The 72,089-nt window shown below is 38.6% G+C and overlaps 1 protein-coding gene across 1 annotated transcript; it reads right to left on the reverse strand.

Moving 5' to 3' along the window:
* Window positions 1-5,825: 5,825 nt before the first annotated feature.
* On the reverse strand, window positions 5,826-58,684 carry CAND1 (cullin associated and neddylation dissociated 1). The gene is made up of 15 exons (XM_062203279.1): window positions 58,553-58,684; window positions 47,229-47,372; window positions 29,442-29,596; window positions 27,666-27,789; window positions 25,937-26,193; window positions 25,735-25,840; window positions 22,684-22,829; window positions 18,430-18,722; window positions 16,349-16,490; window positions 14,513-16,006; window positions 13,661-13,756; window positions 11,115-11,284; window positions 10,864-11,028; window positions 8,755-8,862; window positions 5,826-7,877 (listed from the first exon to the last, which is right to left on the reverse strand). Exons 1-15 carry the CDS (start codon window positions 58,618-58,620, stop codon window positions 7,653-7,655), a joined length of 3,693 nt encoding a protein of 1,230 aa, XP_062059263.1. The 5' UTR covers window positions 58,621-58,684; the 3' UTR covers window positions 5,826-7,652.
* Window positions 58,685-72,089: the final 13,405 nt, after the last annotated feature.

Consider the following 72,089-nt stretch of genomic DNA (forward strand, 5'->3'; position numbering starts at 1 on the left):
GAACCAACGGCAAAAGGAAGACCTTTCTCTCTCTCTCTCACTGTCCACTCTGCCTGTCAAAAATAAAATAAATAAATAAATAAATAAATTTAAAAAAATAAAAAAAAAATCAATATGATCAATCAACAGATTTAGTGACTAAGGATGTGACAATTTGATGGACAATAAGAGTAGCACATAGGAGCTTAAATTAAAGCATCTCTGGATGAAATTATCCAAGCTGTAACCTTCAAAGTGGTTGGCTGAAATAATGGGTTCAAAGTTTCAGGTAGATGAAAGGAATAAGTCTTTTTGCATGGTGATTACAGTTGAATAAAAATAACTTCCAAACTGCTGAGTAAATTACAAATAAGTATTTGAGGTGACAGGCATGCTAGACAGCTTGATTTAATCATGGTACATCACAAAGGGGTTTTCAAAAAAGTTTGTGGAAGAAAGGAATTAAAATTGTTCATTTACAACAAAGACACAAAATGATTTAAAGACAAAAAGTGGGATAGACTGATGAAATCAAGAATCATGGAGTTGAGCTGTTGATAAGGATATCTACCAAAATACACGCCAGGAAACGTAAACTGCCGGCACCATTAGCGAGACTGACATTTTGCTTGGAAAAATACACTTGAAATGTGCTAAAAACAAGTGCTTGAGGTAGAGGATCCGTTTCCACCAGCCTTAGGTGCCAATGCATAAAAAGGAAACAAATTGTGACTTGGAAACAGGTGAAGGTGTTATAGACCACCATGAAAAAAAGGTGGGGGGAGGTTAGGCATTCATTTGGCACAGTGCTTAAGCCATTATTTGGTATACCCATGTCACAAAGCAGAGTGCCTGAGTCTGAGTCCCTACTCTGCTTCCAACTCCAGCTCCTTTCTAATTCATACCCTGGGAGGTAGCAGGTGATGACAAATGGGTTGGGTTGTTTCTACCCACATGACTGAGTTGCAGGCCCCAGCCTTGGCCATTGAAGGCATTTGAGGAACGAACCAACAGATGGCACACCTGTCTCTCTCAAAAAAAAAAAAAAAAAATTTTTTTTTTTTTTTAAATGCAGCAGGCAGAAGAGTCACAGTTAAAGAAATTCAGTAGCAGAGTGGATGAAAAGAACAACTGAGAACAGGAACAGGTCTCTTGAGTCCACTGTAGTAGTGTGTAATGTGGCCTTCTCTTCTGCTTGACCCCAGAACAAAATCACTCCCCAGCTAAACCAGGACCTAATTATTCTGACGCCTTCTGTATATTTAGCTGTTGGGTATAGCTGTTACTAGCTTGTGTGTGTCATTTCAGGTAAAAGCACTAAGAGCCAGAGGCGATCCACTATATACTTTTCCCTCTGCCACAGGGACCAGCAATATTATTCCACACCATGGCTTGGTCATCCTGGGTCCCAGGCATAGCAATGGACATTCAGACTCAATCTTGTTCTAAGCCATCTACTTTGGAGATTGTTTTTTTGTAGCATATAGTTGCATATACTTCCAATATCCAATTACTTTCTGAGTCCTGCCAATTTTACCTCAAACACCTTGTTTCCATGCCCAAACTCGGTTGGTTCCATTGACCACTCCCTTCTTGCCTGTATTACCCCAATATCCTAACTCATCCATCAGCAATGCCTTACTTTAGGTCCAATCCATTCTCTAAACTGCAGCTAACTTTTCACAAACACAAAACTGATTACATCACTGCTGGGCTTGAATTCTTTTCATGGCTTACCATTGTCCATACACTCAAACTATCAGATTCCTGTGTGCCTTTCCCAGCCCCTGAGCACTTTTTCTCTTTCATATTCTAAAGCACAGCCACACTCAGCTGAACACACCAAGCGATCCTGTCTCTCCACTTTTGCCAGTTCTGTTCCTAATATGTGGAATATCCATTTTATTTAGGATTGTCCTGATCTCAAGACCAGGAATCACTTCCCATAAATCAGAGAATTCTGTGTTTTCCCTATCACATTACTACTTAATAGTAATTATGTAGTATGTTTTTCCCTACAGGCACTGTCCCCTGTGCCAAGTACCAAACAGTAGGAAGTACCAAGGGAAGGAAGAAAAATGTAATTAATCCTGCCTTTAATTTGGTGATCCATCTACAGAAATGGAAGCATAGTAATAAATTTTGGGTATAAGCTCTGCTAGGTTTGTCATAACATGTAGAACTCTGTCAGGGCTATGACATTCTACAGATTAGCAATAATGCTCTAGGCAGCCACATGCAGTCATCTGACTCTGCTGGATTATATTTAGAGGAAAATTGATGCTGGAACACATTTCTCTTTAAATGAAAAGCCTATGAAACATAGATTTTTCCAGCCCAGCCACACAGAAAACCTCTAAATGGATAGTAAAATATAGAGTTTCCAAACTCAGAATTCTAGTCTTAATTCAAACTTCTGACCCATCAGCCTCATGGACATTCAATTAATAGTATGTAAAAGGTGATTAACTTACCTTTGCTTATGTCTTTCTCCCAAGTGGGGCTGACATGGTTCAGAAGGTTGAGAAGACTACTCATTCAATGATCATTTCAAAGAATGGACAATTTGTGGTCATTTTTCTGTTATTTGCCTACCACTACTAATCTTTAAAACTCTGTATCTGGGAATCAAGATTCACAAAGCATTTTATGGTCTTCAGTCACAAACTAATCCTAGAAAAATGGCAAACACTTGCCATAGTTAGCTTAACTTTAACAGCTATTCTCTAATATAGGTTTTGAAATTATACAAAATATCACTACCTGGCTTATCTTTAAATATCACAGCTAAACAAGGAATTATCCATATTTGGAAATAAGCCATTAATTCAAAAAATAAATTAATGGACAACTTATTCTCATGAAGAGAATATAATTATTTTGAAAATCCATTTAATCTGTCTTCATTAGAAGAATTCAAATAAAATGCCTAGTTGCTCATGGCTACTGCTCATAAACTTTATGTAGTACACAGATTTCAAAGCACCCCAAATGCCTCATACTCCCATTTATAGTAGCAGCTCTTTTATAATCACATTTAGCCAGGTTAAGGGATTTATTAAAGACCATCCATTAAATCAGTGATGGTAATACAGAAGCCTGTATTCACTAAAATGATAGTAGTTTTAATCACACAGAAGAAATTTGGTTGCTAAGAAGCAGTACTTAGGAAGATGAGAAACTAACTCAAGAATGTCTAAAAACTTCTTGCCAATGTAAATAAGAGATTTCTTTTTACTTCTTTCCATAGAGATCCCTATATAAAATGTTACAGCTGCCAGAAACAAGAAAATTCTTTCTCAAAAATGGTGGATCACAACTGGGGCATTCCTCACAACTCTATCCCTCCCCTGGGAACACTGAGCAATGTCTGGAACAATGCTGGTTTTTACCACCAGGCAGGAAGATAAGTGGTGGTACTAACAGCATCTAATGGTTAGAGGCCAGGGATGTGGCTATTATCTTATAGCATATATGGCAGCTCCCCTGAACCACCACCACAACAAAATGATCCAGTTCAAGATGTCAATAATGTCTAGGTCTAAAGTTCTAATCCAAAATAATGAACATGAATTTCTATAATAAAATATAAATTATGGAGGAAAACATGGGCTTTATTTCTAGAATAAGGATCTGGGAGTTTATTTCCAGACCTCTTAGGAAAGCCTAACTTGATTCACACAGGGTAATGACTGCAAGCAAATACATGTATGTTTTGAAAATACTACACTAGGATTACATGTAAACAAGCACCACACACATTTAGCTGCACTCACCTAAGTAAGCAGTTGGGTGTTTTGTTTTTTTTTTTTTTATCAAGTTTAAAAGTAAAATACCTGTGAAACAAGTAAAATAGCTTTTCAATGTCAACAGGGTTACTACAGACTATTAAAACATGGGACTAACACAGTATATCATATGGTTAACCAGTTTTGTTGAAGTAAAATTCTTCAGACTTTTTTTTAAATGGGAGCATTCTAGAGTTAAAAAAAAAAAATCACACAATGTGCATCAACCATTAGCTACTGTCAATGGCTACATACACTAATTCTAATGCTTGTTAATCTGGAAAAAATTTAATCTCAAATAATGTAAGCTTTTTCTCTTCTATGACCTCAACCAAAATTAGCAAAATCATCACTGATACTCATTTGAAATCAGAATGGTATGAAGAGGCCAGGGTCTTAAGATGTCAAAAACAGAAATCCGTTTACTAAAAATCATTCTGAAATTTGACACACTGAGATTAAAGGGGCCACCAAAGTAAAATTACACGCACTACTACCCCGCCTCAGTACATTATTAACTGGTTTTCTAAATGCCCTTTGAAAAACAAATTCCATTTTGCATTCACAACTAGCTTTCTAAGTTATAAAGAGCAAAAATATGTTGCTGAAAGATTTTGCCTAAATTATTACAGGTGGCTCACATCATTTCCAGTATTAACAGAAAAACATCTTACAGAAAAGGAAACTTCCTGTACCAGAAAGGAAAATGTATTTTCATTTATTTAGCATTTTTCATAGGAATTCTACTTTGTCTGGTGAGCTTTTGGTAGCTTATGGCCAAATACTTCCAGTGTGTTCCATTTTTGAGACCAAAAATATCAATTTATTTAACTGGAAAAGCCAGCTAAAATTAACTTTTTTTCCAAACAGTAAATGAACTGTTAACTACACTTTCAGTTTCATTCCACTAAAGATTAAACAAGATCTCAAAAAACAGATGAGCCTAGGTTTGGCAGAGGCTTAAAAATTGGGTTCCAATTCAAAATAGAGCTAGAATCTAAAACTTAACTTGCTGAAACTTGTAAGGTCTTTAATATCAAAACATTCACTAAATATATAGATTGGCAATTAATTTTAACAATTTACATTTTCAGTAATATTAACGTGGGCAAACAAATGTTACCTGAATTACTAAGGATGACTATATACTTTATCATGTGACCAAATACAACTTAAAAGACTTATTAACACGTAAACTCAATCCTTCAAGGGCTGAGGATTTTATATATTTTATCATTTTGAACTTCAATCATGACTATATTTGTGTATCACATGTCTGAGCTAGATATAAAGGTATCCGAATACTCCCTAGAACTGCTTAATTAGATATAGCCCTATTGTTTCTTCCCAAGCGTAAAGAAAAAAAGACTAGTTGGTTGTTTAATTAGCTACATAAAAATTATGTAAACACTCAAAACATTTGATGAAGTCATCATATTCTAACCTTTTAAGAATTTTAGTTATTAATGGTTAGGTGGCTTTCAGATACCATTAATAAAATACGACTAATATTTTTGAATTGTCATTCAGTGCTACTGATGTATGAATAACTAGGTTAGATCTAGCCATATCAACAAAACTCAACCCCATATTGAACTTTCGTTTAAAAGCAAACTAGGTAGATCTAAACTAATCTAAATGTCCTCATGAAAGTCAACAGAGTGTTACTGTACCACTAACTTTAAGATGTTGTAAGGATCCTCTGTGTGGGGAACTAATAAGCGGCATGGGGGGTGGAATCCATTCATACCTTGCTCTTTCCATTCCAGTATGTGGACCACATTACCACCAAAAGTATGGTGTTAAGCAGCATGCTTCAGCATTTATATTTGGACAATTATTTGATTATTCATTTTGATATGGATATATATATCTAAACACTAAAACCATGAAAAGCTATCTACCCCTTCAGTACTAAAAGAATATAAGTGTATTAGAAAAATGAGCTGGCTTGCAAGACTGAAGCAAAACAAAAAATTCAAAACATGCATCTTGGAAGTCAAAAACAAAATAAAGAAAAATACAATCCAAGAAGAGTATTTGGATTTAACTAGGCAATTAACTGAGACAGTCACACAAAATATGCATGTCAGTCTCCTACTCAGTCCTAGAGCCTGCAGTATTGTAATTTATTGTGAAACCATGTAATCAGAACTTAAATATATCCACAACATCTATACCACAATAATGCATAGTACATAATACACTAACATCTCAAAATAAATTTCTATTACAGCTTTATGCAAATTATGGTATAAGATTATCACCTGCCATATTTTGAAATGGCACCAACTTCATGTAATGTTCCATCTCAATGTACTAATCAGAATCCTTACTAGTAGCAATGTTTTCTGCATTATCTGAACATTTGTAATCAAGCTAACCACAGTATGTTATCAATTAAAATCACTGCATATCTGGATGTTAAAGCAGATAAGTAATACAGCAGAAAAAGTATTTCTAATTCACAGTTTCAAAAATAAAGGGTGCAGTTTTCAAATATCTGATTGCTTAAAAAGGTTGCTCAATTTAACAACTGCCTCCTTCAACATGTAAACTCTATTTGCACAGCATTAGGAGATGTCTTTTATTTTGGAAGTTAGTTCTTACTGTTACAGGAGCACCACAAATTTGAAGGAAGAGGCTACAGTGTGAAATGAACTCACTCAAATATATCTTAAATGAAATTGTAACTACAATAGAAGGTACTGCAAAAGCTTTGTTCCCCTAGGACAGATCCCTTAATCTGGAGAAGTAGTTGACATTTACCAACACAATATGTAAATTAACACTACAAGAGATGAGGGAAAATCTAACACAACTAAAAGAAGAAATGAGCTAACAAACCTGTGAGAGCCGACTTTAAAATTTTCCTAAAAATAAAATTCAAAAGCATACACACAGTATCCTTTGACAAGGAATGTAGACATCCAAAGGGAATCAAAGAAAAATCTGGCTTTAAGAATTTTTAGGTGGAAACACGCACACACAAATGGGTAACTCAGAAAAACTAAGTAATTAAATATTCAAATTTTAAGTGTGTAAGAAAATTTATAATACAAAAAAAGTGGCAAATTGTTACTGTGACTTGATTTGCTAAAAACATCTGCAAATTCACACTGGCATTAAGAAAACAAGTTTCAAAAATTTACTCCTCTCTCTCTCTTCAGATATGTGTTTTCTGTGCAAAAATAAATTATCTCAAAATTGCACTAATACTTATTTTAACTTTTGTATTATGAATTATCTGCACATGCGGCTTTACAGACAATACATATTTGTAAACTTGCTCATGCAAAATTAGTGTGCGCAACAGGGATATTGTTAATCCCCATACTTTAAAAAATGATACCATATTATCTTTTTAAAACTGCCAAACCCTCTGAAATGTAACAAATCTTACATGGATATTCTTGTTTGCCAGCTAAAAATCTATTTATGCTGTTGAAACAGAAAGATATACAAAAAGAAAGAAACATGGTTTTTATCTTGCAGAAGTTTTGATTTTTAAAATGAGAAAATTTATAAAACAAAGGAATTCATGGTCACAAAATTTTAACATTTTAATCCTAAACATTACAAGGTAAATAGATACTGGACCCTAACTCCACACTCCATAAATCCTAACTTTTAGTTTCCATCTTAAACGTTGCCCCAACCACTAAGACATTAGTGGTTTTACAACCTCTAGATTATGGAAATACATGTTTCTGAAGTAAATGCTACAAAAACAACAATGGAAGAAAGCCAAACTGTCTCCATGAAGGAAAAGAAAGTGGAACATTTTGAAGCTTTTAGACACTTCTCTTTCCATGTCTTATGATTAACCTGTCAATTCAGTGCATCATGTGGTCAAATATAATGGTCCCCATGTTGAATGAACATCTAACTAGTGTCCATTGATTCCAAGTTAGTGGATGATGAATCTTTTTGAATACTTTCAAAGATGGCCGCCAGCTCAGGGTTAGAACTGATCTGTGACTGGAATTCACTCATCAGTGGACTTTTTTCTGCTTCTGGAATGGTTAGCAGTGCTGCTACTGCTCTCATGGCAGATCGCTTTAATTCATCTTGCTTTTCAAATTCCTGCTTTACTGAGTTTGCCTTTACCTGTAACATGGAGTAAATTCAGATTACATGCTATAAAAGACAGCTCTTACATAAACAGAAATTAAGCACATAGGACTTTCTGGCAAATAAAGCAAAGCTCCCTTTCATATATCCAAAAGGCACATTAAAAGATGCTTCAAAAAACTGGTGAAATCTAAGATTGGCTACAAAAAATTTTTGAGATCTCTGTATAGTTTTTTCATATTATGTGCTTTCCATACACTTTCTGAAGATAACCCCTCCTCCCCAGCCCCATCTATTCTAAGCACAACTGTTTTCAAAAGCAACAGCTACCTGCTTTTCTTTTAAAGGAATATTTTACACAAAGCCCTGTCAAAAAGGCAGAATCCAGACCTATATGGTTGAAATGAAGACAGTGGGACCTACAGTCTTACCTGCACACTGAGTCAGCCTTTGGCCCCCACCAAGAAACTAATCCTCTAGTGCCGTATTTATTTACCACACCATCTAGTAACACATCCATGCCTTTATTCAGGTAGCTACTTTGATGTAAAAATCCCCTTTTCACCTTCTTGGTCTAAAAAAACTATTGGTTCTTCAAGGTTCATCATTATCACATAAAGCCTTCTATGCTTCTCTCCCTAACCAAGGTTTTAAAACTTCTTTTGTGGTTCACATTTTATACCATAGCATTACTTCCAAACATATATCACATTGTTAGAGTGAAACAAAAACTTTTAAGAATGCATTTAACAGTGAAATGTTTTTTATAAAACATCCTCATTCAGTAAGTTAACTTTTTTAAATCGACCACTACACATGGTACTGGTAGGACTAGATCTGGAAAACTAGAGAACACAATAAGCTAGAATCCTGACTACAAGTGTGGCCTAACTCAAAAGCAATCAGTGATTACCTTAGTTGTACAAGTGGCACGTAACGGCTCAACAAGTCGGTCCAACCTCTGTAGTACTGCACTTGGACAAAGGGTGGAAAGCCTCACCAACATCAAAAATGTTAGCATCTATTAGAACAAGAAAAAAAAGACCTTATTTTCTATAGACAAAAACCCCAAATTACTTTTAAAAGGAAAAAGACTAGCATGGAAAATAGAGCTGCATTTTAATGAAATCAGCCATTCGAAACCACATAGCTAAGTTTCAAACTTTATTTGAGCTAAGTGCTATACAGAGACTCCCTATAATGTGGTCCTAGAATACAAATCTAGAAAAGGGATTTTCAGTCTGGGCTATATATACTTCAGAAGCAGCTAGCGGGCTTTAGAAATACATCCATTCATGGGGCCAGTGCTGTGGTGCAGTAGGTTAATACTCTGCCTGTGGCACCAGCACCCCATACAGACATTGGGTTTAGTCCTGGCTGCTCTTCTTCTGATCCAGCTCTGCTATGGCCCGAGAAAGCACTACAAGATGGCCCAAGTGCTTGGGCCCCTGAACCCACATGGGAGACCGGGAAGAAGCTCCTGACTCCTGGCTTCGGATCAGCGCAGCTCCAGCCATTGCAGCCATCTGGGGAGTGAACGAGCAGATGGAAGACCTCTCTGTCTCTACCTCTCAAATAAACAAAATCTTAAAAAAAAAAAAATACACCCATTTATCAGCCCCATTCTCAGAGTTTTACTTAACCTGTCAGGATAGGGCCATAGATTCTGTATTTTTAAAAAGTTTATGTGGGGATGGGCATGTGGCATAGCGGGTAAAACTGCCACCTGCAACATTAGCACCCCATACGGATGCCGGTTTGTGTCCCCACTACTCTACTTCCAATCCAGCTCCCTGATAATGTGCCTGGAAAAAGCAGGGGAAGATGGCCCATATGCTTGGGTCCCTGCTCCCATGTGGGAGACCTGGATAAAGCTCCTGGCTCTTAGATTTGGCCTTGCCCAACACTAGCCACTGCAGCAGTTTGGAAAGTGAACCAGCAGACGGAAGACATCTTTTCACTGTAGCTCTGACTTTCAATAAACAAATAAATCTTTAACAAAATAAGTTAAAAATCAATAAAAAGCTCATGTGTACCAGAATTGAATAATCACTGAACCAGAAAAATGTCTAACTAGAAAAAAAGCTTTATAGTAAGTTTCTACCATCTTAACCAACTTTCTGGGGGGAAAAATTGGTTATTGAGATTAATCCATTTATAACCTGGTAACACCAACTGCTTATCTTGGAATATAACTTATAGAACTAAATAGACATGTCCTATTATTTTAGTGTGGAGCTCTCTTCACTGAATTCTGGGAGGATCAAGTTACTACATACTACATTCAAACACATCAAAGTTGATTCTTCATAGTACAGCTGAATTCCTGTTTATATAACACTTTGTCTTGCATAAAAGACTAGGTGAAAAAGACAATGCATTTAATTCATATCTTCCAAATTCTTTTACTGATTCAAGATGGAGACGAGCAAACAAGAAAACAAATAGTGATCAGAAAAATTAATGGCTTAAACCTGAGAAAAATGATATCTCTCTAGTTGTTTCTATACAGATTACTTTGTGCAGAAGAACATTAAATGCAGTATCTTATACTGGAAAACAAAAATTATTCATTAAGGGAAATAATATAATTATCATAGCCCAAGAGAATTAAACATGACAATACTGAGAAACTCTGTAAACTCTCCATGCATACCAACTACAATCCAAAATCAGAAAAGGCAGAAAAGATCACAGATTTATACTCAGCTTATAAAATCTATCTGGACTCTTCTTTTGCGGGAAAAGATTCTAGGTAGCAATGATTCACTAGGCAACCTAGCACAGAGCATTTCATACAAGTTTTGTGTCCACTTCCACTTTCTTTTCTAATGAAAAGGGTTCTAGATTTCTCATTATAGGTCAAAAGATGTTATACTAACTCACTACTACTTGAATACTTTAGCTTATTATACAGTTACTAAAATTCTGACAATTTTTCTCACTTATACATATAAGCAAATTACAAGGACTAAAGATGGCAAAGTCTTCCAAAACATTCCATAAAGCAGGAACATCTTACCTTAATGTCATAATGATCCTTCAAACCATCTTCAACATGATTTAGAAATTCAAAGATATCTAGTCTATCAAGACAACTGTCTAGAAGAGTGTACATACACTCAAAAGCTGCCTTTCTAATATCCAGACCATCATCAACTGTATGTTTAAATGGACCCATTTCTACCTGTTAAAACAAAAACGAATGGATAGATATGTGATACATAAATAGTAAAATATGACAAGCTTAGAATAAACTGGAATTTACCACACCTCTCTTATAAGCTCCTTTCTAACTTTTGTTTCATTGTAAAGGTGTGGAAGAACAGTATCCAAAAGATCCCTTATTAATGATGGCTTGTTATGTGCTGCTGAATTGAATGTGACCAAGGCTACTCTTCGTACATTCAAATCTGGATCTTCCAATGTTTTGAGGAAATCACCTGAAAAATGACAAAAAAATGCAACACACAGTTATAGTAGGCTTAAAATATATTTTTTTGTAAATTGACTATATTGTTGTAGCTATTGTTTCTTCAAGAAGATCATGAAAGAAACTGACAATAGTGAATCATAAAGTTTCTTCTGGAAGCAGAGGAACTATCACTTGTGAAGCCAAGCAAGTTTTCAATTGACAGCCACTGTTAGCACCTATGGATGTGGAAACGTAGTTCATAAAGTTCTCCAATATTACTTTTATAGATACTCTAAAAGGAAGTGGGTTGCACAAAGAAATGATAGTCAGCAGCCAAAAAAACAATTTGCATGATTCTCTTTAGAGTTCACTAAAATCAACACAATTTTTTTCACCAAGTTCAAAAAAAAAAGATAAGGTGTTTAATAAAGATGGAATACTGTAAACATGCATACAATTCATCAAATGATAAGGAGAAACTTGCCTCCAAAAGCCCTATTTTATTTCTATCTTCAGTAAGAAATACATGAGTTTGTACCAGTATAATAATAATATAAAGGGAAACTAAAATCTAAAATAGGGCAAAAGCCAAAGAAGGCATCTAGCTATTTTAAAAACAGATCTAAGCCTTTGTTCTTGCAAATGTGGAGAATAAATTATAATGCAAAAGACCTTTGGGGTAATATAAAAGGATGATTCAAACCACTTCATTTGATAACTATATGATTTGGGGCAAGATACTTTAGGCAAGAGTCTCTGTTTCCCAGTCAATAAAATTGGTGTCATATTTCAGAGTATGTATATTGTTAAAACACTGTCTAGCACATACTAAGTATGCACATCTAACATACATCATTATATCATCTCAGCTCTATCCTGAGCAATCTTTTAGCACCCATAGGAAAATGAAGGAGAGGTGACAGAAGATCTGAGTGGCAGGTTAAAAAACAGTAATTTGAAAAAAATGAAAGGAAAGAGAGATTTGAAACACTATAATATAGATCAGTAAAACTCAATGTTGAAACCCAGGAAAGTTAGTTCCAGCACTGATTATTAGGGGAAAAAAGTTCAGGAGGTAGTATGATATCAAAAATAATTTAAATGTACAGATTAGACTTCCACACCCCTTTGCACAGAATTACTAAAATGGAAGATTAGAAGAATAAAGATACAGTATGTTTTTACTCTGAGGAGAGCATTTAAAATACTGTTATTATCACATGAAATGGTGTCAAGGACTAAGATGAGAGGTCTGAAATTCCTTGGTCTAGGAAGTTCAAATAGTAAAAAGCTCCCTAGGTGGCTCAAATATGAAACTACTGAACTAATGCTAATTCAATTAGAAAGATAACTTCCTAATCAAATAAGTTAACCAGTGATGCAACTATACCAACTTGCTGTTGTCAACTTGAAAAGATGTCACTTAATATGGCACAGCACTGTTCCTCTGTCCTATCTTATACAATATCAAAATGTAAACAAACATATCAAAGTAAATAATCGTAAGGAAATGGAGGCAAGAATCTTCTCTTATAGTTCAGTTAAATTATTTCTAGGTCTTAGCAAGAGCAACCCCTTTCTATAGATCCAGTTAAAAAAACTGTTCCCTCTCTGACACAATGCAGAATGGCATGAAGCTACAATTTCTTTGTCATAAGCTCTATCCCCAGCCGCCCCCATTGCCCTGACCCTGGGGTTCATATTTCCACTCTTCCACCCTCGAGAAAACACTACACTAAGTTCTGAAGTTTTGTGCTACTACCAGCTCTAGGAAAACCAAGGATGCAAACAATAAAACATAAAAAAGTTATAAAAAAGCATAAACAATCCCTAAAACTAATTGCTATCTCTATAGTAAAACATAGATGGCACTAGTTTTTCTTGAGTATTTTCTCTTTGTTTTTCAGATAATTAGCACTATTCAACATTTTTATTCTCAGGTTATTTCCACCTTTCATGTTGAAGTCTTCACAGATCCCCTTGGGAGTTGGAGGGTTATAAGAAGAATTGAAAATTGGGGCCCTAACATCTCAAGTTAGATTCATTTACATCTGAGAGGAAACTTTTGACTGGACAGACAAATCTAATTATCACTCTGCTTTATCCAGTAACCTTAAGTCATCCCCAAAAACATGAGTACAAAAATGCAGTTGACTTTAAAGACATTCTGATAGATTTACTAACTCTAGTTATTTGCAAAATCATCTTGTAACAATTTCAAACTAAGAAAATATAAGCAAATGTAATTTTTTAATGTTGTAATGTGATTATACATTATTAATATTTTTAATGAAGCAATTCACCTTATAAGCATCTGAATTCCTTAGTGATATTTTCAATTCAACAAATTAGATTTTCTTGATTAACTTCCCCCCAAATAATCGATGTGGTTGTTTCCACTTACCTATGCAGTTCTTTAATAGTGGATCAATAGGTTGAGGGTGATCAGAAATAGTAAATTTAACAGCTGTAACCACTGAGCTTCGAGCATATGAGGAGCCTAATTAAAAATAAATTGCAAGTCTATTGTTATGTAGTCCATCTAAATCAACAGGCATCATTTTCAAACCATTTCACATTAATATCAGTGTTTTCAATTCCTTAAAATTCTCTTTGAGTAAGAAGGGTATTTCTTAATTGTTCTCAGGATACTAAAGAAGCAAAGTTTACTCACCTTAAGAAAACTAATCCCACTGGAATTCAAAAGAAACAGCTTCTTCTGGGAAGGAGGGGACCTGGGGGAGTGGCAGTGGAGGATCTAGCCCTCACAAAAGGGAACTGGTTAAATCCATAAATAGCTTACAAAACCTTCAGTTTGGTTTTATTAAGAAAGCAATTTCTAAGAATGAATGGCTATTACTACCTTCCACTCATTCTACTGGGATTGACACTGGTAAAATGGAAACTTCTACAATCTTCCATCTGAACTAAAGTATTTTCACCAATTTTAATATTATATAATTAGTACTGGGCAAACTCTTAAAATTGTATTAATTCATGGGCTATCTCTTTTTCATGTTTCAAGACAAAATAGTAACATTAACTAGAAAATTTATTCACCCATTAACTATTCAACTCTATCCGAAACAGTCATTTGAACGAAGTTCCACATTATAACACAAGGCATTACTTTTTCCTCATATACTTGGTTTTACATTTAAGAAAATATAAAAGCATGGCTTAAATTCCTCATTAGGCATCTTCTGAGGCATCCAACTATCAATAAAAAACTTTTAAAGAAAATCTAGATACCCACCTGATATCAAATACCCCTTAAGGCGTGGAAGCAGAGTTTCTGGATCAATTAGAGTGAGTTTTCCTAAACACTCAGCAACAACATTTCTGGTTCCTTCCTCTGCACACTCACAGTGCTTTAGTAATAAGGCCCAGATGTTTTCAACATATGGTTTCAGGCCCACCACTGATGCAGAGCTAATAATTTCTTTCAAGGAATGAAGCAGAAGATACTGCCTTTTGGGTTGACTGGTTATTTCTTGCAAGACAAATGGCAGATATTCAGGAAGGTTGCCCACACTAATGCTGCCTAATGCATAGGATGCAGCTGATTTCACTTCTTCACTAGGAGATGAGAAAGCTTCTAATATTACAGATTTTAGTTCCAACTGCCCACTTAAGTCAATATGATGCCCAACTTCTCCTAAAGAAAGTAGAGCTAAGAGGCGAATTGAATCTGTAGATCTTGAGTTCTTCACATCTTGAATGAACTGACCTACTACTGCTGGTCCTTCTTTAGGGCATGCTCGAGTAAGGGCAGCTACACATTTGGCAATGGAATAGTAAGACTGCTTATGAGTAAGAGCTGTGCTCTGAGAGTAAACCGGACCAGTCAGCATGCGCAACAAATCCATGTATCCTAGATTATTTGTTCCAGTGACAACCAGAGCTTGGAAAAAGTCTAGCATGGCACTAAGAGCTCCCCCCTGCAATAAGGGTGATCTCACAAGTCCAATAAGTTCATTGAGAATGGATCCACTTATCTTTGAAAGGGAGGAGGGATATACTTTTGCCAGGGTAGTAAGGAAACTGATAGCCATCTGTGAAACATGCATATCACTTTCGCTGATAAGAGGTGGGAGCTCATCCAGAACTGCATCAATCATGGCAGCTGTCAAGCTGTCACTATAGTTTTTAATTAGAATATCTAGGGCAGAAAGGGTACCCAGTTTCAAAGCTCTCTGGTTTTTCCTGAGAAATGAAGCGAGGATAGGAACCCCTTCTCCCAGGACAGGCCTCAAATCTATCTTTAATGGTGACCCAGCAATCAGTGTCAATGCTTTCACTGTAGTTAAACGGGTAATTTCATTTTTTAGTCTCTCCAAGAAAATCTGAAGTGTATTAGGCAAGTCAGAACCCAAATTGTCTCCAAGGTTGCAAATAATTTGTCCCATACAGGAAATAGCCCTTTCCTTGACTTCCTGATCAATGTCAGCTGCTTTTAACCTCTTAATGGTACAGGTAAATAGATCTTTGATGTAAGGAGTTGCATCAAACGAGGAAGGCTGATCTAATGGACGGATTACTTTGACAAGTTGTTGAGTAACAAGAAGTGCTTCAGATGTAATCTTGTAAAATGGGTCTCCAACACATGCCACCACAGGAGGGACCAAAGCCTGAACATGAGGATGGAAGACTTGAGGAGAGTGGTTACAGAGAATTACATATAGGCATGACAAAGCATCAATCTTCAAATTCGATGAGCTCGATTTATCATTCAGTGAGAAAATGATCCCTAAAAAAAAAAAAAAAAAAAAAGCCAAAAAAAGTCTAATCATTTCTTCAGTTTTAAAGACAAAATTAAAAACTGACCCCCCAAATACACATTATCTTAAAACCAATAGAAATTCCATCATCTATAATAAATATTAAGGCCAACGATTTTGAGGTAAGACACTGAATTTTTAACTTCCAAATTTCTACCTATAGGGTGCTCAAGACAGATAAAAACATTAGTTGAATGTGCAAATTAAGTAGTCATAAATTTCCTCTTGAAAGGAAATAATAATTGAAAGTTACCTAAGTCTTACTAAAAGGCCTTTTAAGTCCCCAAAGAAATTTACTGCTTCTTTCATACCTGGTACAAGTACAGGGATGTGTTGTGTTAGAGCCCCAGGTAACACATTTACCAGTTCAGTTAACATGTTAAAACAACACTGTCGTGTCTTCACACTTTTTTCTTTCATCTGCTTATGCAGAGCTTTCACAATGTTGGGAACCTGGAATTACAACATACTCATTAGCTGGTTGAGACCTGGTTAATTCCTCAATACACTTAACATGAATTATACTGCATGACAGAAAGGGAGGAATTCATCTTTTTTTGTTACATCTTTTTCTGTTAGCTATTGTGAACATGATTAAGATTGTTGAATACAAACTAAGTTTGTTCATGTATTATATATAATAATTAATTTCACATATAGGAAGTTTGTTGTATTAAATATATTCTCTTGCAACTATGTCTGATATATGTGTTGTACAATTCTCATATATTTGTTTGATAATGTTAAAGAAAAGCTATCAGCTTTCTACACAGCAACAAATTAGTTTTTCTTTATTCACTTTAATTATAAAATACAAAGTACACTAAAAAAATCAAATAGTAACATATCTTTGAACCAAAAACTTGGGAGCATGGTAGATGTTATTCTGAACAGAAAGTAAACAGATAAGCACCAAAGGAAATAAGGCATATTATAGAAAAAAAGCACTGAATAGGATCTTTTTTTTGCTTCCAGTTTGCTGGTAAAATGAAAGCAATCTTGCTTAAAATATAGCTATCAACAGTGTGTGTATGATTCAAAAACACTTGCTCTAAACTTTCTAATGTTTTGTTAGTAAAATTTAATAGGGTGTCTACTGACAAATCTTACAGATGGATATTGGGTAATAAAAAGAGTTTCTAAATTCTTCAAGAGCAAAAGCAAGCAGAAATTAAAAGCAAACAAAACAAGAAAAGCCAAAAGTATGCACACAACAGTAAAAATCCCTCTAAAAACACCACTGTACAGAGATACATATAACTGGACAATGACTTGTGAACTAGAGACAAAATAAATTATCTAATTTCCCAAAGTATTATTAGAATTCCTGGTGATTCAACCAAGCAATACCTGACTTCTTCAATGTTCACCTTCATGAATAAAGTCGCCAAAAATTTATTTATTTACACTATTTCAAAATAAGATAATATGGCATAGGTACATCTCTCCTTTGGTTTAATCCCTTTTGAAACTTTGTTTGGGGACTGGCGCTGTGGTGCAAAGGTTTAACGCCCTGGCCTAAAGCGCCGGCATCCCATATGGGTGCTAGTTCTGGTCCAGACTGCTCCTCTTCCAATCCAGCTCTCTGCTATGGCCTGGGAAAGCAGTAGAAGATGGCCCAAGCCCTTGGGCCCATGCACCCGCATGGGAGACCCAGAAGAAGCTCCTGGCTTTGGATTGGCGCAGCTCTGGCCGTTGCAGCCATCTGGGGAGTGAACCATCAGATGGAAGACCTCTCTCTCTCTGCCTCTCCTCTCTCTGTGTAACTCTTTCAAATAAATAAATAAATCTTTAAAAAAAAAAAATAGAAACTTTGGTAATATATCAAAATGGGCATACTATTTATGTACTCAATAAGGCTGCTATAGGAATTATATACAGGATAGAAAAAATTACTAGTATGTACTGCATATTTAATAAATGGGAGCTATATAGCTCTGATGTTTATGATCTTAGGAAAAAATGCCCTCAAGTGAAAAAATATGATTTTATTAGTAAGAGCTCACATACATTAGGCACTTAGTAAGCAGTAGGTACTATACTAAAACCTATCCTTGGTGGATACTGCTAAGTAAACCCTAATTACAAGTAAGAATGAGCTTTAATGAAAAAACTAAATAACTCCACCAAAATAACATAGCCTAATTAGGAGTGAAGCTGGATATGTGAACACAAATAGTCTGATTCTACAGTTTGAGGACTTCTCCATTATTAAAGACAAACATTAAAATTTACTGGATCTTAAATCATTTAATATTGTGTATCTATCAAAAAATACTTCTGATAACATATATTTACTACACAACCATACACCAGGATTTTCTGCAGATTTTAAAGGTTTTAAAAACATCACATTTACCATCACAACTTTTGCAACCATGTCTAAACCAACCTGACTCTGAAGCATTGTTAAAGGAGTTTCTCCCTGTTCCATTGCATCAGGGTCACACAGCCAACTTTGCACAGGACGAGTTTGCTTCAAAAGAGAAAGGTATGCATGAAAAACATCTGCCTTCACGTTTTCTTCACGCTCTTTAAATCTGGATATCAGTGCAGGAGAGACGGTCTTGTAGAATTCTGGAAGCATTTCATGCCTTGTGCTAACTACAGCATCCAAGCACTTAGCAGCTGCACGTCTCACTTTCCAACTCATGTCATCATCGTCACTGTATTCATCATCACTCCCTAAAGGGAAGTTTTAATGTGAACAGGCTATTAATGATAAGAAAAGTATATTATTTAATACAGAAGGTGAACTGTTATTCTAAACTTTTCACTAACATATACAGTAATAGTTAAGCTTAAAAACAGCTAGAACCTAAACAAATGTAGAGCTTCTCATTTATATAAATTTGTACATAAATTAAACCCTAGAGAAAAATGAGCATGTCTATTGTTTTAATTTGTTAAGCATTTTCCCTTTTATTGTGGGTAATGAATTGCTACTTACTTATAACCCTTTAAAATTGACACCTTAAATATACTTGGAATATAAATATTCATAAAATCATAAATTTCTCAGCCTTTGAAACAAAATTCAAAGGACTTGCTTAACCCTATAGAAAAATCAAACAAACGGTAGAGGAGTTTATAAGATAAACTGTGAAATGGATCTGTAGTTATGGATTGTGTGATGAGAATGGGTACCAATCCCAGGACATGCTGGAGAGCTAATTTTCTGGGGGCAGAAAGACTCTTGACATTGGCTTTGTGGTAAGGTTTATTAATGGGCTATTTGGAACAAATATGCATAGTCTACCTTTCATAGTTCTGTCCTAAGTACTTTCTAACCAGAAAATGCTGCCTACTTGAAAGAGTACCATTTTCTCCAAACTCCTAATGGTAAACCTTGAATATCCAAGCATAAGCAGTAAGAATTACATCTTAATTATGTATACTTGACAGGTAAGTTGTGTGCTATTTGTGTGTGTATGTAATCTCTAAAAATTATCTCCTGCTAACACCATCAAGCTAGATCAGCTGAGTAGTACAAAATCAGAAAAGTGAAAAAAAAAAATTTGTTCTTACAACAGTGTAAAATTATATAACAATAATTTTATTATTCTTAGCTAAGACTATAGCTCCTGGATGATTTATCTTTACTGACTTATATTCCCCAGCCAGGTCTTAAAAGATCCTAAATAGTTCACTTAATTTCATTCACATTAGCATATTTTAGAGGGGGAAAAAAAACAACCAAAGCCTAATCATAAGGCATTTGATTAATTTACCAATAACTATTTAAATAAAAATTAAAAGGCATTACCAAAAAAGACTTTTCATCTAAAAGAAAACAAATACAGAGTTGGAGTTGAGTCCCTGCCACCCATGTGGAAGACCAAGATAGAGTTTCGGGTTTCTGATTATGGTCTGGCCCAGCCTTGGTTGTTGGGGGTATCTGGGGAGTGAACCAGTGGATGGAAGATCTTTCTGTCTGTGTATCTCCCTCTCAATTCAAATAAAAATGAAGAAAAAAAGGAAAAGGACAAAATAAAACAAACGAATGAAGTTTTTCCTATGATAACACACTATACAAACTGCCTCCCAGAAATATGCTTTATTGAAAATAAGGTTATTAAAAAATTAACAAATGTCCTAATCAGTGAAATTACATTGACTTTATGATTTTAATTCACGTAACTAATAAAACAGTTGAAGGGACTGGTTTTAGCACATTAAACACCAACATTCAAAACCTGAAGTATTGATTGCTACTGCTTTCTTCAACAGATATTCAAAGCATAAGCTAAAGTTCCCCTTCATTAATAGAATACATTTACTGAGCAACTACTATGTGTCGGGCATTGTCCTAGGCACTGGAATAAAGGAGTAAATCAAGATATTAAAATTTCTAGCCTTCACAAAGCTTATGTTCCAGCAGTTATCAAATACAACAGGTCAGAAAGTGATTAAGTGTGATAAAGAAAATAACCCTTGAAGTAAGGGAAGAACCCCTGGGGTGGAAGGGACTTTTGGCCTGAGAAACAAAGATTGGAGATGGTATTCAGAGATGGTTTTAAAAGACTAATGAAACACTAAATCTGGGTTGTTAGTATACTGCAATTAAAGCAGAAAACCATGAGATCAAGAAAACTAAGGGGCCGGCGCCGTGGCTTAACAGGCTAATCCTCTGCCTTGCGGCGCCGGCACACCAGGTTCTAGTCCCGGTTGGGGCTCTGGATTCTATCCTGGTTGCCCCTCTTCCAGGCCAGCTCTCTGCTATGGCCCGGGAAGGCAGTGGAGGATAGCCCAAGTCCCTGGGCCCTGCACCCGTATGGGAGACCAGGAGAAGCACCTGGCTCCTGGCTTCGGATCAGCGAGATGAGCTGGCCGCAGCAGCCATTGGAGGGTGAACCAACGGCAAAAGGAAGACCTTTCTCTCTGTCTCTCTCTCTCACTATCCACTCTGCCTGTCAAAAAAAAAAAAAAAAAAGAGAGAGAGAAAACTAAGGGTGTAATAGAATTAAGTCCAAGGATTGAGCCCAGTGGTCACATACATGAAGAATCAGCAAGGAAGGCCAAGAAGCAGTAATCATGACGACAGGGTTAAAATCAGGCAAGTGTGATATCCTGGAAGCTAAAAAAAGAAGCGTTGCAGGCACTGAATGAGTCAGCATTTGCAGTAATTTGTAACCCTGTCCATTCCTGGAGGAGTGACTTTAAAATAGAAGGGGAAGAAAGGAACTGAATAGCATTGTTCTACTGTACCAGAGAGAAATTTGGCTAAAAGTATATGGGATGAAGAGATTTTTGTAGTAGTTTTTAAAAGGATGGGTGAAATTACAGACTTTACAGGAAAATCTGTACATAAATTACATAAATACATTTAAAGAATCAAACTAAAAGTATTATCAAAAATAAAATAGGGGCTGGTGCTATGGCATAGCAGGTTAAGACACCATCTGCAACTCTAGCATCCCATATGGGTGCCGGTTCAAGTCCTGGCTCTCTGTTTCCCATCCAGCTCCTTGCCATTGCATCTGGGGAGCAGTAGAAGATGTCCCAAGTACTTGGGCACCTGCACCCACATGGGAGACCCAGATGAAGCTCCTGGCTCCTGGCTTCTGCCTGGCCCAGCCCTGGCTGTTGTGGCCATTTGGGGAGTGAACCAGTGGATAGAAGATCTCTCTCTTTCTCCTTCTCTCTCTGTAATTCTTTCAAATAAATACATAAAATCTTAAAAAAAAAAAAAAAAAAAAAAGATACCCACAACTCATATAGTTAGCAATTTATCCATTTAAATATCTCTATTATGATTCTTCCAATACAAAAAGAAAACAAATATCCATGCATTCTTTTCCAGAGTAAACACAAATCACAGTGTCAATAACATCAATCTTCGGAGCCTCAGAAATATTTAAGACGCCAGTGTTAGGGCACCTTGGGTCAAGCTGTTGCCTCCAATGTTAGCATCCCATATGAGAGTGGTAGTTTTTCTGCTTCTCATCTAGCTTCTTGCTAGTGATTCTGGGAAGGCAGTTGAGCGTGGTCCAAGTTCTTGGGCCCCTGCCATTTACATGGGAGACCAGGATGGAGTTCTAGGCTCCTGACCTCAGCATGGCCCAGTCCTGGCCCTATCTCTTTCATTCTGCCTTTCAAATAAATAAAAATAAAATGTTGGTTTTTAAAAAAAAGAGGCAGAAATATTTAAGTTATTCAGGAAAGTTAAAAAGAACAATATTTAGGATTTTTTATGAATATAACTAAGCTTATGTATAAGGAAACTAATTACTCTTTCAAAAATCAACCAAACTGCTATGAGTATGTATACCTACATATTAATTTTTTAAAAAACCTTTTTAAATACTAAAGAACAAAATTTATATATAGTTGCTAGTCAAAAGAAAAGGATTCATAATATTTTTTCTGTATTAAAAAATAAAATTGGGACAACTGTTATTACCAAAATAGCATTAACTGATGATTTTCTAGACATATTTTGAATGTGCTGCATCACTATCAGCTCAATACATGGACACTTCCCTAACAATCATTTTGATATGGTCAATTGTTGAAGGTTATTTTCCTTTTTATTATTATTAATTAAAAAATGAGAATTTGAGATAAGAATGGTAAGAAACAACTCCATTTATAATACTGTCTTTCATGAAAATTTAATGGGTTCCTTCTATTTAACTTGAAATACCTTGATCATCATCATCACCACCATCAGCATCCATAGCATTTTCATCTTCATCTTCATCATCATAATTATAATTTGGATCATAGGTAAGATATTTAAGACAAATATTTATAATGGTAGAAACATGAGGATATACTTCCTTAGGACATCTGAAGACAAAAAAAAAAGCTGCTTTGAATTTTTTTCTCCTTCATTCAAATTGACCACATTTTGCTTCATTTATCAGTAATAACATAGGAAACAGTTTCCACCCTATTTAATAACAATGACCTATTCATCTTTCTTTTATGAGGGACTTCATGTTTTACAAGGTTAACCTATCATATTACAATTCTTAAATCAATCTTAAGAAAAACTCCCCACCCTACCACATTGTACCTGTTATGGTTAATGTGGGATAGTACAGACAGAAATCGGTATATGCTTTATCTTCCCAAGGTATTACTACAAGATCAAGTTCAAACAAATGTGCTCTTCAGCAACTAGGATTATTTGTAAAAATGGCAGTGTCCATTTCTCTAGGCTTGGTCTTCAATATATACATTGAGAGGACGGAACAGATAAATGTTCACTGAGCCAAGAAAGGAAAAAAAATTTTTTTTCAATTAAAAGGATAGAAATGAATCACACAATTTCTGCTTTAAAAAAATTGACACTATTGGCCAGCGCCACAGCTTACTTGGCTAATCCTCTGCCTGAGGTGCCGGCACCCCGGCTTCTAGTCCCCATTGGTGCGCCGGATTCTGTTTCTTCAGAGGAAATGCATTTGCAAGAGAAAGAAGGCATTAGCCAGTGCCGCAGCGATGGCACTCAGGGTTCTAGTCCCAGTTGCTCCTCTTCCAGTCCAGCTCTCTGCTGTGGCCCGGGAGTGCAGCGGAGGATGGCCCAAGTGCTTGGGCCCTGCACCCACGTGGGAGACCAGGAGGAAGCGCCTGGCTCCTGGCTTCAGTGTGCTGGCCGTGAAGACCATTTGGGGCATGAACCAATGGAAAAAGGAAGACCTTTCTCTCTCTCTCTCTCTCACTGTCTAACTCTGCCTGTCAAAAAATAAAATAAAATAAAAATTTGACACTATAATGAGGGCCAGCACTGTGGTGTGGCGGGTTAAGCTCCCACCTACAGTGCTAGCATCCCATATGGATGCTGGTCAAGTCCCAGCTGCTCCACTTCCGATCTAGCTCCCTGATAATGTGGCTGGGAAAGCAGTGAAGGATGGCCCAAGTGCTTGGGCTCCTGCACCCACATGCAAGACCCAGAAGAAAACTCCTGACTCCTGGCTTCATACTGGCCCAGCTGTAGCTGTTGAGACCACTTGGGGAGTGAACTGGTGGATGGAAGGTTAAACTGTCACTCTTTCAAATAAAAATAAAAATCTTTTAAAAAATTAAAAAAAAACAGGCTTGTAGAAAATGGAATTAAAAGATGCTCATTTTTAAAAATTGACATTATAAATCTGCTTCTCAGAACTATGAGTTGTAAGGGATAACTATATAACGCCAGTGAAGTCTCAAGACACTTGAGACTTACTACACTAGCCAAAGGCAAAGAAAAAAAAATCTCATAATCAAAACCTATATTGCCTTTTAGTACCTATAAAATTATTTCAAAAAGGTTATGAGAAAATGAAATTAAGTTTATTTTTATGCAAAAAATTTGAAATTCATGCATTGATTTTTTTCATAACACATACTTTCCATGAACTTGAAGACTCCTTTTATGCATGGATTTCAAATTTTTTCAAGTACCCCCATATATGCACAAGTCTTATTAACTTTAAAAAAAATTCATTAGATCCAAGTTTCTTTTTTCTTCTTTTTCTTGTATTTTTTTTTTTATTTTTTAGGGAATACAAATTCCTTAACAACTTGAGGCACACAGTGATTCTTCCCACCATACCTGCCCTTCCACCCACACTTCCACCTCTCCTCCTCTTCCCTCTCCCCTTCCCTGTCCCATTCTCCATTAAGATTCATTTTCAATTAACTTTGTACACTTAAGACCAACGGTATACTAAGTAAAGACTTCAACAATTTGCACACACACACAAACTATTTTAGAACTAGTTTTATAGTTAACTTTCATAATAAAACTCATTGAGAATAGAGGTCTTGCTTGAGGAGTTAGTGCACAGTAACTCATGTTGTTAATTGTCAAATTAACACTCTCATGTATTATGTCAGTGACCACCCGAGGCTCTTGACATGAGCTGCCTAGGCTATGGAAGCCTTTTGAATCCACAAACTCCATCAGTATTTGGACAAGGCCATAAGCAAGGTGGGAGTTCTCTCATCCATTTAGAGAAAAGAACATCCTTCTTTGATGGCCACTTCTTTATGCTGGGGCTGGGGTCTCACAGAGATCCTTCATGTAGAACACTTTTTTTTCTTTGGCCACAGTGTCTTGGCTTTCTATGCCTGAGATGCTTCACAGGCTTTTCAGCCAGACCAGGAAGCCTTAAGGTCTGATTCTGAGGTCAGACTGTTACTTAAAGTGATTGTCACTCTATGAGTCTGCTGTGTGGACTGCTTCCCGTGTTGGAACATTCTCTGCCTTTTAATTCTATTATTACTACCAGATACTTGATCCTATTTATATAATTTTAATACTTAATCCTATCTATATGTTCACTTTAACAATTAATATAGATCCAAGTTTCTAAATGGAGAATCATTGTCCTAGCAATAGGTACATAAGAAACCTAAAACACTGTTGAAAAGACATGAAATTCACTATATATTTATGACTAGGATAGACATTATTATGCTAGCATCTCCTTCCCTCTAAAGAGGAGAAAGTAAACCAAAAGTTATTCTAAATAACTTTTCCAAGTTCTTTAAATCTTGAGATGGAAACATTTAGAAAAATGTGAATACCATATTTTATATGATGACATTACCTTCAAATATTGTATTGGCTATTGGTTATTGTTTAATAAGAAAATAATTAAGACATCAGAAATACAAAAAGCCATTTATCTTCATACACCTAACCTATTTTAAAATTATTATTCTATTCTTAAGGAAAAAAATAAAAAAAGAGAGCTTGAAAACTTACCTTCTTACAAATGATTCAAAGGCTTGAATGCAGTACTCTCTTAATTCATCATCATCTACATTACAAAATTTTACCACCAAAGGAATTATCTTCTCAAGGTATTCACCTAAGAAAAGCATATGGGTTCTTAAAAATATGTATTTAGAGGTTTTTTTTTTTTTTTTTTTCAAAGAAAATCTCAAAGCATTTTAAAGTTTCTTACCTATTCTATGACCAGCCTGCCTACTGATGGCTGCAATACATTGTATGTAGGTTCTTGTTGTTGACATGGAATCATTTTTGGATAACTCCGACAATAGATGCTCAATAAGATCTACAAAAACTATATTTCCACAGCTCATAACCAGGTGGCCAAGAGCAATAATAGTTCTTTTCCTCACTGCAAGTCTAAGGCTGGTCAACTGGGGGAGTAGACAGGTGAGGATTGAAGGATGGAAATTAACAAGAAGTCCTCCTTGCCTTAAAATAAAATAAAGAAAAAGAGAAGCAAATGAATTCAAGATATCTGAGCACTACTAAAATGCCTGGTCTCTGACGTCAATGTAAATATTTGAGACAAATCCAAATTAGAATGAAAAGAAAACAGAATTCTCACTATTTAAACCAATCCAACTGAAATGCTAATCTAAGTGAATGCCACTTTAAAATTTATATTGCCAAACTCCTGGAATTTAGACATATATCACTAAATTACAGGACACCCTACCAACTGGATTGGGAAAACATCAAGCAAGCAAACAAGTAATGATGTTATCACTTTTAAGACATCAAAATCGTATTTGCTTAAGTATAGCTTTTTCAAAGGTTCACAACACTCAAAAACTCACAATCTCTTTATTCTTCACTAAGTTTCATTGGTCCTGCTGGTCCAACACCTCTCTTTCAAATCATCTCATATGTACAGTTCAGTAAGTTAATAGTACTCAAGCACCTATAATGGGCCAGCTCAACACCAGTGATCAAATCACTCACTGGACAAAAGTCTAATTAGATTTTCGCTGCCTATTAAATAAGTATAAATTCCCCACCCAACAAAATATGACCCCAACCTATCAGAATGATTTCCTTCTATTTTATTTCCTGAAAAACTAAAATACAATGCTTCCTTATTCCAAAACTATGCACACTGGGCATATGTGCCAACTGAAGTGCTACCCATTCTTCAAAACTCAATTCAAAGCCATACCATCAATAAACAAACAAACTTCCTTGGAACCTTTCCACTTTAAACTCCAAAACATACTATGCTTCCACAATTAGTCTTTAGTCTGCATGTCTTATAACCATCTGTCTTACTCCTACAATAAAGCTTTTTGTGTGGTAGGATGATACGTTATACATACACACCCTCCACAAAGGCACTTGATTATCTTTAAGTTGAACTACATTAGTCACAAATAATATAATTACAAATAATGAAAATCTATAATGATTCTAATAATCAGGGATCAACTGAAATTGACATGTCCTTTAAAGGTATTTTCTACTAGAAGTTGTTTAGATCGATCTTCCAAAGTCTGAAATCCAAAGATAAATAGAAAAGCATCAAATGTATAAAAGGTAGGCTTTTTTCTTTCCCAAAATAAGTAGTATAAACATGGTTGCCAAAAATTACCAGCAGTTTTTTTAACTGTAAAATATGTAGCTCCTATAGGAACATCTCCTTATCTAAATAGACCACTAAACAGAACATAAAACAAAATAAAATATTGAAAACTTTTAAATCACAATTTTATTCTTGTCAGATCTATAAAATACATATTTGTTATTCAATATTACACTAAGTGGCTTATTTCTTCCCTCACCCCCCCAACCACACACATTTGTAAAGCATTTACAATTTAAACATGAATAATTTTTTCCAAGTTTTATTATTATTTACCAGAGGGGTTCTAATAAACAAAAGTGATATAAATAACAGGCACATTTACCTGCTCAACATATCAGCCATAATATCCAAGGCTTCTAGCTGAACAGAGACATCTTCCTGCTTCGCTATTGCACTGGTAAGACGTCCAGTAATCTTTTTACAGACATTAGCAGCTAGGGCAGAACCTATATGAATAAGAAATCAATAATAACTTCAACTGAAGCATGTCGAACTTTACCATAGTAGCTATCAAAGATTCAACAATCCTACACTTGATTTTGAGAACCAGGAGATCTATGCCAGGAAAATGTCTTTCAAAACAGATTGCTTTTCAATAAAACAATTTGTCAGATATAAACAGGAATTACAACTAACAACTGCAGGTATGGTACATAAGGAAAATAACATAGGTTCAGCTGATTCTACTGTATAACTATTTCTATGCACTAGAATGTAAACTGTCATGGAGCTGTGGTAGCCATAGTGCCAGACTGGAAAAGTAGCAATAAGCGTTTTCTATACTTGAGTCACTTTTTTTTTTCAGGTAACCTAGCCTTTTGAATTGCAATGAATTAACAAATATATATTCTGAGCTCCAATGATTAAAATAGTTTCTTAAAAAAAAAATTCAACAGATACAATCTCTAATAAGATTCATTCCAACTCAAGACTCTATAACTATATTATAATACAGAAATGCTGTTCCAAGACCCAGATATCAGGGTTACTACTTTTTATAGCAGGTCATATTGTTACTGATAAGTGAGAGCAAACCAGGAACTGTGACAGTAACAATCTGAAAGGTTTAAAAAATAGTTAGAACCAGAAATCAGCTAAATGTAAATGTGTTTCAACGAGAAGGGAAAAGAGAGGAAAATATCAGTAACAGCTAATACAATTATAAATAACATACCTACAGAGCTGATAAAATATCTAATGAAAATATATAACTCATTAATAAGGGTAAAGAAACACTTATGATACAGTGGATCAGTTTTGGACTAGAAAGATAAGGAATTTGAACCTTCACTCAACCAAGTCCTAAAAGCTGAGTTAACCTAATCTTTCAAATTTCAGTTATCCCATCTTATAAACAAAGGTGGATACTTAAGACTCCCATAGGGTTGAGGTTTCTAATAGGTGAAATAACACACATGCAGCATTTAGCATAACAAGTATAATAAAGGAGGAATATGTATTCAATAAATGAGTGAAAAACTGTACTCAAGTTACATTATACCAAGTTAAATCTAATTTCAACCTATTTGCATATAAGACAACTTTTGGACTGTTAATTTCAGCAACAGTTTAGTAGTCAAAGATCAACAGTTCAATCTACATTACCTCAACATTTCTGTCAGAGCCCAAAAGCTAACTAATTAACAAATTCATTAATTACAGTTTTAAGCTTAATTACCAAGTAGCTGTAAAAGCTTCAATTTTAAAGCTACTAGTAAACTGAAGTATTCCATAGCTTTCATAACTGTGTTACATTTTACACTGTAAATTCTTCACACAGCAAAGATTAACACTGGTTATCTTTCCCATTGTATGGATTATAGTCATAGTATACACAGTATAAAATCTTGCTCCAACATACAAAAACCCTTCAGAATTGGCATTCATATATTTATGCACATAGTAGTATTCAATTAAGACTAAATTTAATTTTTAGAAGAAAAAGGCTTCAGACTTAATTTTTAAGTTGCTCATAGAGTTATCAAGAAAGATCTTCTAGGACAGAGACCTCTCTCCTCCCCTGGCCAGGAAAAAAACAGATGGGAGAGAAACACCTCCATTTAAAAGAAAACAGAAAGAAAAAAATGCTCTTGCTTACCACTGGAAGCTGGAGGAAGCTCTCCAATTACTGTTTTAAGGCCAATACTCGAAATATCTCGAAGTTGTTCTTTATCAGAAAGCATATTAGTGCAGAGGGTATCTACAATGGTCTCTACTTGGTATTCTTTTACTTTACTCACTAAAGGACCAAGACTGTAATACAAAAAGGAAAAATTCTTGTAAAATCCAAATAAACACAAAACAGAAAAATAAGTACGGAGAACATTAAGTATTGCTTAGCAACTGTCAATATCATATTTTTGTCATATACCTGTATCTAAATAATATATAAATAAGGATAGAAAAGAAATTCTTGGTACCGACGCTGTGGCGCAGTGGGTTAACAGCTGCAGCCTGTAGCACCAGCACCCCACATGGGCACTGGTTCAAGTTCTGGCTGCTCCACTTCCAATCCAGCTCTCTGCTTTGGCCTGGGAAAGCAGTGGAAGATGGCTCAATTCCTTGGCCCCTGCACCTGCGTGGGAGACCCAGAAGAAGCTCCTGGCTCATGGCTTCAGATCAGCTCAGCTCTGGCTGTTGCGGTCATTTGGGAAGTGAACCTCTTTCTCTCTGGCTCTACCTCTCTCTCTGTAATTCTTTCAAATAAATAAAATAAATCTTTTTTTAAAAAAAGAATTCTTGATAAACTCTTTATAATTGGTTTTCAATTACCTTCCATTGATTTCCATCACAGTAAAACCAAGCCCCTATCCTTAATGCCTCTTTTTAAAAACTTTTATTTAATAAATATAAATTTTGAAAGTACGCTTTTGGATTATAGCTGTTTTTCCCTCCATAACCTACCTCCCACCTGCAACCATCCCATCTCCCACTCCCTCTCCTATCCCACCCCTCATTAAGATTCATTTTTAACTATCTTTATATACAGAAGATCAACTTAGTATATACTAAGTAAAAATTTCAACAGTTTGCACCCACACAGACACACAAAGTATAAAGAACTGTTTGAAGACTAGTTTTACCATTAATTTGCATAGTACAACACATTAAGGACAGAGCCTTAATGCCTCTGATGTAGAGTTTATCAGGCCCCATTTCCTCCCTTAGTTTGCAGTTCCTCTGTCTCCAGGTTTGATGATTACCAGTCAACTCCCTACTAGACTAACTCACTAAATTAACAGAGGGGTATATGGGTCAGGCCAGCTCCATGAAACCTCAGATCATAATTATCACTTGTAATGTAAATATCCTAACACCAGACTCCATTTTGAGACACTTCACAGGAACCTTAGGCACTGATTAAACAAGGCAATAATCTACCCATAGACTACACACAGATTGGATCCCACTCTGCCATGAAAGCATTTTCAGAACATGCTAGTCTCATGGACATAAGCACTGTGGACTAACCAGAAAGACCTGTACACAAGATGATCACACTGCTCATCTACAACTTTAATCTGTAAGATTCAATGCCCTTAACGCTTCGACATGTTTGGAAACTGAACAATAGCTGCATGACTGCTTGCTTTGTGCATTGCAAAATCAACTACTTTCTTCCATCACCACCGTGATTAGTAGTCTGCACATTAGGCGAGCAGATTCAGTTTACGGAGTTCTACAGCAGTATCATGAAACTGAAGAGACTTTCCATTCCTCACTATTTATCCTTCTAAACTACATAACTTCTGGGGCCGGCGCGGTGGCTCACTTGGTTAATCCTCTGCCTGCGGCCCCGGCATCCCATATGAAAGCCGGGTTCTAGTCCCGGTTGCTCCTCTTCCAGTCCAGCTCTCAGCTGTGGCCTGGAAAGGCAGTGGAGGATGGCCCGGGTGCTTGGGCCCCTGCACCCACGTGGGAGACCAGGAGGAAGCACCTGGCTCCTGGCTTCGGATCGGGAAGACCTTTCTCTAATAAAAAACACCTAGCTAGAGTCTACCCCTACACACATACACACATACACACACACACACAAAGAAACTACATACTTTTTAATAATAAAAAGGCTACTGAGGAATCTAGTAACATGAAGGTTTACCTACAACGGAAGTTCCATCCAATATATATCACTTTGCCAATTTGGACCCCTTATTGCTACCACCAAACTCCACCTTATTAAGCCAAAAGAATTTCTAATGTCCTCCTTATTTATGTAACAAAGTCCTTTTAAGTTCTTGTCTAAATTTTAAAAGAAGAGAGTAGGGGTGGAGTTGTGTTAAACAGGGTAAAGCTGCCACTTGGAATATCACATCCCATATCAGAGCACTGGTTCAAGTCCCATTTCTTCAACTTCTAATCTAGCTTCCTGCTAATGCACTGGGAGCCATCAGATGACGGCCTAAGATCTTGGGTCCCTACCACCCACGTTAGGGATCTGGATTGGATTAGATACTCCTGGCTTTGGCCTGGCCCAACCCTGGTTATTGCAGGTAGCTGAGGAGTGAATCAGTGGATGAAAGATCTCTGTCTCTGTTGCTCTGCCTTTCAAATAAAAAGCAATAAATAAGAATTTTAAAATAAATAAATAGGGGACAGGTGTCACAGTGCAGTAGGTTAAGCTGACACTTGATGCCAGCATCCTATACTGGAACGCTGGTTCAAGTCCACTTCCAACCCAGCTCCTTGATAATGCATCTGGGAAGCAGTAGATGATGGCTTAAGTATTTGAGTTCATGTCACCCACATGATAGATCTGGATGGAGTTCTTGGCTCCTGGCCTCAGCTTGGCCCAGCCCTGGTGGTTGTGACCATTTGGGGAGTGAACCAGAGGATGGAAGATATCTTTTCTTTCCTGTCTTTCTGTCACTTTGCCTTTCAAATAAACACATAAACCTTTGATAAATAAAAGCACAATACCACTGTGCTTCCAAAGCATCTTTTTACCAGTATTTTAAGATGTTACAGGTTTATATAACATTCTCTGGTTGAACCACTCCTTGAAGATGGAGAAAAGTCCTTCCTACATCCTTCCCTTCGAGTTTAGTGCATAGCAGCTTAGTTAGTATGTGAATAACAAAGAAGGTATAGAACCTATCTTTGAAAACTTACCATCTGGTTGGTAAGGAACTTCCATGGACTGTTTATGAAATATGGAAAACCTTTAGCATTCAGGCAACAGATTTAAATGTGATATGGTGAAACTGGAAGCCAATGCATTTTCAACCATAAGTGACATGATAAAATAGCTTAATTTGATAAATGTTCAGATCAATGTCTCACACACAGATGCTCAATAAGTAACAGCTATTTGACTAGGCAATGCAACTTGGGTGATTAAAAGAAAAACAAACTGAAAAGTTATTTGAAGATATCCAATAATAGCCTATTCAAGATGACTGCACCAATAATAGAAATATGGCAGATACATGGAGAAACTTTATATGAAACCATGAAAAATAATAATTCCAAAAATTAATGTGAAGAGTTCTAGCTTCCAGAAAAGACAGAATAGCTTTGTTGAACTAATGTTCCTACAGACAGCACTCTAAAATAGAGAAAATGGGGGCCAGCATTGTGGCGCAGCAGGTTAAGCTGCTGCTTGTACTGCTAGCATCCTATATAAGCACTGGTTTGAGTCCCAGCTACTCCACTTCATATGTAGCTTCCTGTTAATGCAGCTGAGAAAGGAAGACTCAGATGAAGTTCTAGGCTCCCAGCTTCAGCCTTGCCCAGAAGTAGCTGTTGCAGCCATGTGTATGTATGTATGTGTGTGTCTGTGTGTGTGTATGTGTTGTATCTGATCTTTTTTTTTTCTCTCTCTCTCCCTTTCAAATAAATGTTTCTAAAGCGATCTTTTATAAAAACTAATTAGAAAATAATGGATCAAAAAACAGATGGAGGAGCTAGTGTGGTGGGTTAAACTGCCAACTGCAATGTCAGCATCACATATGGGCAAAGGTTTAAGTCCCGGCTGCTCCACTTTCGATCCAGCTCCCTGCTAATGTGCCTGGAAAAGCAGCAGCAGATGACCTAAGTGGCTGGGCCCCTCCACCCATGTAGGAGACCCAGAAGAAGCTTCTGGCTCCTGGCTTTGGCCTGGCCCAGCCACAGCCATTGTGGTCATTTGGGGAGTGAAGTAGCAGATGAAAGACCTCTCTCTCTTTCAAGTAAATAAAATAATTTACATATATATATATAAAGATAAGGGGGAAAGTCTAGCTAGAATTCCATATCCAATGAAATTACCATTCAAAAGTGAAGACGAATTAAACAATTTCAGTTAAGCGCAATCTGAGAGGATGTATCATCATCAGACCTATACTACAGTAACTGTCAAGGGAAGTTCTTTAAAGGAAAATTAAAAAATATGCTAGCTTGGATTAACACAAAGAAATAAAGAATATCATAAATGATAAATGTGTAGATACATAAAAAGCTACATTTAAAGGACATTTCCCCCCTCAAAACTGTAAGTACTGTATTTTGGAAACACATATACACACATATGTATGAATACAAGCTGCAATAGCACAAATGACAGAAATAAGGTTAACAGAACCATATTATTGGCAAGTTTTATATAATCTATATCAAGTAGTACAACATTAACATTCAACAGATTATATGATAAATTTCAGGTACAAAAATTACAATCCCAAGACTCTAAGGAGATACATCTAAAAACTCAACAGAGGAACAAAAATGAAAACTGTAAAAACAGTGATTCCCACTTTTTAAATCTAGGAGTCCCCTTTTATTTTAACTAACATATTTGAGAGAAAGAGAGGGAGAGAAAAAAACATGTTCCCACATGCTGGTTCACTCCCTAGATGCACACAACCTCTGGGGACTGGGCCAAGGTCAAAGCTAGGAACTCAATTCAGGTCTCTCAACTGGGAGACAGGAACCCAATTACTTGAGCCATCAACACTAGCCTCCCAGGGTCTATATTAACTGAAAGCTTAAGTCAGGAGACTGAGGCAGGTATGGAACCTAGGCACTCTCCTACTAGACAAGGGTAACTTAACTGATAGCCCAAATGTTCACCCTCTAGGTTATGCTTATAATGCTTAAAAAAAAAAAAATTAAGACTCCAAAGAAATTTTCCTTATGTGGATATATCTGCAAATGTTAATTATATTAAAATTAAAAGTAAAATCCAATACATGTTATAATAAATTTGCCTCCGCCTTTGATGCCGGCATCCCATATGGGTGCTGGTTCATATCCCAGCTGCTCCTCTTCCAATCCAGCTCTCAGCTATGGTCTGGAAAATCAATAGAAGATGGCCCTAGTGCTTGGGCCCCTGTTACCATGTGGGAGACCCAGATGAAACTCCTGGCTTCGGACCGGCCCAGCTCCAGTCACTGAGGCCATTTGGAGAGTGAGCCAGTGGATGGAAGACCTTTCTCTCCCTCTCTCTCTGTAACTCTACCTCTCAAATAAATAAAATCTTAAAAGAAAAAAAAAAAAAAGGAAAAATAGAATAGCACTGTTTTATGGATTTTTTTATTGCAAATTTCTTTTATGCTTGGGATTAAAAGAGAACAATTGGATTTTCCTACCTACTTTTTGCATTCAAACTGTTGTGATATCACATCATGTGTCTTCAGAAAAATTAGACTCTTACAAAAAAACGGCTGGGTTTGTGGCATAGCAGATAAAACTGCCTCCTATAATGCAATCATTCCACATGGGCACAGATTTCAGTCTGCTCCACTTCCAACCCAGCTCTCTGCTAATGCCCAAGAAAGCAACGCAAGATGGCTCAAATCCTTGGGCCCTGACACCCATGTGGGAGACTTGGCAGAAGCTCCTGGCTCCTAGCTTCAGTCTGGCCCACCTCTGGCCGAGGCAACCATTTGGGGAGTGAACTAGCGGATGAAGACCTCTCTCTCTCTCATTCTGCCTCCCCCTCTCTCTCTCTCTCTCTCACTGTGCCTTTTCAAATAAATATTTAAAAAAGTCAAAAAGGAAAGTAATATCTTAATATTATGCATATAATTTTGACCCTATTAAGTTCATGGGATGATGTTTGAGGGGACCACTAATGATACTCCGAGAACTGCTGCTATAAAATATCTGATTAACCCTCCCAAAAAGGCAGGGGAAAGAAAACAACAAAAACATGAAACAGGCCGGCAACCGCGGCTCACTAGGCTAATCCTCCGCCTTGCGGCGTTGGCACACCGGATTCTGTCCCGGTTGCCCCTCTTCCAGGCCAGCTCTCTGCTGTGGCCAGGGAGTGCAGTGGAGGATGGCCCAAGTCCTTGGGCCCTGCAACCCATGGGAGACCAGGAGAAGCACCTGGCTCCTGCCATCAGATCAGCGTGGTGCGCAGGCCGCAGCGTGCCAGCCACGGCGGCCATTGGAGGGTGAACCAATGGCAAAGGAAGACCTTTCTCTCTCTCTCTCTCTCACTATCCACTCTGCCTGTCAAAACAAAACAAAAAACAAAACACAAAAAAAAACATGAAACAAATAGAAAACAAGAAATAAAATGGCCCATCTCAATCCAATCTTATCAATATTGTAATAGATGTCAATAAACTAAACAGTCCTGCCAAAGAGTAGAAATTACTAAATAGAAAAAAAATCAAGCCTTAATTACCCAGAGACATAATTTCAATATAATAGAAAATATGCATGTTTACATATAATCTTTATAAGCCTGGAGATGATTATATTAATAGAGAACATTTCTTTTTTTTTTTTTTTAAAGATTTATTTATTTACTTGAAAGTCAGAGTTAGGCAGAGAGAGAGAGAGGTCTTCCATCTGATGGTTCACTCCCCAATTGGCTGCAACAGCCGGAGCTGCGCTGATCCAAAGCCAGGAGCTAGAAGCTTCCTCCAGGTCTCCCATGTGGGTGCAGGGGCCCAAGGAGTTGGGCCATCTTCTACTGCTTTCCCAGGCCACAGCAGAGAGCTGGATCGGAAGTGGAGCAGCCAGGTCTCGAACCGGCGCCCACATGGGATGCCGGCGCTTCAGGCCAGGGCGTTAACCTGCTGCGCCAGTGTCAGCCCCGAACATTTATTTCTAAACAAGGTGCTATTACCAGGGACAAACATCAGGAAGACATAATAATTATAAACGTGTAAACATCTAGCCATTGATAGTTCTTTCACTCAGCCAAACTCCAAGTCTTCTCAACTGAGGCCTTGATTTTGGTCCCATCCCCTCTATTATCCTTGATGTCTCCTCTTAAATAACTTTTCCATCCCCTCACCCACTCATTCTTCCTGTTGGTTATAAATCTCCTGTTGCCCTTGTATTCAGAGTTGACCCTATTCTCCTTCCTACTACAACAGTTTGACACCTATCATAACAGTCTTGAATAAAGTCTTCCTTACTGTTCAAACAAATGCCGGATAATTTTATCTTTAACATCATACAGCTTTAAAATGCATGAAGGAAGGACAGTGCTGTGGCATAGTGGGTAAAGCCCATCCCATATGGGTGCCCGTTCAAGTCCTGGCTGCTTCTTTTTCAATCCAGCTCTCTGCTAGGGCCTGGGAAAGCAGTAGAAGTGCTTGGGACCCTGTACCCGTGTGGGAGACCTGGAAGAAGTTTCAGGTTCCTGGCTTCAGATCAGCTCATCTGTGGCCACCGCAGACATTTGGGGAGTGAGGCACCAGATGGAAGACCTTTTTCTCTGTCTCTCCCCCTCTCTTGTCTGTAACTCTGCCTCTCAAATAAATCTTTAAAAAAAAAAAAATGCATGAAGCAAAAATTGAAATGAGTACAGTGAAAAGAAAAGCCAATGGTCTTAGCTGGATATTTAAAAACCCTTCTCAGCAGTCAACAGATAAGCCAAACAAAATATCTATTTATAAAACACTTCACCCAACAACTGCAGAATACATTTTCTTTCCAAGAAAATATGGAACAATCTCCACACGATAAACCATAAAACAAATCTCAATATATGCTTAAAAAAAAAAATTGTCCGCAAAAAGACCATAGTTCCCTGACCAGTAGAATTAAATTAGAAATCAATAAAAATAAGCATCTAGATAACCTCCAAATATTTGGAAACTGCTCCTGAATAATCCATGGAGAAAAAGGTATGACAATGGAGATTAAAAATATTTCAAACTAAATGATAATGAAAATATAAAAATTTGTAGTATATAATAAATGTTTAAATCAAAAAGGAAGAAAGTAGGGCAGGTTTGCCACACAAGTCAAGCTGCTGCTTGAGATGTCTGCATCCCATTTTAGAATTCCTGGGATTGAGGCCCATTTCCACTTTCAATGCAGCTTCCTGCTAACATGCCTGGGAAGCAGCAGGTGATATCCCAAGTTCTTGGGTTCCCACCCCCAGCTGGATGGAGTTCCTGGCTTGTGGCTCTGGCCTGGTGCAGCCTCAGCTGTTGTAGACATTTGGGAAATGAACCAGAGGATGGAAGATTCCTCTCATCTCTCCCTCTTTGTGTCACTCTGCCTTTCAAATAAGTAAATAAATAAAACAAACTTAAAGGGGGAGGGGAGTCAGTTAAGAGAAAGCAGTAATAAACAATACAGAAAGTTAACAAACCCTAAAGTCAGTTCTTTAATAAAATAGTAAAGTTGATAAATTCCTACCCAAATTAACAGAGGAAGGAAAAAAAAGAATACAAATTATCACAATCAGGATTGAAAAAGGCAGTTATTCACTTACGTATGATTGTTTATGTAGAAAACCCTGAGGACTCAACATAGAACACTATTAACTAATAAGCATGAGATACTATGGTTCATTGTTAACATATGGAGTCTTCTCAAACATTTCCACAGCTTTAACACAATTCCAACTAAAATTGGAACGAGCTTACTTGTAAACTTAAAAATTGACAAACTGATTCTAAAATTTACATAGATATACAGAGAACCTAAAAGAAACCTAAATACTCTTCAGGAAGGAACGAAGCTCGAGAACTTAACACAGACCCACACTCATAATTCTCAACCAGATTTTTACTGTGCAAGAGACATTTGGAAATGTCTGTACACTAAACATTTTTGTTTGTCACAACTGAAGGAGGTGGAAATGCTACTGGCATATAGTAGTAAATGTCAGGAATGCTGCTAAACGTTCTTTAATACGCAGCACAGCTTCTCACAACAGATTTATCTGGCCCCAAAAGTCAGCAGTGCCACAGATGAAAAACCCTGAGCTATACAGTGTTGGAATAGTATAGGAATAGACAAACAGACCAATGAAACAGAAAGGAATCTAGAAACAGATACATACTTTTTTAGTCAATTGATTTTTTACAAAAACGCTAGGGTAATTCAGTAGGGAAAGGAAAATCCTTTTAATGAATGATGCTGTAACAACTGCATATTCATGTGGAGAAAAAAAAAAAAAGAAGTCTATTTCTACCTCACACTCTTCCTAAAATTCTAGATCATGGAATGAAAAGTAAAAGCTAAAACTATAAGGCTCGGGGGCTGGCGATGTGGCATAATGGGTTAAGCTGCCGCCTACAGTTGCGGCACCCATATAGGCCCTGATTTGAGGAATTTCATGATTTTTAGGTATAAATATCATTTTGTCTTTAATTTACTTGAAATTTCTCACTTGTGTTTTTGATAGCCCAGAGCATCTTTTCAGATAGAAGTAAAATGCTGTTGGGCTGGCGTTGTGGCACAGCAAGTTAACCCAGCACCTGCAATGGTGCAATATGGGTGATGGTTTGAGTCCTAGCTGTTCCACTTCCAATCCAGCTCCCTGCTAATGCACCTGGGAAAGCAGTGGAGAATGGCCCAAACACTTGGGACCCTGCACCCATGTGGGAGACCCAGATGTAACTTTTGGCTTCTGGCTCTGGCCTGGCCTAGCCCTGGCCATTGTGGCCATTTAGGGAATGAACCAGTAGATGGAAGACTTCTCTATCTTTGCCTTTGCTTCTCCATCTCCCTATCTGTAACTAAGCCTTTTAAATAAATGAATAAATCTTAAAATAAGAAAAAACAAAAACCCTATAAGGCTTACTAGGAGAAAATCTTTGTAATCTAAGGTAAGAAGATTTCTTGAGGCCAGTGCTATGGCACAGTAAGTTAAGCCATCATTTGCAGTGCCAGCAATCCATATGAGCGCCTATTTGAGTCCTGGCTGCTCCACTTCAGATCCAGCTCCCTACATGTGTGCCTGGAAAAGCAGTGGAAGATGGCCCAAATACTTAGGCCCCTGTACCCATGTGGGAAACCCAGAAGAAGCTTCTGGTTCCTGGCTTTGGCCTGGCCTGGCCTGACCCAGCGCTGGAAGTTGCGGCCATTTGGGGAGCGAACCAATGAATGGAAGACTCTGTCTCTCAATCTATTTAACTCTGAATTTCAAACAAATCAATAAATCTAAAAAAAAAAAAAAAAAAAAAAGGATTTCTTAGGACACAGAAACAATAACCACAAAAGAAACATTTTAATTAACTTATAAATTAAGCCAAACTAAACTAAATTTAAAACCAAAATTAAAAATTTAATCTCATCATATTGAGAAAACATATTTACAAAGCATTTATGTGTCAAAGGACCAATACATCCAGAATATATGAAGAACTTTTACAACTTGATAATAAAAAGACAAACTCTATTTTAAAAAAATTGGAAAAGTCACAAAAATAAACAGCCAATACACACACAAAAGGGCCCTTATGTAAGTAGGTATAACGAAATGTAAATTAAAATTAAACCTACAGGAATGGTTAAAGTGAAAGGCCAACAGAACCAAGTGTTTGATGAGAATGTGGAGAACAGTAACTTTCATGTGAAATAGTACATATACTTCAGGAAATCATTTTGTCAGTTTCTTAAAAAGCTAAATGGATCACAATACTTTCACTCTTCAATATATCAGTAAGAAATAAAGATCTATGAGTTAGGGAGAAAACAGCAGAACTCCAGGCAAATTAGAAGTATACTGTGGGCCTACATGGAGGGTATGGACAAGCACAACTCAGGACCCCAACAGCCGTGAGCCTCAGCACCAGCTTTGGAGAGTAAGGTGAGACAAGACAGCAACAGCCCAAGCCACTGGCGAGAAAGCTACGGGAAGAGCCTGGCCTGAGTCTTACTTGGAACCCTGTGGGGGACAGTAAACCTGCCAACCTAGAGGAGAAAAAAAAAGGGGGACATGGTTCTCTCTCCCCAACCACCTGGCACTGGCAATCCTATAACTAACTAGCCGAGAGGGAGCAGGCATCATTTTGGACATACAAAAACAGCTGTGCCAGCTCGTTCATGCGCCCAGCAACCAGCTGTGAGAAGACCCCTGAGTCTGGCTGGGAGAACTGGGGGCTTATGGCTGTGGGGGCCTTGTGTGCTGGGACAGTGAAAACCCTGTGGCTGCATGTGAGAGTGCAGAGTGTGGCTGGAATTTCGGGCAATCACTGTGGGCAGCTCCACACACTCTAGGCTCCCTGTTTCCCTGGTGAGAGTCATTGCTGCAGGATCCATGCTCACACTGAGGACTGCACAGACCCTTTGTGTGGTTCTTGTGCAGTGTGAACAAATATCATACCCACTGGGACTAGCGACCAGGCACTGGTCTCCTTGGAGGAGAGGAGGTGAGCAAGAGACTATACCAACAGAGCAGATTAAAACTCTGATAAAAAAAAAAATTATCACACCCAATTTGGGTGTCACCTTGGACACCTCCCTCACCCTAGAGTTCTGAAGAGAGTTCCCTTGCCACACACACAGCTTAAGCCTCAGGGTATTCACTGAAAGAGTAGACATTCCACTAATCCACAGAGGCATAGTTGAAAGATAAAAGCCATCACAGGGGGATAAAAAAACAAGTAAGTATCTCCACAAATGCCTAACAATTAACATAGGAATCCAAGAAATAAGACTAAGGAAGACAGCATGATGCCTCAAAAGGAACACAACACTTCAATACTAGATGTGAAAATGAAGAGATTGAAGAAATGCCAGAAACGGAATTCAAAAAATTTATTGTAGGATGACTTAGAAGTGATCAGAAGCAAACCCATGAATTAAAGAAATCCAACATTGCCTGTCCAAAAAAAAAAAAAAAAAAGAAAGAAAGAAATCCAACATGACATGAATGAAAAATTTTCCTATGACATTGAGATTTTAAAGATAAATCAAAATGAAACACTGGAAATGAAAATTTTAAAAGATCAAATTAAATGCAGTGGAAAGCCCTTAACAACAGACTTAGTAAGGCAGAAGAAAGAGTATCTGAGTTAGAAGACAAATATCTGGAAATTTTAGACCAAAAAAGGGAAGAAATTAGAAAACTAATAAACAGATCTATGGGATACTATTAAACAACCCAACATACAGGTATTAGGAGATCCTGAAGGCATGAATGAGAAATGAAAGAGAATGGATTAAAAGGCCTTTTTAGTAAAATAATTACAGAAAAGTTCCCCAATTTGGAGAAAGAAAGGGACATCTAAGCATAGTAAGCACACAGAACTCCGAAGAGACATAACCAGAAAAGATCTTCACTATGACACATTGTAATCAAACTCCCCACAGGAAAACATAAAGAAAAGATTTTTAAATGTGCATGAGAGAAATGCCAGATTACTTTCACAGGATCTCCAATTAGACTCAGGTAACATCTTATCAGAAACCCTAAAGGCTAGGAGAGAATGGTGAGTTACATTCCAAGAGAGTTCCCTTGCCACACACAGCTTGCGCCTCAGGGTATTCACTGAAAGAACAGACATTCCACTAATCCACAGAGGCATAGTCCAAAGATAAAAGCCATCACAGGGAAAAAAAAACAAGTAAGTATCTCCACAAATCCCTAAAAATTAACACAGGAATTCAAGAAACAAGACTAAGGAAGACAACATGATGCCTCCAAAGGAGAAAAAAAAACTGTCAAACTCGAATACTGTACCTTGAAAAGTTCTCATTTATGAAAGAAGAGGAAATAAAGACCTTCCATAACAAACAGAAATTCAAAGAATTGGTCACCACTCATCCAGCCTTACAAAAAATGCTTAAGAATGTGCTACACACAGAAACATGCTCATCACTATGAAAGAAAAGTGAAGGCAGAAAATCTCCCAGAAAAAGTACAAAAGAAATCCAAAGTAAACAACAGGAATATTTATGGGAAAATGGCAGGGCAAAGTCATTACTTATCAATAGTTACCTTGAATGTAAATGGCCTCAACTCTCTAGGTAAAAGACATAGACTGGCTGAATGGATTAAAAACCCAAGACCCATCTATTTGCTGCCTACAAGAAACACATCACATCTGCAAAGATACACACAGACAGAAAGTGAAACAATGGAAAAAGATATTCCATACTAACAGAAACCATAATAGAGCTAGTGTAGCCATCCTAATAACAGACAAAATAGACTTTAACACAAAAACTGTTAAGAGAGAAAGGGGGCCAGCGCTGTGGCATAGTGGGTAAAGCCACCTTCTGCAATGCCGCCATCCCATATGGGCGCCGGTTCAAGTCCTGGCTGCTCCACTTCCAATCCAGCTCTCTGCTATGGCCTGGGAAAGCAGTGGAAGACGGCCCAAGTCCTTTGTTCCCTACATCTGTTTGGGAGACTCGGAGGAAGCTCCTGGCTCCTGGCTTCGTATCAGCATAGCTCCGGCTGTTGTGGCCAACTGGGGAGGAACCAGCAGATGGAGACCTCTCTCTCTCTCTCTGCCTCTCCTTCTCTCTCTGTGTAACTCTGCCTTTCAAATAAATAAATAAATCTTAAAAACAAAAAAATAGACAGAGAAGGGCGCTGTGTAATGATTAAGGGATCAATTCAACAGGAAGATCTGACTATAATAAACATATATGCACCTATTTACAGGGCACCTGGATTTTTTTTTTTTTTTTTGAAAGATTTATTGCAATAGCAGAGCTGGATCAAAAGTGGAGCGGGTGGGACTCGAACCGGCGCACACATGGGATGCTGGCACTACAGGTGGCTATGCCACAGCACCAAACCTGCACCTGGCTATTTAAAAGAAATGTTAATGGATCCAAAGGAAGACACAGACTCCTTTGTAATAGTAACGGGGGACTTCAATACCCCACTTTTTTTTTTTTTTTTTTTTGACAGGCAGAGTGGACAGTGAGAGAGAGACAGAGAGAAAGGTCTTCCTTTTGCCGTTTGTTCACCCTCCAATGGCCGCCGTGGTAGGCATATTGCGGCCGGCGCACCGCGCTGATCTGATGGCAAGAGCCAGGTGCTTCTCCTGGTCTCCCATGGGGTGCAGGGCCCAAGCACTTGGGCCATCCTCCACTGCACTCCCTGGCCACAGCAGAGAGCTGGCCTGGAAGAGGGGCAACCGGGACAGGATCGGTGCCCCGACCAGGACTAGAACCCGGTGTGCCAGCGCCGCAAGGTGGAGGATTAGCCTAGTCAGCCACGGCGCCGGCCCTCAATACCCCACTTTTAGCAATGGACAGATCAACCAGACAATTAGCAAGTGAACAAGAGTTAACTGACACTATAAACCAAATGGACCTAACTTATAGCTACAGAACTTTCCGTCCTACAGTTGCAGAATATACATTCTTCTCACCAGTGCATGGAACTCTGTAGGATAGACCACAGGTTAGGCCATAAAGCAAGTCTTAGCAAATTAAAAAAAAAAATTCGAAATCATACCATGCATCTTCTCTGACCACAATGGAATGAAGCTCAAGAACTTAATCTCTAGAACATATGCAAACACATGGAGATTGAACAATATGCTCCTGAATGAACAGTGAGTTATGGAAGAAATCAAAAGAGAAATCAAAAAACTGTTGAGGAACAGTTTTTTTTCCCATACTATTTGTTGAACTCTTTTTACTTGGTATAGAGTTAATTTTCCGTGTATAAAATTTATTGAAAATAAAATCTTAGTAAAAAATAAGAATGGGAACAGGAGAGGGAGGAGGAGAAGGATGGAGTACAGGTGGAAGAGCAGGTACGACGGGAAGAATCATTATGTTCCTAAAGTTGTACTTATGAAATGCACGAAGTTTGTATATTTTAAAGTTTTCCTCCTATGTTTTGAGGATAAAATTGTAATCTCATCTTATACATTACCTCCTATAACGTCAGCATTGTAATGTCTTCCTAGATATTTAGTTTTTCTGATGCTATAATAAATGGATATTTACTTCCTTTATATTTTCCAATTGGTTACAACTGCTTCAATGTAAAGCTACTGGTCTTCCTATAAGCAAACAAGCAGCTATTATATGAAAACCTTTATGAAAAGCTACTAATGTCATGAATTTTACAACCTGCTACTCCACTGAATTCTTATTTTTTTGCATTAAGTTCTTTTTGTTGTTGATTCACTTGACTTTTGCCTTGCAGTACAAGTTTTCAATTCTTATGCCTCTAATTGTTTCTTTCCCCTTGTCTTATAGCGACTAACACCCTTAAAAAAAAAAAACAAAACAGACAATTTTGCCCTGTTCCTGACTCCAGCATAAATGCACCTGGTACTTCATTAGCTTCTGTGAGAATAGTATGTCCATGTATGTGTACATATTTTCAGTGCTAAAGAGGGACCTATCAATCTCTACATTATTAAATGTTTTGTCTGGAACACACGATGAATCATGTTACTCTAAAGATACACTACGGATGACACTGGTCTTTGGAAGAAGTGCTTTCACTCCTAATTATACTAAGTAGCCTATGTGTTTTTTGTTTTTAATCAAAAATCAATAATTTTGAACCTTACTATGTCTTCATAGTTCTTTCATCCTTTAACCTATTAATATGATGAAATAGCTATATCAATAAAGTATATAATATTGATCTTTATATTCTTGGAAAAAACCCCACTTGGTCATGGAGGTTACTCTTAATATATTGCTACATTTTACTTTGAACATGTACTAAAGCTAGTCTATAGTTTTCTTTATTTAATTGTCTTTAGTCAGGATTTATTATCAGTATTTGGTTTATAAAGAGGTTTGGAAGGTTTTTAGACTCACTATGTTCTGGAACAGTACTAGAACTGTCTGTACTGGAATTATCTGCTCTTCAAAGTTTCAAAGGGATCTGTGAAATATTTCTGAACCTTTCTTTGGGGTGGTAATGTTTTTCACAATTTTCCGATTTCATGATCGAGTTGTTTAGTAATCTACCTATTGGGGTTTCTCCTCCTCCAAAAATGAGCTCCTCTATTATACATCTAACTTTATCATATAATACATTGTATTTGCTTATATTTTAATTCCTTTACTTTCTTAAATATACATTGTTTGCTCCCCAACCTCTTTAATTATAAATATAAAAGAAAATCATCAAAGATAAAAAACCCTCAGTTTCCTAAATAAGTAAGCATTTGTACGCAAGTAACCTATTGAATATCCTCCCAACTCTCAATTTGGACCAAAAAAACTATTTTAACTATTTCATTGCTTTTTAAAGGCTGGTAAATGTTCAACATATATTAGTTTTATTATTATATGACAAAAGACTTTTTTTTTTTTAATCAAAATAAAATTATTGGGACCAACGTTGTGGCCTAATGGGTTAAGCCACCACCTGCAATCCCCACATGGGTGCCAGTCTTGGCTGCTCCACTTCCAATCCAGCTCCCTGCTGAGGTATTTGGGAAAGCAGAAGATTGCCTGATTAATTTAGTCCCTACACCCACGCGGGAGACCAGGAGGAAATCCTGGCTACTGGCTTTGTCTTGGACCAGCCCAGGCTATTGCAGCCATTTGGGGAATGAACCAGCAGATGGAGGATCTTTTTTTTTTTTTTTTTTGACAGGCAGAGTGGACAGTGAGAGAGAGACAGAGAGAAAGGTCATCCTTTTGCCGTTGGTTCACCCTCCAATGGCCGCTGCGGCTGGCGCACGGCGCTGATCTGATTGCAGGAGCCAGATGCTTCTCCTGGTCTCCCATGCGGGTGTGCAGGGCCCAAGGACTTGGGCCATCCTCCACTGCACTCCCTGGCCACAGTAGAGAGCTGGCCTGGAAGAGGGGCAACCAGGACAGAATCCAGCGCCCCGACCGGGACTAGAACCCGGTGTGCCGGCGCCGCAAGGCGGAGGATTAGCCTGTTGAGCCACGGATCTCTTTATCTCTTCATTCTCTGCAATTCTACCATTCAAATAAATAAATATTTTTAAAAATAAGAAAATAAAATTAATGACTCTTCTGCATTATTCTATATCCTAACATATTTTAAATACCCATTTTATTTTAAACTTACAAATGTCTGAAGCTAAAATTTGCCTAGGAAGCCTATGCATGATTAGAAAGTCTATGCTGACCAGATTTCTCACATTTTTGCCTGCTTTTACAACAGATATGTAAAGCTTAGCCTAAAACAAGTTTAAATGCTTTTTAAGAATTCAGTAAGTAATAACAGAACAATGCTTTTGTTTAAATTAATAACAAATATAACATATGAAATGACATATAATCCTGCAATTTAATTGATAGACCAAAATAAAGGTTATATTTACTAATATAAGGTATATTAAAGGTTTTAAAAGTTGACATAAATTCAATAGGTAGATTATTAGAATTTACTAAGAATTCAAATGCTGTATCCTACTCGTAAGAAACTCAATTGCCAATACCATGCCTAGCAATAAGCTTCTATCACTTCCCTCACATTGTACACACAATTAGAAATTCTATAATTTTTAGGGAAGATTCTTTGTAACTACTGTATCATCAATGTTATTTTGCTTTACCTCTGGTTTTAACTGTTGCTATTCTTTATTAAGAATTTTATTATCTTTTACTTTCTGTAACCATTGCTTTTTAAGTTTCATCCACACTGGAATATACAACAGAGTCAAGTAAACTTTTAATGAGGAAAGTCAAGCAACAGTCACACACACATATTTCACAAAGTAATAATTTCTCAATTTTCAGTTTTTAACAAAGGGTGCAGGGCTGGGGAGGAATCAACAAGTAAAAAACTTACCATTTGACAGCTAAATTCTGTACCTCACCATTTTTATCTTCCAGTAACTTCAAAATCATTTTCACTACTTTCCTTTCACTGTCATCATCCAATTTGATGGAATCTTTTTGCAGTTCTGTCATCAAATCATTTGTAGCCATAAACCTAACCAAAAAATTCAATTATATCAATAATTTAATAAAGATAGTATTTCAAATCCAATGCTATATCATTCATTCAACAGAAACATAATACATCATAAAACTTACCTATTTCTTAAGTGATCATAAACTAAAAGCTACCAATGAAAAAGATAACAGAATATACTTAAAATGCACTATATTCACATAAGCAGACAGATATTTTTGAAGTCTTGATAAGCTCTTATATAAGGTACCACTATTCAAAATTATCTTTCCCAGGTTGGTCTTGATTTCATATTTACTGACAGGCCATGCTGAGGGTGCTCTTTCATTCTAATCAGTGACCTACACTGCTGCTTTTAGAGAAAAGTGCCTCTTTTCTTCACATGGGACCTGTATTTTACTTAGGAAGCCTACAACCACAAACATTAAGACGACCCTCCTTGTGTAATACTGTGTGTGTGTGTGTCACAATGGCGGGGGTCCCATATTACAAACTACTGGAAAAAGTGCAATACAAACTGTCACCTTCCTCCCAGCACCCATCACTCGGTATCTGATGTATTTTGAAAATGGTGAAGAGCCAATTTTACAAAGTTTCTCTTTTGAACATTAACCTCACTCCCCTTATGAGCTACTGCCAAAGGAAGGCTTACCATTGGATAGCCTGAAAAAAAATCTTAAGATTGTCTAACTTCAGCTTTAAACAAAAGGGTTGATTACAAGATAAGGAAAATACAGTCTTGAATTCCACCCCTACCCCGTCTATACCTCCCAGGTCATTATTTACAAGTAATTTCTCAGAAATAGAGTTTATCACATTCAAATAAAGCCCTAAGACATAATTAAAAGCTAACAAACTTTCCCCACACTTCTTGGCTCCTTTCTACCTATAGAAATAACCCAACTTAAATAATTACTTAATGTCTTTTTCATTTGTTTTACTTGAATAAGATCCAGTTGAGTAAAAATCTAATTTTACAATTTGTTCAGAAATGTCAAATCCATGTTTAAATTAAAACAAAAACTACTGAAAAATGTGAAGTTAAAATGATAAACAGCTATAGAGGCAATCTTGTAACATGAGCATTAACCTATATAGTAAAGATTAGCAAAACACCTGTATAACCTAGCAACTCATTATTTTAACTTGAAGGATAATTCCAATAACTAGTCTTTTCCTTTAATGCTGATTTGACAAAGTTTTAAACTACATGCATGTAGTCTGACTCTTACCAAGCTGTTAAACTGCTTATAAAACAAAGCTTAGATTCACAATGGGGCAATACAGAATGAACAAAGCATGTAGCTTTTCAGAAGGGATACAATTCTAATGGGAAGCTCCCATTTTATAATGACAAAACAATTTCCATTAACATTCTGAAAAATGGAAAAAACACCACATGGTACATCCTTACAGGTACTTCCACACACAAAGCACTGAAAACATTTTTTAAGTAAAATCCATTAAGTAGCCATCAGAGTTATGATTTCTGAGGTCCTCACCTCAGCTATGTCAGCTAGCTCAAGAGATCATCAACTTAAAAGTACGTAATCCCAGGGCCCACAAAGTGCAAAGTGGGTAAAGACGATTGCCAGCATCTCATAGGGGTGGCAGTTTGAGTCCCAGCCATTCCACTTCTGATTCAGTTCTCTGATAATGCACCAGAGGATGGCCTAAGTGCTTGGGAGACCCCAAACAAGCTCCTGGCTCCTGGCTCCTGGCTTAGCTCCAGCTGCTGGGGCCATTTGAAGAATCAATCAGTGAATGGAAAATCTTCCTGTCTCTCCATCCCTCCAATTCTGCCTTCCAAATAAATAAATAAATATTTAAAGAAAAAAAGTAGTTAATCCCAAATAAAGATTGTTGTTTTATGGTTTTGAATGGGTTCAACTGGTACACAAATTCATTCTTTTATTCAACATTTACTCACAGACTATTATTCTAGACAGCCTGGACTAAAAACGAGGGAAAAATAAAAATAAAAAATAAATCTTTAGCCCCTGATCTCAAAGATTATACTGCAATTAATAATTCTATTGATTTTAAAAAAATCTTTGATTAATAACTATTTTTTAAAAAGTTGAAATGAACACTATAAAAATTAGCAATAGGTATTTTTAAAAATCAGAAAAACTGAGTTAAGATATTGTGATACCAAGAGTGACTTTGCAATGGTGACCCTGAAACAAAAAATTCCAAGAATAACTTGATATAAAAGTTTGCACTATGAATCTCCTTATAAAAAAGTTTGACCAGTTTGAAAGCTGTCCACAGCAGATTTAAAAGCTCATTTGAAAATATCTCTTTAACATTTACTGTTTTAGGTAGAAAGGGAAGAGCTGAATTCATCCATGCAGACTCAGTCTCCTCCCCTTCATCTAATAGGACAGATATGTGAACAAATTTCAATCTTGTAGATTTTTTAAATATTCAAGAATATATAGAAATGCTCATATCAAAGAACTGTTAAGGTTGGATCCTGAATAGGGGTTTGCATGGGGAAATCTGGTTTGGGATTTAAATTATTCTTTTTTTTTAAAGATTTATTTATTTATTTGAAAGTCAGAGTTAGAGAGAGAAGGAGAAGCAGAGAGAGAGGTCTTCCATCGCTGGTTCACTCCCCAGTTGGCCACAAAGGCCGGAGCTGTGCTTATCTGAAGCCAGGAGCTAGGAGCTTCCTCCAGGTCTCCCACATGGGTGCAGGGAACCAAGGACTTGGGCCATCCTCCACTGCTTTCCCAGGCCACAGCAGAGAGCTGGATCGGAAGTGGAGCAGCCAGGGCTCAAACTGGTACCCATATGGGATGCTGGCACTGCAGGCAGAGGCTTTACCCGCTTCGCCACAGTGCCGCCCCCTAAATTATTTTATTTTTTGTGCGGCAGAGCACCTTAAAGGACTGAGGAACAGGCCAGTCAGTGTGGCTGGAGCACACAAACCTAATGGAGAAAGAAACCTAGAAGTAAGATGACGGAAATGTAGGCTGAAGCTAAAGAGTCTTAATATCCATCCACTATGTATTACCAAACTACTATGCATCAGGTACCCTACTAGCTGCAGTGGCTACAAGGGCTAGTCAATGCAGACACAATTCTCACTGTCTTGGATCTTACATGATAGTCCACAAAAGCATATTAATTTTTAAAATTACATATATAAGTAGGTACCTATGTAAATATGAACTGAGGGGTACAGTATTGTGGCATAGTGGGTAAAGCTGCTGCCTGCAATGCCGGGATCCCATATGGGCAGTTCAAGCCCAGTTCAAGCTCCATTTCTGATCTAGCTCCCTCTTAATGGCCTGGGAAGGGCAACAGAAGATGGACTGAGTGTTTGGGCCCCAGCACCAACGTCAGTGATCCAGATGAAGCTCCTGGCTCCTAGCCTTGGCCTAGCCCAGGGCTTGCTGTTTTGGCCATCTGGGGAGTGAATAAGTGGATGGAAGAGCTCTGTGACTTTCAAATAAATAAATATTAAAAAAAAAAAAAACTGAGATAAATTCTGTTAAGGAATGTGTCATGAAGGCATGAATAAAAACAACCTAGTCTGGATTCAGTGTTGTGTTAGGTTGGGTGCTGTGTTTCAGGGAAGAATATGCAGAATTGGGGAGGAACTATGGCAACTTGTACCAGGTAAGCAAAGGCCAGGAGCTAGAGATCTGTAGATTACATCATGATTTTGGACTACATTTAAAGAGCCATAGGAGGGGCCAGCATTGTGGCATAATGGGCTAAGCTGCAGCCTATAATGTATATGGGCTGGTTCCAGTCCCAGCTACTCTACTTCCAATCCAGATCCCTGCTAATGCGCCTGGTCTCCCACCCATGTGGGAAACCTAGAAGAAGCTCTTGGCTTCAGCTTAGCCCAGCCCTGGCCACTATGGTCATTCGTGGAGTGAACCAGTGTACAGAAGATCTCTTCTCCCTCTCTAGCTCTCCCTTTTAAATAATAAATAAATCTTAACAAATAAATGAATAAATAAATAGCCATGCGAAGCTACTGGAAGGAAGCTGGGGTAGAGATGGGGAGTAAATGCAAGAAGCAGATTTGTATTTCCCAAACATTACTCCCGCTATACATGGGCAACACTTTGGAGAGAATCAGTCTTCAACTAGCAAGAATGAATGAAGACCAGTCAGGAGAACTACTGTAGCAGTCTGAGTAAAATGACAGCAACTTGAATTAGGGTTATGGTCATCAGTGGAGTGGACACAGAGTCAATCCTCATTATTTACAGATTCACTTACTCATTAAAATTTATCTGTAACCCTAAATAATACTCTCCATTTTGCAGTTATTTGCATGTAAATGCAGCGTGGTAAAATATTTGAGCCACCCAAAACATACATTCCCAGCTGTGCTGGACAAGGATACGCCCCTGCCTCCCGCTTTCAGCTTATGTGCTGTAAACAAGTATCCTCTTCTTGGATTATAGTCAGTGCCATGTTTTTCATGTTTATGTTTTCTGCTGGTGATTTTGCTGCTTAATATTGCCCCCAAGAGTAGTGCTGAAGTACTGTTCTTAAGTGCAAGAAGGCTGTATTGTGCCTTCTGGAAAAAATACAGGTTAGACAAGCTTCCTTCAGGCATGGGTTACAGTACTATTGATTTTGAGTTTAATGGTAATGAACTATATATTAAGTATAATATCTTTAAATAGAAACATAAGACATAAAACAAGGCTATAAACTTTATCAACTAATAATGAAAATGCTGTTAGACAAGGGGCTCACAGGCACCTAGCCTTGTAATTCCCCCTAGAAGTAATGGTTCAGAATTTGGTAATTCAGTGTTTGAGATGACTTCGTAGAACTTAATTACTATAAATAGGATTGACTCTATTGGAGATTACTGAGGTAAATTAAGTTTTTCAAAATAGATTAGATATGGAGATGATAAGGGGATGAGCTAGGAAGAAAGGGCTGAATGTTAGATTCAGCTGCTGTACCTTTGTCCAGTCTTCATCTTACTGTAGAAATGGTTCAGTCACTTATCTTACACCAGGAGACAAGATTCATTCTGGGGCAACTACAAACTATATTGGATGGATATTCCTCTGATCTTACTCAATAAAATCTCTGCCATTGTGAAGATGCAAACATCATAAATCAATGGCCCCTAGTCCAGTTTCATATACCTTAGTCATAAGTGGGGATTGAGAATGAAAAAGAAAAATCATCAGCTGATCTGAGAGGCTCATACTCAAACCGCAGTGTCATCACAAACTGATCGAAAGCTTACAGCTGAAGTATTTTTTTTTGGACAATAACAATTTTATAGAATATCCCCTTCAGAAAAAGTCGGTGAGCAACACAAAACACCAGACAACTCCCTTCTCCAATTATTAAGTGACTGTCACTTTTTTCTTTTAAACCAATGACAACTTTTAGCCTGCTTAGGTCTGCCTTCCCTATAAAATTTATTATTAACATGCCAAGAAATAGAATTGCCTTCACTTCCTGTCAATATCTACTATAATGCAAAGCTCTGCTTCATTAGACTCTTCCCCAAAGAAATCCGTTCCTTCTAACATCCTCTTACCAAGACACCCTTACTGTAATGACTAATAAACCCAACTGTGTCAGGGATGTGTGCGTTAGGAAATTTCTAGAAGAAAAACACTGTAAGTAGTGCTTAAATATCAAATAAATGAACAAATAAAATATCCACTCGACCTGCTATGCCAAGAGATTTTTAGGAATTTTAGGGAGAGCAGTTTCAGGGAGCAATTGCTAAGAAATTTGGAGCTTATCTTTCAGTCAGTGGAAATGAGCAGTGGAGGAAATGATCAGCTGTGATATTTAGGAAGAAAACTCTAATGGCCTGAGAACAACCAACTGATTGAGAATGAGGCCTGAGACAGGGAAACGAATTTGAGAAATACTGGTGGAGGACTAAAGGAAAAAGGCAGACAGCATTAAGGTCAACATCAGAATGGATGGTCCTACAACAGGGCATAAAGGATAAAGACTATTCAAGCCAGGGAAACAGAAGATAAAACGTGAACTTTCAGACACCTATGGAATTCCTAGGATGTAACTGGTAGGCAATGCCACCTTATTCATTTATTCTATAACTATTTCAAGGGTATCAGCATAAGGAACTGTGTAAATTCTTCCTTGAGGGGAGAACTTCTCATCTTCAATAAATGCAACACAGAGAAGCAAAAACAATGGTAAAAATGGACACCCTGTACTGCACAATGAGTAACTCTCACCACAACCTCTCTTCTTATATTTAAACACAAATTTACCCTTAATTCCAACAGAAATCTAGATATGAGTCAACTGCATCTCCATTAAACCAATTATTTTTCAAAGATCCTGAACACACACCACTGCTTTCTCACTTTTTCTCATGTATTCCTTAGAGGGCTATGAACTTGGAGTAGTTTAGCACTGCTCATGTAAGCAAAAGCACTTTTAACTCATCTTCCTTCTCAGGTTCCTCAGTGAGGTCTCCTTCACCTCATTTTCAGTGGTTAAGTTATTCCCACCAACCTGAGAAGTACCCAGAAATCATCTTCTTAATCTCCGCAAGTTTACTTCTTCTGATTAAACCTGCTTTTCTCCAAGCACAAGCAATCAAAGTAATTTCACTTAGTATTTCTTGCTATGTTACTGAAACATTTTCTTCTCTCTGATAGGATCTCTAAGGCCACTTCTGTCTCTGAAAGCCCATGACTCCTTAACAGACCTGGCATTTTTATTAGCATTTTAATGTTTCAAGAGAAAATGTCTTCCATTATCCAAAACACCTAAATGAAACTGGCAACATAAACTATTATCAAGTTACGAAATGCCTGCATCCCACAATGCTGTGAGTCACTTCAAGAAAACTGTATCAAGTGGTACCTAAATAAATAGATCAGTTGCTTAAAGATATTTTCTAAAATTCTTACATATCTTTTTCATTAACCCTGGAACTAAAATCCAATTCCACTAAAACAAGTACCTACTGAAAACCTACACGGCCAAGGTACTAGACAGAATGGAGTAGATTCAGCTCAGTAAGACAAGATTCTTTTTGTGGCTGGGTATGGAATTCTTTACCCATCCAGCTCCAAATTATCTACTCCCTCTCTCCTAGTGAAAATTTGTATAGTGTGTTCTCGTACTCGTACTCATTTTCTCTACCTAGCATTTCATTTTCAAGACCTATCTCAGATCTCTCCTGGGACATCAATCTCTGCTTTAATCATCTCCACCACTGGACAGCTTACACACTACCCTGGGTTATTTATATGTTTACAAGGGCATCTTAACTATTCAACAAACATGCAGATTTACTGAGGGCAAACACCAGACCTTGAACTTTTTGTGGTCCTTCTCAAGAAATGAGTAAATGCATCTTCCAATACAATATACACCACAAACCCAATTTCAGGACCAGCTGAAATTCAAGGCCTGACCTACTGGCAACCAAACTTCACTTTTACTCTTTATTCCTTTATGAAGTACACAGTACTATGCACAAGCATACTGGTTTGTTTGTTTTATTCGTAGTCTTGACATTTCTCATCAGAATGCTTCCCATTCCGCTTAAATCTTAATATCCCACACCATCAAACAATGAATACCAAAACATGAAAGAAAAGGAATATCAGTTCTTTTTCAATAAATGGAGCGCATAATTTAAGTCTTATAAAAGTCTTCTTTGAAAATGATGAAATTCCAACACATTTTGAGGCCTGAATTCATTTGTTTATCTTCTCAATGGATTAGGAAATTATCTGGAGACCTAAAATTTTAGGCCCAGAAATGATCTTTTATAATGACCAATGTGCAAGCCTCTCACAAGTGAAAATGCAATCTCAAATTAAGTAGCTTGGCCAAGATTTCACTATTCCTAACAAAGAATCACACACGGTGTCGGCGCTGTGGCGCAGTGGGTTAAAAGCCTGGCCTAAGGCGCCGGCATCCCATATGGCCACCGGTTCTAGTCCCAGCTGCTCCTCTTCTGATCCAGCTCTCTGCCATGGCCTGGGAAAGCAGTAGAAGACAGCCCAAGTCCTTGGACCCCTGCACCCACGTGGGAGACCCAAAGAAGCTTCCTGGCTCTTGGCTTCGGATCGGCACAGCTCTGGCCGTTGCAGCCACCTAGGGAGTGGACCAGCGGATGGAAGACCTCTCTGTCTCTACCTCTCTCTGTAACTCTGTCTTTCAAATAAATAAAATAAATCTATATTAAAAAAAAAAAAAAAAAAAAAGAGGCCGGCGCCGTGGCTTAACAGGCTAATCCTCCACCTTGTGGCGCCGGCACACCGGGTTCTAGTCCCGGTCGGGGCGCCGGACTCTATCCCGGTTGCCCCTCTTCCAGGCCAGCTCTCTGCTATGGCCCGGGAGTGCAGTGGAGGATGGCCCAAGTGCTAGGGCCTTGCACCCGCATGGGAGACCAGGAGAAGCACCTGGCTCCTGGCTTCGGATCAGCGAGATGCGCTGGCCGCAGCGGCCATTGGAGGGTGAACCAACGCAAAAAGGAAGACCTTCCTCTCTGTCTCTCTCTCACTATCCACTCTGCCTGTCAAAAAATTAAAAAAAAAAAGAATCACACAGGACTGGAACACAGATCTTGTGACCAGGTAAAATTCTCTTTGTAGTATACCATAAAAAGAATAAACATTTTTCTTTATTTTGGTAGCACTGCTTTATTCCTCTCTCTTTCAATCAACATAGATCACTTTACACGTTAAGATATTCCATAATGTTAATTAACTTCACCCTCAAGATTCTTCTTGTGATATTTAAAATATGTCGTCATCATCTGTGCTATTTAAACCAAAATAAAGAAACTTCTAACAAGAAGTTAAAAAAGAACAACTGTATCAAGATAAATACCTATACTGAAATTAGGCAGAAAAATCTTCAAAACTGTTTACTTTAAATGCTCACTACTTTAATTAATCCTTAAATCTGTAACTTAATATAAAAAGTCCCTTAGCTTCCAAAGTTTTGCCTGTGAACTGAAGCACATTACAAAACAGTTTTTACAACATAGTTCATTAAAAACACCTCGGGGATGTCAAATTGCTGGAAGTTGCTTACTATTCCTCAACAAAGCTTCTACAACATTCACCAACTACTATATATCAATGTTACACTACTTAGTCAAGCTATGTTCTGGTTCATTCCAACCCAAATCAGTAGAAAATTCTTAGTAAATTCAGCAATAACTACAGAGTAGCATCAGGCCATTGTTACTTCCTTCACATAGTTTAAAACAAAACAAAATAAAACCAAACCCCAGGGACATACACCCTACACAAAGGTTTTCATAAAGTTCAAAGAAAATGCATATTATGAAAAAACTATGCATGGATTTAAAAAAAGCAGTTTTTTGCAGCAGAATAAACTTGTCTTTTAATTCCATTTTCCACAACTCTTTAAAGTACTTTGATACTATGTTTCCTTTGCAAGAAATTGAAAAGAGCTGGCTTCAGTCAACAGTCATCTATCTGTACAGTATCACCACATGACATGACTTCTAAGTATTTCTAAATATATTACCCAAATAGGATTCTGCAAAATTAAAACTGCAGAACAGGGAAAATGCTACCTTTAGACTGAAATGAAAAACAATAAGAATAGATTAGTTCTTCTACAGAATAAGACAAACTGACAGAAGCAGGAAGAGACACAGCAGATTTTCCATGGCTGAAAGTTACATCCAAGTCTCACTCAAGCACTTCAATTTCAGTAACTGCAACTGGGACAAGCAAAGTTCCAAAGGAAATCAAACAGCATCCTCATTCTTAAAACATAAAACTTTTATTTTCCACCCAATAATCTTGATTTTGCCCTTCCAACTACACAAATCTCAAATTCCAAACTACCCAAAACAAGCACCTCACTTCCAAAAAGTAACAACGCCAAAATCTTTCAGATTAACAAACTGGTTTTAAGTTTCAGACACAACACTTAACACACTCCCTAGGTAGCAAAACTTTTCCAAAAGCATGTGGTTTTGAAGCCACAGAACCAAAACTGCACTTCAGTGACCATCTTAATATGACAAGCACATCAATCTAAGTAGGATCACAATTGTTACTTTTTCCATGGCTCTTCTTTCCCAAGTTAGAACATTTCTTGCTGGCTGAGTTTGGACCCATTTTCCTGTGTTAAAACGTTCTGTTCAGACAACACGTACAAACTGGCTACAACTTAGTTGAAGATTACTTGCTCGTTCTTTTCAAATGCACACAAATGACACGTGTAAAACTGAAGATGCAGAAATAAAAAAGCATGTTTGTGAGAGACAGAGCGTATGTATTTATTTGTAAAGGAATGCAACAATCAATGCAGTGTGCGAGGAGGGGAAAAAAAAAAAGCCCACAGATATAATCAACCTGTGAAAACACAGCATGTCTTCAACATGCATGTGACAAGAAGCTGGAAGCAACAGCACAAGCCTCCTGAAACAGACTGCTGTACAAAGCTTCGCATTCCCCAGCCCCGTGTCAGAGAACTCCTTCCAGGAAGGTCCGCTCGTTCGGACTCTGGATGTAGCGATATGAGGCTGAAACCCAGAGATCCTGCGTGGGTTTCACCTGACGACGGAAACTGACAGAGATGCTGGCGGGAAAACCCTCCTGGCCAAGTCTCTGCCGTCAAGCTCCCCTCCCCCACTTCTCCGCTCCGACACCGAAAAGAATGCAAAGAAAAAAAAAAAGTACAGAACTCAATCAGCGAAGGGCTCGACCAAAGCGAATCGCTGCGCCGACCCAAGCTTGCGGGAGCCAGGGAGGCGGCCGCGGGGCCCCCGAGTACACAGCGCCCTGGGCCCCCGCGAGTGGGGCGGCCTAAGGCCTCGGCAGGGCCGGCGCGCGGGCCCGGCCGCAGAGCAACTCCCCTTCCACACAATGGTGGGTGCTCTCGCCCCTCGGCGCTACCTGGGAGCCGAGGATCGCGTCCGTAGGGGTCAGGGCCTGCGGCGGGGGCGCTGAGAGACTAGGAAGGAAGGGGCCTGGGGATGGCTGTGGCAACGGCCTCGAGGCAATGAGGGGGGAGGGGGCTGGAAGCGGGGCGCGGAAAAGGGTGGGGGGGTCCCGGGATCAGGGAGCCGGCCGGGCGGCGGGCTGGCGGCCGCGGGGAAGCGAGGAAGCCGGCGAAGGCCCAAGGGGTGGGGCAGGGCCTTGCGTGAGGGCCAGGGCCGCGGACGGGGGGCCCCCCGAGGTGGGGTGAGGGTCAGATTGCGGCCTCACCTAAAGTCCTTGTCGCTGGATGTCATTTTTTCCAGCAAATTGGAAATGTGGTACGAGGCGCTCGCCATGTTGACGGCCCCGATCCCGCCCGCCGGCGCCGCTGGTGCTGCTGCCCGCTGCCGCCGCCGCCGCCGCCGCCGCCGCTCGGGCTCCTCCTCCCGCTCGCGGCGGCTCCCGCTTCCAGGGTCGCAGCGCGACGCCGACGCTGACTAGGGAGGCGCCTCGGCAGGCTGCCTCCGCGGCGAGAGTGGGCCCGTCCCGGGGGAAGCAGAGGCTGCGGGGCTGGGCTAACGACCGCGCTGCTGGCGGGAGAGCGAACTCATGGGCGGCACGGCGCACAGCGGGGCTTCTCCCGGAACCCGGACACTTCCACTCGGGCCGTCTAGCTCCCACTCCCTCCGCACTCGATCGCTAGGGCCGGAGGCCAAAACCCGCCTCCTTCGCTCCGGGGGCGGGGCGACAGACGGGGGACGCTACGGAAAGCCGAAGTCAGAGTTCACGGAGGCCTCCCCGCGCACGCTTGGGACGCATGTTAAAGAGCAATTCTGTTGGCTAAGGCCGATGTCAGTCTTCTCGTGGACCGCCTCCCAGGAGGCATGACAACGACTGAATGGGGCTGTTCTCGCGAGACTTCAGAGTGACGGTTAAAGGCCGAGGGGCGGAAGCTACAAACGGGCCTTAATCTGAAAATACTTGATTTTCTTATCTGTATGACATTAAGATAAAAAGTTCACTCATTTAAAGGCGCATAGTGCCTGGAGATAATGGTGATTAAGGGGATAGCCTGGAGACCATAAAGAATCCTAATAGGGAATTTTCGTTTTGAATCGGACGCGTGGCCTGTTGCCTTTAACCACCATAGACTGAGGCTGCCACGTGAAAACCACAAGTCCCAGAATTCAACGTGCGCTACGCTGAGTCGGGATGTGATTGGCTGCAGGAACTTGTAGCGTTCTCATTGGCTCCTGTGGGAGGAGTGGCTGATGGGATTTGCAGGCTGGCGCGGGAGGCGTGCTGGGGACGACCTTTCAATCACCGCTCCGTTTCCGCCTCGGGTTCGTACTCCCCTGAACACACGCTCTTCGTTGGCGACGTTTGCCGAGCCTGGCGGCTGCGGTTCAGACAAGCGCAATGCGGTCCGGTTGGTGTCTTGGCAGAGACCCAGTGGCGGCCTCTTGCACGAATCCTCGCCTCTGTAGAGGCATTTGGGCCTCCCGACTTCGCTGGTTAACGCACTCCTTCCGGGAGTGCAGAGCACGCTCTCTAATGCCGGCCCAATCTTGGTAAAAGACCAGTGGGCCTGCGCGTTCTGTCCGAAATAGCTAAAGGACCATCTTCCGTGCGTCAGCTTTCGTGACTTGATGTTTCCGCTGAGTATTTCGTCGTTGCCTCAGACGTACAAGCACAACCATCGGAGATGAGCTATCCGAGCCATTGTATACCCTCCAAGTGTTTCATCGGCCTCATATTAGGAGTTTTCCACATAATATTTGCCAGCTAGGGGCCCACACGTAAAAATCTGAGTTTGAGGTGGTGGGTGATTTAGCTGGCAGGCCTTTTAAAAAAGAGGCAAAATTAACCTTGGTCAGAGATTTTGTTTAAAGACAACAACAGGCCTTTAGAAAGGGCATCCTGCTTCCAAAGACATCAAATCCGGTTTGGCATTTCTTTACCGTTCTTTCCTACTTTCACCAAATGCTGCTGAGTCTTCTAGGTCAGGCTCTGGTACGGATAATAGCAGTTAGTAAAACAGGTGAAACGTGATTTGCCCTCACAATACGTATCCAAAGTACCCGTCGCTGCTCTGGTCTGCCTTCATGTATGCTTTCGTATAATATACACAACATCTTTCTTACTAGTAATCCCATGTGTCTGCCTTCATTTTACCCAAGTCTGCCATCATTAGGCCGTCCCTCACCAAACCTGCCTATTTGAATAAGGGTGTTTGTTTTGAATAACTCTCACACAATATTTAATATATAAAACACACACAGGCAGACACCAAGCGGATCATTTTGTGTGTGTGTGAACCTCAAGGCTTGAAACCTCAGACATCTGGTGGCAATCCTTTCTGTTAGCCTGTATCTGACCAGGCCGACGTCCTGGTTTGTCTTTTTATGTGTGTCAGTCCTTACGTTTATCTGTTTCCGACTGGCCTATAACATTTGGAGTAAGACAGCTTGTGTATAAATCATGTATACTGCCATTTACCAGCTATCTTGGGCAATTCATTTTAATCCCTCTGAGCCTCAGTTTCTTTGTGGGTAAAATGATGATCATCAGAACATTACCTCATAGGGCCGTTTTTTGTTTGTTTGTTTTTTTAAGATTGATTCATTTATTTGAAAGAGTGATAGAAACAGAGGGAGTGACAGAGAGAGAAAAAAATCTTCCATCTGCTGGTTCACTCCCCAAATAGCCACAATGACTGGAACTGCACCAAGCCAGAGCCAGGAACCCTGACCACCCCCTGGATCCCCGCACATGGGTGGCAGGGGCCCAAGTATTTGGGCCATCCTCCACTGGCTTCCTAGGCACGCTGGCAGGGAGCTGAATTGGAAGTAGAGAATCTCTAACTTGGATTCAAACCGGTGCTCCCTTTCGAAAGGCCAGCATCTCAGGTAGTGGCTTAACCTACTGTGGCACAGTGCTAATCACATTAGGGGTATCATAAAAGTTAAATAAAATATTCTATATGAGTGTATTTAGAATATTGCCTCCAGGAGTAGGGAAGTTTTCTTTTCTGCCAAGGGCCATCTGGATATTTATAAAATCGTTTGCAGGCCATACAAAATTATCAACTGAAAAATTAGCTTGCTATAGATACTGAATTTCAAGTCTGGCCTGTGGTTGCCTTGGCTGGGGCAGATCAAAGGATTTTCAAGGGCAGGACATTCCCCACTGGTCTACAGCATAATAATAGTATTTACAACTAGTATTTCTTGCATGCTTACAAAGGTCCAGGAAAGGATAAAAATTAACTACCATTATGAAATATTTTATTCATCCCTATTCCCCAAAATGTTTTACACAGCCAGTTTAGATTTATACAGAACACGTTTTATAGTGCTACTTACATATTTAAAACACACAGTGGCTCATTATTGCAGGATAAAGTCCAAATGTTTTGGCTGTCAGTGATCACCGTCATCTGTCTCTAACCTATTCGTTCTGACCTGTCACTGTCCTCTTATAGGGAAAAGCTCCCACTAAAGCTTTACGTCCTTAACAATTCCCACTCCTTGTCTCTGTATATAATGATGCTAGTAACAGTAATGTAGACACCCTTGGACTTATAATGGGGCTACATCCCCATAAGTTGAAAGTATAATTAAGTCAGAAATGCACTTGATGCACCTAACTTTCAGAACATCACAGTTTGGCAATGCTGTGTTCTGTAGAGTTTGGTTGTCTCCCCTCACAATTACCTGGCTGACTGGGAGCTGAGCTCAGCCTGGGCACAAACCAATAGCCTCAGAAAAGATCAAAATTTAAAGGGCAAGTTTCTGCTGAATGTGTATATTGCTTTTGCACTATCATAAAGTTGAAAAATCGGGAGCCAGTGTTGTGGTGCAGTGGGCTAAACCACCACCTATGATGCCAAACATCTCATATTAAAGCAGTGGTTTTAGTCCCAGCTGTTCTGCTTCCAATCCAGCTCTCTGCCAATGCACTTGGGAAAACAGCAGAGGATGGCCCAAGTATTTGGACCCCCGCCACCATGTAGGAGACCCAGATGGAGTTTGGATGGAGTTCTAGGCTTCTGGCTTGGTCCCACCCACCCGCAGCCATTGCAGCCATTTAGGAAGTGAACCAGTGAATGGAAGATCTTTACCTCTTTGTCATTCTGCCTTTCAAATAAATAAATCTTTAAAAACATACTTTTAAAAAATTGGAAAATTATAAGTTGAACCATGGTGAGTCAGGGATCTTCTGTAATAATAATTACAATAATATCTATTTATGTATGGGCCAGGTGTTGTATTAACTCTTTTCATTCTCAGAATAGTCCTGAAGGTTAGATATTATGAGACACAAAGAAACTGAGTACAAGTTGCTAAAGGTCATCCATAAAGTGAAAGCAGAACAGAACCCACGCCTTGTCTCTTCAGAAAACCATACTCCAAATCGCTACACTGAAGTGCTTCTCCCCGTCTGGAATGGATTTCCCTGTTTTTTCCCGTTTCCTTACCATAGTCTTGAACCAGTCATAGCATTTTATGTTTGCCTCCAATTAGAGCATACATTCCTTCACAGAATTGCCATCCTTAAACTATTTCTACTCCAAGTACAAAGTCAGTGCCATATTTTTAATGGGCACTTACTGTTACTTGATTTTCTACTCTTGACCTGACAGAAATTTGATTTGTGGATCACTGAAAATAACTTGTTACTCGACAGTGGAGAAATGCTTTTCTTTAATGATAGGTCTATGCTAAATTAATTTTATGTGTGAAAGGAAGTAAGTCTAGCTAAAGGTAACTTGAGAGTTTTCTTTCTACAATAGAAAGTTGAGATAAGAGATTTGAGAGAGGGGAAAAAAAATGGAGTCCTTCAGTCTGTTGGGAAACTCTCTAACATTAACCAGTAATTTAGCTTAGTTCACAAACACACTGTGCACCTACACCATTGGATGCAAAGATGAACAAGACACATTCCTGAACCTTGAGAAACAATTGTGTGGATCAGATTGTAAATTTCACATAAAAAGTGCTGAATTTTAGGCAGAATCTAGGAAAAAGCTCTCCTTAAGTACAGAATGAAAATAGCTGTATATATATATATATATATATATTATATATATATATATTTGCAAAATGAAGAGTAGATGCTTGAATATGGTAGAACTGAGGTATTAAAAGATAAATGTCAATAAAGGGATGGGCAATGGAAACACTGTATAACTGATTTATTGAGTCATATGAGTTGTTGGAGGTGGCAGCATGAAATGTTACCTTTTTTTTTTCAAACACATTCTGTGACATACTTTCCATGACCTTTAATGACATCCTGAGCAGATCTCATAGCTTCCCAGACCTTTTGAGGTATCAGAAGCCCAATCTAATTCCTATGGTTTGAATGTCCCCTCCAAATCTCCTATTGAAATTTAATTACTTTTAAGATAGAATGTGAGGTGTGACCTTGAAAAGGGGACTAGCTCACAAAGGTATTCACGCCATTGTCACAGAAGTGGGTTCCAGATGAAAAGGATGAGTTAGACCTGATTTTCTCTGTATGTCATATATTTTCTCACCTGCTCTTCTACCATGTCATGAAGCAGCTCAGCGGTTCCTAACAGAGACCAGCATCATGCTTTTGAACCACGAGACTCCAGAACCATGAGCTGAATAAGCTTCTGTTGTTTACCTAGGCTGTGGTATTCTATTATAGCAACACAAGATAGAGTAAGACAATAATTTATTCCAATGTCTGTTCAAACACTACCTTCTACCTCTAGATCTTTTTAGGGCTAGGGAGATAGCATAAAAGGAGAGGAAAGAGGAACACTTCCTTTGTTTTGTTATTGTAATATTATTCTCTCTTTACTGTTCCTGCCCTCTGTTTGCCAGATACCCAAACATTGACTCTTTTGTGAGGGATAAGGTGGTGAGTTCTTTGAGATAGCTCTCAGAGGCATCAGCACATCTGATGGCTCCACAGCCCTCCCAGTGAGCTCAAGCCCAACTAACTTCAAAAGGATTTGTCCATGTCACCCACTCAAAGCCCATGCATCTCCACCACACTTGATAGAGAAAGTAGCCACTGCATGGCCTCTCCCCCATCCCCAATGCTGCCACTTCCCTCCATTTCTCTTCCCTTCTCAAACGTGCAGAAATCAGTGGGTAACCACCCAAAGAATGAATGATCTGAAGTTGTGCTGCAAGTCTTTGGTTTTTCAATCACTGCTTTCAAACCTGCTCTGTCAAATCTTTTTCTTCACCCTTAATGATATCTAAGGCAGCCTCCAAAGATCTCCAGATCCTTCCTTCCTACAGAGGTTCTCATCTCTTCCAAGCGCTTGCTTTGTTCTTGAGGTGGGTTGGGGAGGAAAGCCCCAGCACTCCCTGCTACATCTCTCTTAGAACCCTCTCTCTCCATTCTACTCGTCTTAAATAGACTGGAGGGCAGTTGGGAAGATGTGGGAAGATGATAAGAAAGTCACTTCTAGAAGCAGGATCTGCCTCTCCTTGGATGGATCTCTTTAAAAATATTGGCTTACTTTGTACCTCACATTTTCAACTTTGAGGCTTCTAAGACATATGGGAAATATATTACACACATGTGTGGAGGAAGAGATGTCCAAGAATATGAAAGGATAAGAAAGGGGCAGGTTTAGAGTGATAATGACGCTTCTCTAGGGAAATGGGAGGTCTGCAGTGATATAGCACAGAAAGACATTTTCTTGTCCATTTTGTGGTTGTTTTTGTCAGCCTACATAGCCCAGAGTAGTTGGAGAGGGATGTTATTGAGTGCAAGTTACTTAGCAGAATTACTTCTGTCTTTGCTCTATTGGATCTCAACAAGTAAATGCTGAATGATATGCTTCATTATACCTAGTGTAATCCTTTAATCCTTGTGTATACATGTACATTGTATGTTGATATGTAACACCTGTGATTATTTTAAGAGGAAAATAAAAGTGAACCCATTTAGTAATAGGTTATTTGACTTCTAAATAATTTCCTCATTTGCTTGTCTGCCTCATTAGGCATTTGATTGTTCATTAGTACCCCTACTGGAGAGTAGGTGTATAAAACAGAAGTAAACAGAATTAAAACCCTTTAAATTTTCACTAAAGCAGTTCTAATATGGCAGGAAATGAAAATGTCAAAGCTTGTAGGGGGAAAAAGACACTCAAGGGCTTTATTTGTGTTTCTTTCTCCCCTGTTATTACAAGGAGGTGTCTACTGCAACATTTCCCAAGCTGTGAACCACAGAACACAAGTCCATAACATGGTTATAGAAACAGATACCCTTGGGTCTTGGGCTCTGTGTGTGTGTGTATGTGTGTGTGAAGGGGTGGGTAGGTAGGTGGGGGTGTTTAAAAGAAAGTTTAGACAAGAAAGTGGTGCAGCAGGTTAAGCTGCTTCTTGGATGCCAGAATTCCTTAGTGGAGTGCTGGTTGGAATCCTGAGTATTCGACCTCAAATTCAGCTATCTGCTAATCCTCCTGGAAAGAGCCTAAAGATGCCCCAGTACATGGGCCCCTTCCACCCATGTGGGGGACCTGGAGGGTGTTCTGGGATCCTGACTTTGGCTGGAGTCATTTGGGGAGTGAACTGATGGATGGAAGATCTCTCTCTCTCTCTCACTCTCTCTCTCTCTCTCTCTCCCCGCCCCCCCCATCACTCTGCCTTTCAAATAAATAAATAAATAAATGGGGGGGGGGGGAGACCGAGAGGAAGGTTAAACAAATTTTCTAACTGTAGCTTTTCTCAGAATCTTAAAGTGCTGAATGTATTATGATCTGAGAGGAATATGTAGTTTTTTGCTACTTGACACAGAGCAGAATAGAATTTAAAGTTGTAACTACTAAAATCTCAAAGAATGACAGTACCATGAAACAATTTGGAGACCATTATTCTATTAGTAATTTTTTTCTGAATTGAATACTGAATGGATGATGAAAAGGAGGAAAGTCTTGGCAGGAGAGAAGTTTGATATGCATTTAACAATTAGCCTCCTGCCAAGAAAGTGTGGACTGTACCCAGTTTGTACATTTGTTATAAATTCAGTTAAAGGAAATAAAGAAACTGGAGCTATATTTAGTCAACCAGTTACTGATATTTGAAGCATAATGAAGTCTGTTGAATGTCAAAGCTGATCTGTTAGGAAGGAAGGAAAAGGGCAGTTGTGATTTGTGTTTCAGGGTAGACAGTTTCACACTCAGAATAAACAGACACAAAGTGCTTCCTGTTGGGGATCATTCGTCAATACTGAATTCAACTTAGATACAAAAGGAAGTGAATGCTACATAAGGCTAATATCAACCAGATTTATTTCTAGTTGATGGGAAAGAGCCCAACAGTTAGGGTTTTTTCTATGATCTACTGTGAGCTAAACAACTGCAAGAAGTTCTTGGTTAATTTCTAGTGGTACTGTAAATCAAACTTAATTGTTATTCTGCGAACGGATAATTCTTTTAGAGTTAGAATACATTTGCAGCACATTAGAGAAAATTACAAAGATCATTTATGTCAAAAAGGTGCTTCCTTTGGTATGTCTACCATTTAATTCTCACCTTTGACTTTTATAATAACAATAACCATTATTTAGCATTTAAGAAATCATAGCATTTTTGATATATATTGATAAGAGCACTGTCCAAGATTTTCAGGCAACTAAAAATATCACCTTATAAATGGAAAGCTGGTTATCAGTTTTGGCAGAAGGATGAGGAAATGCTAAAATTCAGCAAGTGCTGCAGTTTGCTTTATTTATAGATGCTGTGCTGAGGAGGCCATATCCTGTCATCTGAAAAGGTATTCTGCTTACTACCAGCTGCAAGTTTTGATTTTGAATAAAGGTGTTCAGGAGTAATTTAAGAGAAATCATGAGCCCACAAGATCAGGATTTAAAAAAAATAAATGAGGCTGCAGAAAAATAATAATTCAATCAAAATGGATGTAATGAAATGGTGCTTAGATTCTTTCAGCAATTGAGGTTTTATGCAATGCTACTTGTTACTACTTATACTAATAGTTAAAGTGTTAAAATATTACGTTCTGGGGGCTGGCATTGTGATACAGGAGTTAAACTCCTGTAATGCTTGCATCCTTTATAAGAGGACTGGTTCCAGTCCCAGCTGCTCATAGAGTTATACTACACCTAAATGAGACAAACAGAAAAGAGCTGGCATGAGAGAAGTACCTTAAACATATCTCCTTTTTTTTTTTTTTTTTGACAGGTAGAGTTATAGACAGTGAGAGAGAGAGAGAGAGACAGAGAGAAAGATCTTCATTTTCCATTGGTTCAGCCCCCCAATGGCTGCTGCGGCTGGCGCACTGCGCTGATCCGAAGCCGGGAGCCAGGTGCTTCTCCTGGTCTCCCATGCAGGTGCAGGGCCCAAGGACTTGGGCCATCCTCCACTGCACTCCCGGGCCATAGCAGAGAGCTGGCCTGGAAGAGGGGCAACCAGGACAGAATCTGGCACCCCGACCAGGACTAGAACCCGGGGTGCCAGCGCCACATGGCGGAGGATTAGCCTATTGAGCCGCGGTGCCGGCCATATCTCCTTTATTATTAAAAACCAAAATTATTTTCCCCAAATAATAAACCGTCTTCCCTTCTACCACCTTTATTTTCATACAAATATTTTGATATCTTAGGCTTCGAAGTCTTGATAAAATATTTGAATTTTTATTAATTTATTTTTTAAGGAATACAAATTTCATATGTACAACCTTAGGAATATAGTCATTCTTTCCACCATACCCACCCTCCCACCCTCACTCCTCCTCCCTTTCCCCTTCCCAGTCCCATTTTCCATTAAGATTCTTTTTCAATTAACTTTGTTCACAGAGGACCAACTCTATACTAAGTAAAGATTTCAACAATTTGCACATACACACACACAAAGTGTTTGAAAACAAGATTTACAGTTAACTCGCATAATCCAACTCATTGAGGATAGAGGTCCTGCATGGGGAGTTAGTGCACAGTGACTCCTGTTGCTGATTTAACAATTAACACTCTCATGTATTATGTCAGTGACCACCCAAGGCTCTTGACATGAGCTGCCTAGGCTATGGAAGCCTTTTGAATCCACAGACTCCATCACTATTTAGACAAAGCCATAAGCAAAGTGGAAGTTCTCTCCTCCCTTTAGAGAAAAGTACACCCTCCTTTGATGGCCACTTCTTTACCCTGGGTCTCACTCACAGAGATCCTTCGTGTAGAACACTTTTTGCCACAGTGTCTTGGCTTTGCATGCCTGAGATGCTTCACAGGCGTTTCAGCCAGACCAGGAAGACGTAAGGGCTGATTCTGAGGTCAGTGGTACTTAAAGCAATTGTCATTCTATGAGTCTGCTGTGTGGACTGCTTCCCATGTTGGAACATTTTCTCCTCTTAAATTCTATCTACTATTATTACCAGACCCTTGATCTTATTTATATGATCCCTTTAACACTTAATCCTCTCTATATATTCAGTTTAATACTTAATATGATCACTTTAACAATTAGGATGATATTTTTACAACCCAGCTTAATGAGATTTGGGGTGCCATGAAAATTTTTAAACTGTGCCCTTAGAAGTAAGTCCATAGGAATGTATGCAAAACTATACAGCTTTACAGTTACAAACTTCCTCTTCCCTCTCTTATTCTCATTTCTATTATTTACTGATATCATCCTCAATTGACTTTATACAATATGATTAACTTTGTGTTAGTAAAGAGTTAAACAAATAGTATGAAGAAAAAAAAAAAAGAAAGAAAGAAAGAAATTGTTCCTTGACAGTTAAGACATGGACAGCTCAAGTCATCCCTTCTCAAAGTGTCAATTTTACTTCTACAGATTTCATTTTAGGTGCTCTATTTGACCTCACAGATTAGGGAGAAGATGTGGTATTTGACCCTTTGGGACTGACTTATTTCGCTAAGTATGATGTTTTCCAGATTCATCCATTTTGTTGCAAATGATTGGATTTCATTTTTTTTTTACCACTGTGTAGTATTCCATAGTGTACATATCCCATAATTTTTTTATGCAGTCTTTGGTTGACGGGCATTTAGGTTGATTCCATGTCTTAACTATTGTGAATTGAGTTGCAATAAACATGGGGGTACAGATAACTCTTCTATTTACTGATTTAAACTCCCTTGGGTAAATTCCCAGGAGTGGGATTGGCTGGGTCATATAGTAGGTCTATATTCAGATTTTTGAGGTATCTTCATACTGTCTTCCATAGTGGCTTTATCAGCATTTGTTGTTTGTTGATTTCTGTATGAAAGCCATTTTAACTGGGGTGAGGTGAAACCTCATTGTGGTTTTGATTTGCATTTCCATGATGGCTAGTTATCCTGAACATTTTTTCATGTGTCTGTTGGCCATTTGGATTTCCTCTTTTGAATAATGTTTGGTTAAGTCCTTGGCCCACCTCTTAACTGGGTTGGTTGTTTTGTTGTTGTGGAGTTTCTTGATCTGTTTAATTAATCCTTTATCAGTTACATAGTTTGCAAATAATTTCTCCCATTCTGTCAGTTGCCTCTTCCCCTTGCTGAGCGTTTCTTTTGCAGTACAGAAATGAAATTTTTAAGATTTTATTTATTTATTTGAGAGGTAGAGCTACAGTCATAGAGAGGGTGAGACAGAGATAAAGGTCTTCCATTCACTGGTTCACTTCCTAAATGACCGCAATGGCTAGAGTTGAGCTGATCTGAAGCCAGGAGCCAGGAACTTCCTCTTTGTCTCCCACAGGGGTATTAGGGCCCAAGGATTTGGACCATCTACTTCTGCCTTCCCAGGCCATATCAGATAGCTGGATTGGAAATAGAGCATCTGGGGCACAGACTGGCACCCCTATGGGATGACTGTGTCACAGGCAGGGGCTTAGCCCAGTACACCACAGTGTCAGCCCCTTAACTTCATATTTCCTTCATTATCTCCATTCACTTCAACATTAATTCTTGATTAAAATATAAATATTTAGTCTCTAATAAATTCCCAGTTCAACTGGTCTCTTCAGGCCATTTTAATTAATTCCTCATATACTAATTCAGTAACCTTTAGGCACAATAGATACTAGCTAGTGATTTAGGTAAGTTGATTAACCTCTCAAAGCCTCAATTTTCTCCACCACAAATTGTGGATAATGATATTTATTTCAGAGTTAATGTGAGGATTAAACAGTGCAATGAAGAACTAGGCATTTAGCCAGCAGCCAAGATGCCTACATCCCATATCACAGTATCTGAACTCAATCCTTGAATGGTTCTTGACTCTAGCTTTCTGCTAGTGCTGACCTTGGGAGGCCAAGGTGATAGATTAAGTTATTGGGTTCCTGCCACCCACATGGGAGATCTGGATTGAGTTCCTGGTTTCTGGCTTTGGCCCCAGCCCAGGTCTGGCCAGTAAAGGCAATTAGCACTGTAGTGAGCCAGCAGATGGGAGGTCTGTATGTTTCTCTTCCTCTTTTCCTGTCTCTGCCTCTCAAATAAAAACTTTCTGAAAAATACAATGCACTACAAATCTTTTTTTAAAATTTGCTTATTTAATTGTTTGAAAGGCAGAGCAACAGAGAGAGGGAGACACAGAAAAAACAAGCTCTTCCATACACTGGTTCACTCCCCAAATGGCTTCAAAAGCCTGTTCTGAACCAGGCTGAAGCTAAGAGCCAGGAACTCCATCCTGGTTTTCCACATGTGCGGCAGGGGTCCAAGTACTTGGGCCATCATCTGCTGCCTTCCCAGGTACATTAGTAGGAAGCTGGATCAAAAGAGTAATTAAGACTCAAACCCTGCTGTTCCATAATGTTGACTTTTTAAAGGTTGGTGTAAGAGTAATTACCTGACAAATGAGAGGTAACCTTTACAGTTTCTTAATTCTCTAGGTGATGTCTACAACTTAAAATCATTTTGGTTTTTTTCAGTTGCCATATCTGATAGAATCATATCTTAGAGTCTCCAGGATACTCTAAGTATTGCCATATATGCTCTGGGCTTTAGTTTTTGTTCACTTAGTACCTTCTCTTCTACTTTCGTAGTATATTCCAAATGAAAGTGATACTGGTTGAATTTGGAATCACCTAAATGCCTTGTTAAAATGTTGATGATCAGGGCTGGCGCCATGGTGCACTAGGTTAATCCTCTGCCTGTGGTGCCAGCATCCCAAATGGGTGCCGGTTCTAGTCCTGGTTGCTCCTCTTCCAGTCCAGCTCTCTGCTGTGGCCTGGGAAAGCAGTGGAGGATGGCCAAGGTGCTTGGGCCCCTGCACCCATGTGGGAGACCAGGAAGAAGCACCCTGCTCCTGGCTTCAGATCGGCGCAGCTCTATCCGTTGCAGCCATTTGGGGAGCGAACTAAAGGAAGGAAGACCTTTCTCTCTCTCACTGTCTGTAATTCTACCTGTAATTTTATTTAAATAAATAAAAATATAAAAAAAGTTGATGATCAGTTTGCACCCCAGACCAATTAAATTTCAGTGTTGAGAACCACATTTGTATTTATTTGTTTAGTTTTGATTTTGTTCTTGTTTTCCCCCATTTTGTTTGGGATCTAATTGTAGAATTTTGTTTCAACTTTTTTTTTTTTTTTTGACAGGCAGAATTAGAGAGAGAGAGAGACAGAGAGAAAGGTCTTCCTTCTGTTGGTTCACCCTCCAAATGGTCACTGCTACGGCCAGCGCGCTGCGCTGATCTGAAGCCAGGAGCCAGGTGCTTCTCCTGGTCTCCCATGCGGGTGCAGAGCCTAAGCACTTGGGCCATCCTCCACTGCACTCCTGGGCCACAGCAGAGAGCTGGACTGGAAGAGGAGCAACCGGGACAGAATCTGGAGCCCCAACTGGGATTAGAACCCCGGGTACTGGTGCCACAGGC

This window comes from Lepus europaeus, chromosome 10 (genome assembly GCF_033115175.1).
Source record: "Lepus europaeus isolate LE1 chromosome 10, mLepTim1.pri, whole genome shotgun sequence".
NCBI classification, from domain to species: Eukaryota; Metazoa; Chordata; class Mammalia; order Lagomorpha; family Leporidae; genus Lepus; species Lepus europaeus.

Bases quoted from the DNA above. Each gene is read 5' to 3' on its own strand.
- CAND1 (XM_062203279.1), bottom strand. From the start codon at position 58,620: ATGGCGAGCGCCTCGTACCACATTTCCAATTTGCTGGAAAAAATGACA. The intron at 47,373-58,552 runs GTGAGGCCGCAA...TTTTTTGGTTAG, and splicing joins TCCAGCGACAAGGACTTTAG to GTTTATGGCTACAAATGATT. The intron at 25,841-25,936 runs GTAAGAAACTTT...TGCTTTTCTTAG, and splicing joins GCAGGCTGGTCATAGAATAG to GTGAATACCTTGAGAAGATA.